At 46.2% G+C, this 72,089-nt stretch overlaps 1 long non-coding RNA gene across 1 annotated transcript; it reads left to right on the top strand.

Annotated features, from left to right (window-relative positions):
- Positions 1–30,164: 30,164 nt before the first annotated feature.
- LOC137541478 (uncharacterized) lies at positions 30,165–35,285 on the top strand. The gene is made up of 3 exons (XR_011025172.1): positions 30,165–30,235; positions 30,451–30,501; positions 35,207–35,285. It is a non-coding gene; the product is annotated as an uncharacterized lncRNA (long non-coding RNA).
- The last annotated feature ends 36,804 nt before the right edge of the window (positions 35,286–72,089 follow it).

The raw sequence follows: 72,089 nt of genomic DNA, 5'->3' as shown, positions 1-72,089 counted from the left end.
AGCAGCCGCAGCTGCCTTCCCCCAGTCACACAGCAGCCGCAGCTGCCTTCCCCCAGTCACACAGCAGCCGCAGCTGCCTTCCCCCGGTCACACAGCAGCCGCAGCTGCCTTCCCCCGGTCACACAGCAGCCGCAGCTGCCTTCCCCCGGTCACACAGCAGCCGCAGCTGCCTTCCCCCGGTCACACAGCAGCCGCAGCTGCCTTCCCCCGGTCACACAGCAGCCGCAGCTGCCTTCCCCCGGTCACACAGCAGCCGCAGCTGCCTTCCCCCGGTCACACAGCAGCCGCAGCTGCCTTCCCCCGGTCACACAGCAGCCGCAGCTGCCTTCCCCCGGTCACACAGCAGCCGCAGCTGCCTTCCCCCGTTCACACAGCAGCCGCAGCTGCCTTCCCCCGATCACACAGCAGCCGCAGCTGCCTTCCCCCGATCACACAGCAGCCGCAGCTGCCTTCCCCCGATCACACAGCAGCCGCAGCTGCCTTCCCCCGATCACACAGCAGCCGCAGCTGCCTTCCCCCGATCACACAGCAGCCGCAGCTGCCTTCCCCCGATCACACAGCAGCCGCAGCTGCCTTCCCCCGATCACACAGCAGCCGCAGCTGCCTTCCCCCGATCACACAGCAGCCGCAGCTGCCTTCCCCCGATCACACAGCAGCCGCAGCTGCCTTCCCCCGATCACACAGCAGCCGCAGCTGCCTTCCCCGATCACACAGCAGCCGCAGCTGCCTTCCCCCGATCACACAGCAGCCGCAGCTTCCCCCCCCCCCCCCCCATCACACAGCAGCCGCAGCTTCCCTCCTGTCACGCCGCAGACACAGCTGCCCCATCACACAGCAGCAGCCCCCCATCACACAGGGAGATGTGGGGAGATGCAGTGTGTAGCAGGAAGAGGAGAGCTGGGTTTAAAAGTGTAGGTAAGTGGCCAACTGCATTAGGACTGGGCTTGTGTCAGCTAGCTTAGCACAGCAAGAGCAGCCACCAGCACAGCTTAAAGGGATACCTGAGGTGAGAGGTATACGGAGGCTGCCATATGTATTTCCTTTTAAGCAATACCAGTTTCCTGGCTATCCTGCCAATCCCCTGCCTGTAATATTTTTAGCTATAGACCCTGAACAAGCTTGCAGCAGGTCAGGTGGCTCTGACTGTTCTAGCAAGATTAGCTGCATGCTTGTTTCTGGTGTGATTCATGCATTACTGCAACCAAATAGACCAGCAGGACTGCCAGGCAACTGGCATTTTTTAAAAGGAAATGCATATGACAGCCTCCATATTTCTTATTACAGTTGTCCTTAAAATTATATATGGGAGGCAAATTAAAAAGGAGCGTTAAAGGGAACCCAAGGTGAGAGGGATATGGTGGCTGACATGTTTGTTTCCTTTTAAATCAGATTTGCCTGGCTGTCCTGCTGATCCTCTGCCTCTAATACTTTCAGCCATAGACCCTGAACAAGCATATGCTGATCACATGTCTATGACAAATCTGACAGGATTAGCTGCATGCTTGTTCTGTGTGTGATTTACACCCAACTGACCAGAATTCTCAGTAGGACTGCCAGGCACCGGCAACTGGTATTGTGTAAAAGGAAATCCATGTCAGCTTCCATAGGTCTCACACCTTGGCTTCCTTTTACATCAGGGATTTATCTGCATCCCAGTAAGTAGCTGATGCCCCCTTTCCCACAAGCAAGATTTACCTTTTCTCAAATAGATCATCAGGAGGGCCTGTATGGTGGATATTGTGGGGAAGCCCCTCCCACAGTGTGATGTCCTGACAGCAGTGTTGCCAACTCATCCCTTTCATTACTAACACATCTTAAGTTATACAGGTGCTGGGGCTATTTGCACATAATCGGTGCCTTAACTGCATCTACCTAGCCACAAAACCTGTATAATTCATATGTGTCAGTAATTAAAGGGATGAGTTGGCAACACTGCCTGACAGTTTGCTGTCTGGCCCTCATTGCATTGTGGGAAATTATGGCGTTTTCCAACCAACAAGCAAGCAATATCTTCCTTTGTGCATAGAACTCAGTAATGAACATTCCGCGCAGATCACCTGGCAGAACTAAAGATGTTGCTCACCACCAGGGATATATTTCAGAATGTAAATCAGGGAAAGGAAAGATTTTACAATGGGAAACCACTTACTAAATAATCAATAGATGAATATCGTAAACAATCAGTAATTATGTTGTCATTTTCACTACAGTTCCTCCTTTAAATCAGTTTAGCTTTCCTTACCTGGAGCCTCCTCCAGGACTAGAAGTCTTGTATAGTCCTCGCTGCAGTTCTGCTGCCACCCATTCTTCCTGTGTCCCCCTCAGCAGTGGCTTCTGTGCAAGCACAGGTGTGTGCGTGTAATGCTGAGTTCTCATGCCTGGGAGCACTCTGCACAAGTGCAGTACTACTGCGCAGAACACTCCCAGCCACAGGCGCATGAGCGGTGCATGCACCCATGCATGTGCAGAAGCCAGTGACCACTATGGAGTGGGTGACAGCAGAACTGCGGCGAGGGACACAGACTTCTAGGAGCTGCAGGAAGCCCAAGGTAAGTAAAGCTACATTGATTTCATTTGCCTCATGTTTCCTTTAAGTGCACCTGTAGAATTGTTGTACCAAATTGAACTTGTCTGTAAGGGAGATTTAGGACTTTGTATGCTAATGGGGGTTGGGGAGCACCATCTCTTACCTGGGGGCTGCTCGTGTAGCCCCTTGTCCCTGTGATGATTGCCAGCTGCAGCTTGCCGCACCTAAAAGAATCCCACTGTAGCGTGTGCTCCTGGCTGCACTGCATACTACAACTCCCAGTATACATTGCGGCATGCATCTGCTGGCATGCATTGTGGCTGGGAGTGTACTCTGCTGCAGGATTCTTTGAAGTAGCCCCCAGAAGGTAAGTCATGGTGCTGCCCTTACCCCCCCCCCACCCCCCCCCCACCCTAAAAAAAAAAAAAAGCATACTAAGTTAGGATCCTCACTTATGGCAATTGAGTTTGCAAGAAAATAAAGGTTTACCTTTTTTATGAATTGGTGCTCAATGGGCTCTATTCACAATAAGCAGCTCGATAAAAAAAATGGAGATAAAATACCTCATGCGGTATGTTACACTTTTTTTTTTTTTTATTATTATTATTATTCCAAATTCACAAAAGTTTTCACCCATGAGGCAGAAGTTTGGTAATTTGGTAATTTACCGAACAAACTGCCTCAATCCACTAAGCCCTGGTCGGTAAGGCTTCTTTTCCACAAACTGTTTACAGGCAGTGAAATGCCTCTCAAACTCTCACAACTGCTCGCTGCTGCCTGGTAACCGCTTGTTGAGCACACCTGCATACCTATTGCATCCAATTAGCATGAGAAGGAGGCTGTGTGGCTCTCCCTATTGGCTGCCAGGTTCTCCCCAAAGGCTGTCTGTCAAGTTACTGCACAGAGACAGCATGAGGAGATCAGGTTGTCGGCTGCTGTGGGCTGGAGAAAATTACCAAACGCTTTTGTCCGGTAAATGAAGTGTGCAAATCATTGTGAATTGACATTTCTTGCCATTTCCCGGCGTATTTACAGCATAAGTCAGTAATTTACCTCACTAGTCAGGAACTGTTTTGTTTATGTATTTTTTTTTGTGCGGTAACAAGTTTAGTGAATTGTAATTTGGGAAGTTGATCAGAAAAATTAGCTGTTTTGAGCATTAACAAATGCAGTAGTGCTTTCTGAATAGAGACCATTGTACTTTAAAGTAGGGATGATCCATGAAAGTAAGTTCATGCGGACTTGTCTAAATGTTTATGCAAATATATACAGCTTGAAAATGGACCAATCAATTGAACCTGTGTGGGACTTGCCTGGTCAAATTTCAAGCTGAATATATTGCATACAAATTTACATACATCCTGAGCTGTGGAACCGAAGTCAGCTGAAGCAGTTTTGGTACCTGTAATATTTGGTGTCACTAAACTGAGGAGTCAGCGTTGGATGATTTTTGTAGCTACTCCACAGCTCTGCATGAACTCAAATATTTGCATCTCATTGCTCATCCCTACTGTAAAGTGTACAAGCATTTATACTTGGCACTTCCTCCAGCCCCCTTTAGGCTCCCTCACCATCCTCCAGGGCTGCTCCGTTCCTCCGCTGGCTGGCCTGGTTTAAGGGAACCTTAACTGAGAACGATATGGATGTTTCCTTTTAACCACCTGAGCGGTCTGGACGAGCTCAGCTCGTCCAACACCGCCGGAGGCTGCCGCTCAGGCCCTGCTGGGCCGATTTACATCAAATAAAAAGCAGCACACGCAGCCGGCACTTTGCCAGCCGCGTGTGCTGCCTGATCGCCGGCGCTCTGCGGCGATCCGCCGCGAGCAGCGGCGAAAGAGGGTCCCCCCAGCCGCCTGAGCCCAGCGTAGCCGGAACAAAAAGTTCCGGCCAGCGCTAAGGGCTGGATCGGAGGCGGCTGACGTCACTCCGCTCGTCGCTATGGCGACGATATAAGCAAAACAAGGAAGGCCGCTCATTGCGGCCTTCCTTGTTTATTCTGGGCGCCGGAGGCGATCGGAAGATCGCCTCCGGAGCGCCCTCTAGTGGGCTTTCATGCAGCCAACTTTCAGTTGGCTGCATGAAATAGTTTTTTTTTTATTTAAAAAAAACCCTCCCGCAGCCACCCTGGCGATTTAATCAGAACGCCAGGGTGGTTAAACAATACCAGTTGCTTGGCAGTCCTGCTGATCTCTTTTGCTGCAGTAGTGGTTGAATCACACACCTGAAACAAGAATGCAGCTAATCCAGCCTGACTTCAGTCAGAGCACCTGATCTGCATGTCTGTTCAGGGGCTGTGGCTAAAAGAATTAGAGACACAGGATCAGCAGGGGAGTCGGGCAACTGGTATTATTTTTAAAGGAAAAATCCATACACTTCTCAGTTTAGGTTCCTTTTTAAAGGGGAACTTAAGTAAGAGGTATACGGAGGCTGCCATATTTATTTCCTTTTAATCAATACCAGTTGCCTGGCAGCCCTGCTGGTCTATTTCTCTGCAGTAGTATCTGAATAACACCAGAAACAAGCATGCAGCTAGTCTTGTCAGATCTGACTTTAAAGTCTGAAACTCCTGATCTGCTGCATGCTTGTTCAGGGGCTATGGCTAATAGTATTAGAGGCAGAGGATCAGCAGGGCTGCCAGGCAACTGGTATTGCTTAAAGAGAATCTGTATTGTTAAAATCGCACAAAAGTAAACATACCAGTGCGTTAGGGGACATCTCCTATTACCCTCTGTCACAATTTCGCCGCTCCTCGCCGCATTAAAAGTGGTTAAAAACAGTTTTAAAAAGTTTGTTTATAAACAAACAAAATGGCCACCAAAACAGGAAGTAGGTTGATGTACAGTATGTCCACACATAGAAAATACATCCATACACAAGCAGGCTGTATACAGCCTTCCTTTTGTATCTCAAGAGATCATTATACACAGGCAGTGTGCATAGAGGGGCCAGGAAAGGGGAGATGCATCACAGAACCACAACACTGAAGAACTTGGCAGCCTTCCAGACACAGGCTGACAAGTCTGACAAGAGAGAGATAAGTTGATTTATTACAGAGACTGTGATAGTGGAAAGTGCTGCAGTAAGCCAGAACACATTAGAATAGCTTTTGGAACTTGTAGGATGATAAAAAACAGGATGTAATTTTTGTTACGGAGTCTCTTTAAAAGGAAATAAACATGGCAGCCTCCATATACCTCTCTCTTCAGTTCCCCTTTAAAGCTGTGACTGGGCTCAGTCATGTTCCCCTGTGTATACATGACTGTGTGCAGCCCCAATGGTGCTTCTGTAGCTGGTTGTCTGCGCAGAATACTCCTAGCCACAGGAGTGCGGCCACGGATGCTCAGTCATGCATTTGCAGAACTTCCAGACTACCGAGCTGGACAGCGGATAAATGGATGGGACTGGGAGGATGATGAGGAAGCTCACGGCCTACAGGGGGCTGGAGAAAGCACCCAGGTAACTATAAATGCTTGCAGTCTGGAAGTCTTGGGTTTCCTTTAGGACAGACAGGAGGTTGAACTGTGTGCTTGTTGGGCAGTTCAGTGTCCCGTCTGCTGCCTGCCAGTTGGTATGGGTCAGCCATCCTGCAGCACAGTAGGTCACACAGCATAGCATCACCAGGTCAGTTGGTCACTCAGCCAGCTGACACAACACAGTCCGCATCACCAGCTCATTAAGCCAGGCAGCCCAGTTCCACAAGCTTGTTAAGCCATCACTGCTCCCATCACTGCTCCCATCACTGCCAGTCCAGCCAGCACAACATCACCAGCAGGCCAGCCGAGCACAACACCCAGGCCAACACAGAAGCTCTGCCATTATTGTAAAATGCTGCCTTTTTATAGCATTTCTATGTGGGAACACGTGTCACAGCTTGACTCTGGCCTGGTGCCCCAGATCTCCCAGGGCCCTAGCAATGCCCCTGGTCAATGAAATGGTAAAAAAAAAAAATTGGGCTCTACTCTCAAAGACCAAACTTTTCTACAAAATTTTACCGTTATATTTCCGCCAGCGGTAAACTCCGCATTTTTTCAGCATTCTCTAACATTTTCCGCATGTTTGCCGCATGCGGAAAAAAAGATGCGGGAACAGACATTATTCATGCGGTAATAATGCGGTAAAAAGGTCGCATGAAAAAGTGTTTAAAAAAAAAGTTAAAGTCCAGCAAGCACAGCCCTTAAGCCTCCAGACTTCATTAAAGTCAATGGCATGCGGAATATATCACCTACTACTTGTAGGTGATAAAAATCGGTAATTAACGACAAAATGATGCGCCTGAACATTTTTGAGAATTGATCTTTTATTGCGGAAAATACCGACTTTTGCGGAAATTTTTCCGCATGAATCCCGCACTTTTTACCACACTTTTTCCGCATGCGGAAAAAACATGCGGAACATTTTGAGAATTTCAATGTGGCGGTGTTTTGGTCGGTAACTTCCCGCATGCACTTTACCGCATGCGGGAAGTCTTTGAGAATAGAGCCCACTTTTGTTGATTTCGATTGTATATTGATTGGAGGCAATTTTTTGCCGCTTAGAATTTGACCATTAAACTATAGCCAGTATTTGTTAGGCTTCCTTTCCAAGGACTGTTGAGCTGTGTGCTCAGCAAGCAGTTACCAGGCAGAAGTAAGCAGTTATCATGCAGCAACAGTTACCAGACAGCAGTGAGCAGTTGAGAGAGTTTGAGAGGCATTTCACTGCCTATCAACAGTTTGTGGAAAGGAGGCCTTAGGCTGCATTTCCACTTGTGCGGTGCGAATCGCCGAGGTAAAAATTTGCATGCGGATGCGAATTTCGCATGCGGATGCATACGAATTTTCATGCGAAGTCGCATGCGAATTCGCATGGATGACGATGCATGCGAATTTAACCTTCGCAGTGCTGGAGTGCTTTTTCCATTGTTTCTATGCGAATTCGCATGAAAATTCGCATACCTAAACCGCATGCGAATTTCCTATTAAATGCATTGCATGCGATTCGCATAGCGGTATGCGGTATGCGAATTCTGATGGCTCTGCCATCCGAATTTTTTCTGCACAGAAAAACGCACAGGAATCCTGACAAGTGGAAACAGTCCCATTCACTTGTATTGCTATGCGAATTTGCATGCGAAAAACGCATGCGAATTCGCGATAGTGGAAATGAGCCCTTATAGATTCCCTGACTAGGGATCGGCAATGAAATGCAAATGATAGCAAGCTGGTGCAGTATTATGCAAAATTTACATGCAAATGTATGCATCTTGAAAATGGACAATTATCATGGCAGGATTTATCTGGGCAATTTCCAAGCTGTATATATTTGCATATAAAATTGCATGATCCTGCATCAACTTGTTAGCATTTGCATTTAATTGACCCTCCCTACTACTGCGTTGGGCTCTATTCTCAATGAGTTATCGCACAAGTTAAATTAGGTAGTGATAAACACCGACCAAAATATCTTCATTTTGAAATTCACAATTTTTTTTTCTCCCTAAATTACCTCATGCGGTAAGAGTGGTAATTACCTCAAAATGTAACTCCCATTTGAGATTCTCAATAGAAAAGTTGATGTTAATTAAGGATTTTTTTTTTTATCACCTACAAATAGTAGATGATGATTATCACTTCTCTGCTTTTGGCCTTCAGGATGGAGCCTTTTGAGCTTTGTTTGCTCGATTTTATGTCCGTTTTACATAGAAGGCAGAAAAGACGACTGTGTCTAATCTCAAGGTGCACTTTCACACCTCCTACAGTCTTTTATATGATTTTATAGATGCTGAGGAGGAAATTTATCTCTGCTATAAAAGATAAGCAACAGCATAATAACCTATAAAGAAAACCATTTTTTGTTACAGCTGATACAAATCCAGCAAAAAATCTCCAGTGTATTTACTTCCTGCTTTCATGGAAGCAGATGTAGGGTTAACATTCTGTGTTTACACATTAGCTGCTCTGCTGAGGCAGCCAGCTGGCTCAGCGGAGAGTTCAAATTACAGTTGTGATTATTCACAGATGAGGGGGAATTAGACAGGCTAAATTATATACATACGGGGTGCATTTATGTTTTCAGTCTGTCCTGCGCAAGAGTTGAGGTCCCACTTTATATGTGACAAGCTTTCCTGGGTCATCTCTGTGTAATGGGTGGCAAGTATATGGGTGCCCTACAGTGGTCAAAAAAGCTTTATTTCCATACATATTACTGCCAGTTTTATCACCTGTTCATCACCTGTTTTACCGCACTTTTATCAAACATTTATCACACTTGGTACATTTTTAGTGAATACTCACTATTTTCACTATTTTTAGTGAATTATCACTGGAGGTAATTTATCACCCAAAAAAGCGTTACCGCACATGGTTTTGTGAATAGAGCCCATTGGGCTCTATTCTCAAAGACTTCCCGCATGCGGTAAAGTGCATGCGGGAAGTTACCGACCAAAACACCGCCACATTGAAATTCTCAAAATGTTCCGCATGTTTTTTCCGCATGCGGAAAAAGTGTGGTAAAAGTGCGGGATTCATGCAGAAAAATTACTGCAAAAGTCGGTATTTCCCACAATAAAAGATCAATTCTCAAAAATGTTTTTTTTTTTTTTATACATCACCTACAAGTAGTAGGTGTTATATTCTGCATTCCATTGACTTTAATGAGGTCTGGAGGCTTAAGGGCTGTGCTTGCTGGACTTTAACTTTTTTTTTTAAACACTTTTTCATGCGACCTTTTTACCGCATGATTCCCGCATGAATAATGGCTGTTTCCACATCTTTTTTCCCACATGCGGAAAATGTTAGAGAATGCTGAAAAAATGCGGAGCTTACCGCTGGCGGAAATATAGCGGTAAAATTTTGCAGAAAAGTTTGGTCTTTGAGAATAGAGCCCATTGTGGGAGTTCCCGCCTTTTGCACACAGGTGGTCTTAGCTCCAACTATAAGCTTTTTTTTGACCACCAGGGAAATTTGGTCTAGTGTGAAGTGGATTCCTGAAGGTTTGTTGGGGGGGGGGGGGGGGGTGATGTGTTATTTTGGAAGGCGGGTGGGTTACACAGCAGTATACATGGTGGATATCAGGGGCGTAGCAATAGGAGTTGCAGCTGTAGCGACTGCATTAGGGCCCTTGGGCCAGAGGGGCCCTCCCTCAACTACAATATTAGCTCTATATTGGTCCTATGCTCATGATAATCACTTATATAGATAGTTTGAATAGTTGAACCTTGTGATTTTATTGCATCTGCCATGTGGAATTCCTGAATAAAGATTACCAGCGTTTTTTCTACCATTGATTGGCTTGCAGATCCTTCTGTACAGAGATACTTTGAATAGTGGTAATCATTAACAAACTTTTTCCCATCCCCTTCTTGCACCTGTGATACTGCAGTTGTCATTGGAAGGTTTTGGTGCGCCGTATCAATTGTTATATATAGAGTGCTTGGGGGGCGCCATTGTAAAACTTGCATCTGGGCCCACAGCTCCTTAGCTACGCCACTGGTGGATAATCTGCTGTGGTGAACAGGTCTGTATTAAGTGTGTGTGTATATAGAGATGGTCAATTGGATATAAATTATATGGGACCTGGATCAATATAATACACTTTCTATTGGTTTTAGATGTTGCAGACATGCATATTGCATGTAGGGATGAATGGGCAAAATTCTCTAACTTGATTTTGTAGTGTGTGTGTGTGTGTGTGTTTTTTTTTTTTTTTTGTTTAATGCATTTAAAACCCAGTGCAATGTAAGGGCCTGAGCATGTTTATATCCAATTTTAAGCGTACGGAAGCGTACTAGTGTATTCAGACCCTGAGGCCAGAAACCCATTAGGAGCAACTTCTAATTGATAGTAATTTGAAAAGGCTCTTGCTAATGCAATGCTATGGGGGTCCTTTATAAAATCACATTGCTCAAGTGGGATCACACCCATAGCATTATGCTACGTACACACATGCGGCAACGATTGTTCGTTGTCAACGACGAACGAACTTTTAATTGATGAAAGAACGACCTAAGTAAAGTTAGTTTTAAAAGGTGTGTAACGATCTGATCGTTAGAACGAACGTTACATCATGTAAAGCAACGATTGCGCCTGCACATAAAAATGAAAAGTTCCATGGAGAAATAGTGAAATGCGCATGACAAGCCTAGTATGAACGACCGTTTCCAACGATGTACTACTTTAGCAAACGATCGTCGTTGGAAAAAATCCGCCAAGCTAGATCGTTCGTTTTTAACGATCTAGCTCATCCGTCGTTAGACTTAATGGTTGTTGGCTGCTTTTTTAAAAACTATCGTTGTTTGAAATGATCGGGGAACGATCATTTCAAACGACTATAGTCGCATGTGTGTACGCACCTTTACATTAGCAAGAGTTTTCAAATCTCAAAGTGCTCAGAAAATTGCTCCTAGTGGGTTTCACACTTCATGCAAATTCCACATTTGTGTTTTTTTTTCCCCTCTATTTGCTGCTGTGTGCTCCCATGCCCCCCTCCTCCCCCCCCATTAGCCTGGAGATAAATGAATGGGAACATAGTTAACATTCATTGATCTAAGTCCCCGGTAGAAAGATACACCTTATCAAAAGCCGCTGTCTTTCTGAACAAAAAAAAATCACATCCTCCTTATACTTCCTGTAAGCGAGAGTGCATGTTTGTTTGTTTGTTTTTTTTATATAAAAACGCTTTACATTGCTTCACCATTGACTTTCATTTGTGAGTTTTTGAAAAATGTGACAACCAGTTTTTTTTTTTTTTTTGTTTTTTTTTTTTTTAAATGCAATTATAAAACACATATGCATTTTGATGCGGCCCGTTGACTACCATTGCAGGCAAAAACGCTGCATCTTCTGCAACTCTAGTGCTTCTACTGTGTGTTCCCAGTCTCAGGCCAGAAACCCACTAGGAGCGATTTCTAATCACTAGCGATTTGAAAAAGCTAACGCAATGCTATGGGGGATTTTTATAAAATCCCATCGCTCAAGTGGGATCACACCCATAGCATTACATTAGCAAGAGTTTTCAAATTGCAAATTGTTCAGAAAATCGCTCCTAGTGGGTTTCTGGCCTCAAGCTGCATTTATATTCAAAATTTGCATAATGCTACATCAACTTAAAATTATTTGCATCCCATTGACCATCCCTACTGCTAATCATTCTGGCATCAGCAGTGTCTGATAATTAAGAAAACATTTTTTTTCCTTCAGTTTTAACAGGGTTTTTCCCAGAACGTCTCAGGACAGCAACCCTGAGACTTGTCTCCATCCACAATCACTGGACAGGAACTAGATTAAAAGATTTGCATAATTGGTTAGGCAGGGAACACATATAACCAGCGTCATGTTCTTACCCCTTCAGTTGTTTCCTGTCCAGCAGGATCTATGTGTGGGGTATGGCTGGCCACCCATGCTAGTTGCAGGAGCTGCGGGCTGTGTGATCCCCTGAGTCTGCGGCAGCTAGTTGTCTGGCGCGGGGTCATGCTGCTTGCTATCTGCCTTCCCTGAAGTAAACTGAGCGGCGAAGAGTTCGGCGTCCAGGAAGTCCCGCCCGCGGATCACGTGACCGGCGCCCACGCAGGGCCGGCCTTAGGTTTCACAGCGCCCTGAGCGAACCAGATTTTGGTGCCCCCCCCCCCCATTCATCCTCTTCGCGTGTGAGCGCACCACACACATACACTAATGGGGGGGGGGGGCTTAGTAGTGTGTAGGTAGATAGGTAGGTGCCCCCAGTACAGGTTAGATAGGTAGGTACCTGCAACATAGGTTAGATAGGTAGATGCCCCCAGTATAGATTAGATAGGTAGATGCCCCCAGTATAGATTAGATAGGTAGATGCCCCCAGTATAGATTAGATAGGTAGATGCCCCCAGTATAGATTAGATAGGTAGATGCCCCCAGTATAGATTAGATAGGTAGATGCCCCCAGTATAGATTAGATAGGTAGATGCCCCCAGTATAGATTAGATAGGTAGATGCCCCCAGTATAGATTAGATAGGTAGATGCCCCCAGTATAGATTAGATAGGTAGATGCCCCCAGTATAGATTAGATAGGTAGCTGCCCCCAGTGTAGATTAGATAGGTAGCTGCCCCCCGTATAGATTAGATAGGTAACTGCCCCAGTGTAGATTAGATAGGTAGCTGCCCCCCAGTATAGGTTAGGTAGGTAGCTGCCCCCCAGTATAGGTAGGTGCCCCCAGTATTGGCTATATAGGTAGCCGCCCCCAGTATAGGTTAGATAGGTAGGTGCCCCCCAGTATAGGTTAGATAGGTAGCTGCCCCCAGTATATATTAGATAGCTGCCCCCAGTATAGGTTAGATAGGTAGGTGCCCCCCAGTATAGGTTAGATAGGTAGCTGCCCCCAGTATAGATTAGATAGGTAGCTGCCCCCCAGTATAGGTTAGGTAGGTAGGTGCCCCCAGTATTGGCTATATAGGTAGCCGCCCCCAGTATAGGTTAGATAGGTAGCTGCCCCCCAGCGTAGGTTAGATTAGGTAGGTGCCCCCCAGTATAGGTTAGATAGGTAGCTGCCCCCAGTATAGGTTAGATAGGTAGCTGCCCCCAGTATAAGGTAGGTAGGTAGGTGCCCCCCCGCAGCCCGACCTCTCCCTCCCTTCCTCTCCGGGCCATCCTCTGTGCTCCCCCCTCCGATGCAGACTGCAGCAGAAAGAACTCACCTCCCTGGTTCCGATCGCCGGCGCCTCTCACTTGCCGCTGGTATCTTCTACATAGTTTACCGATACACACTAAACTTCCTGTTAAGCAGGAAGTTTAGTGTGCATCAGTAACTAATGTACAAGATACCAGCGGCAAGTGAGAGGCGCCGGCGATCGGAACCAGGGAGGTGAGTTCTTTCTGCTGCAGTCTGCATCGGAGGGGGGAGCACAGAGGATGGCCCGGAGAGGAAGGGAGGGAGAGGTCGGGCTGCCCTCCCCGCGGCTCCCCCCTCCATCACGGCGCACGCACATCACCCCCAGCAGCGGCACCAGGGGGCGGAGCGGGAGTACCCAGCCGGGGCCGCAGCGGCAGCATCGATATTAAAAGCAGCCAGGGGAGAGGAGCGCCCCCTGGAAGCCGGCCCCCTGAGCGATCGCACCGGTCGCTCAGGTCAAAGGCCGGCCCTGCGCCCACGTGACCAGATGCAGGAAGTTCCTAGCCTGGCATGCGCCCCAGAGCGATGCAGCGTGGATGTCAGCATCCTGGCTGACTATGGACACAGGCTGCAGCAGGCGATAGCGCTTCTGGGAGCAGTAGTCCACCGGATCATTACTGGAGTGGTGGGCGGGCCAAGTTAAGGTAAGCTATTTAAAGCTTGTGGTTTTAGTCACTCTGACATGCTGTGACTATGGAGGCTGCTGCCAGATCTTCCTCCCAGGGCTCTGTGGAGTCAAGCTCCGTACCCTCTCTGGTATGTTTCATGATGGAAATTGTTACATATCTGTTTTGGAGGGTTATTAGGCTTAGTCAGGTTAATGGCTGCTATTTTTTGTTTCTTTTCAGCCTAAAATGGAAAGATCAGACTCTAAATCATCTGCTGCAAGACAGGAAAGAGCTGATAAGCCTGACAAGCCTGATAAACCTGATAAAAGTGAAGTTTTATAAGGGATGTGCAAAGCCCCCTTTTTTTCTACCTTCTGGATTTGCTACTTGTGTACTGGGAATTTGCACTCCTGCAGTGATAATTTTTCAGCCTTCCTGTGCATGTTTTTTCTTTTTCTTCATATTATCAGCATATTCCGTGTGAAGGTGGTTTGTTGTTCGGGACAAAGTTAGAGGAAACGCTTGAAAGATTGGCTGATAAGAAAAATAATTTTCCGTATAAAAAGGTCTTTCGCCCTAACCGTTCCTTTCGTGGGCCAGGAAAGAGTGAACAGGAAAATAAAGGAAACCAGAGAAGAAAATGGCTCCCCAACAAGTCCCAACGCTCAAAGACCAACCCTCCTTACACCGCGGCAGGTCAACAGCCAAAACTATGACGCCAGGATTCCAGTAGGAGGCAGACTGGCTCACTTCTACGAACAGTGGCAGGTAAAATTCGCAAACAGATGGTTATTGGACATTATTCTGCAGGGTTACAGAATAGACTTTGTAGCTCCACCTCCCTCTCAATTCTTTGTAACTCCCTCCCCAAGAGTTCCAGCTCAGGCCCAAGCACTCCAAAAAGAAGTCAGCTCTTTGTTGGAAAAAAAGTCATACGAAGAGTCCCCAGATGTGAAGAAAGACTAGGATTTCACTCACCGCTCTTCCTCATAAAGAAATCTCAGGGGACCTACAGATTCATCTTAAATCTGAAAGGGCTAAACAGCGTGGTCAGATACAGAAAGTTTTGGATGGACAACATCCGCTCAGTGTTGAACCTTCTGCAGGAGAACTGTTACTTAACATCTCTGGATCTCAAGGACGCCTACTTTCACTTGCCAATTCACCTGGAATCACAGCAGTTCCTGAGATTCGCAGTGGTGTTACAAGGCGAGGTAAGACATTTTCAGTTTGTTGTCCTTCCATTTGGGTTATCCTCTGCCCCATGGCAGAAGTGCTAGCAGTGCTTAGACTTCAGTCTATTCAGATTATGGCTTACCTGGATGATTTGCTTATATGGGAACCTTCTGTGCAGGTAGTTAAGGCCCAGACAGATCTCACTTTAGAATTTCTTCAGTCCATGGGATGGTTAATTAATTGGGAGAAATCATCCTTGCCTCTCCAAAAGATGGAATTTTTGGGGTTTGAGATCTGTACTGCTAATAAGACTGTCCCTACCTGAAAGAAAATCTTCAGTGTTATTAAAGTCTGTTCTCTCTTTTCAGAGCTTGAAAGCAATATCTCTGAGGAAGGCTATGGCTTTATTGGGGACAATAACATCATCTTTCCCAGCAATACAGTGGGGTCGACTGCACTCAAGAGTTCTACAGGTTTGGATACTTTCCAAGTGGGACAAGCGTCTTTCATCTCTGGACAAGAGGTTCATGATTCCCTGGAGTGTCAAGCAGTCACTACTCTGGTGGATAGAGCCACAACATCGATTAAGGGGGAATCTGTGGGACTTTCTAACACAGGTTGTTATTACAACAGACGCAAGCTCTTGGGGATGGGGAGCTCATCTGGATTCCCACACAGCCCAGGGGCAGTTGTTAAGCAAGTTTCAAAATCGTTCATCAAACAGCAGAGAGCTACAAGCCGTCTGGGAAGCTCTACAAACTTTCAGTGTACAGATTCTTCAGACACATGTGACAATACGCACGGACAACAGTACAGTGGTAGCATACCTAAACCATCAAGGAGGCACAAGGAGCAGATTGCTACAGCTTCAGGCCTCAAGAATTCTGCACTGGGCAGAACAAAATCTAAGATCTCTAAGGGCGGTTCACCTGAAAGGAACTCTAAATTGTCTGGCAGATTTCCTGAGCAGATGGAGTCTTTCCCAGGACGAATGGAGTTTAAACAACCAGGTATTTCAACAGATAACAGAACACTGGATGGTTCCACAGGTAGACTTGTTTGCTAGAAAGAACAATGCCAAATGCAGTCTGTTCTGCTCTCTATGTCCCCAATACAAGCCCTGGGCTGTGGACGCCTTTTTGATCAGCTGGATTCATCACAGGATGTACATTTTTCCTCCCCTACATTTGATCTCAAGGGTAGTAAACAAGATTTATCAAGACCGTGCTCAAGCAATCTTGATTGTCCCATATTGGCCCAAGAGACCGTGGTTTGCTCTGCTACAACGGTTAGCTACGAATTATTTAATCCTTCCGGAGCAAAGGGACCTATTGACTCAGGGGCCAGCAATGCATCCCAATCCGAACCTTCATCTTTCTGCTTGGAGCCTGAATGGCGTTTATTGAAGAGTAAGGATTTCTCAAATTATCAGACACTTTTGCAATGCAGAAAGAAAGTAACACGTCAAATTTACTATAAAGCTTGGAGAGTATACAATACTTGGTGTGATGTTACAGGGCCTATGTGAATCCCCCTTTGAGCCATTGGAAGAAAGTTCAAACAAACACTTATCTCTGAAAATGGCTTTCCTCTTGGCAATAACATCTGCCAGGAGGGTAGGAGAGTTACAAGCGTTATCTATCCTGGAGCCTTATTGTATAATAACGGATGACAGAATTACTCTTAGACTGGATACTACTTTTCTTCCCAATGTAGATCATACAAATCAGAGACCACACTCAGAAGGCTTTTTCAACCACTGTATTCACAGGAAACCAAGTATGACAAGGTGGATTAGGTATTTTAACTGTGTCCAGCCGAATGGGCTGAATGAATGCTTGAGTCTTCAATGCTTTTTGTAATGTGTTTTCTCCCCTAGGCTCTGCTTGGCTGCCATGAAAATTCTACATGGGACTCATAATATAACGATTGATATCGTTGACAAATCAATATTGGATTGGTTATATATGGTGCAAATACAAAAAGGAAAAATGTTAATGTGTTCTACATGTTCCGGGGTGGACTGACCTCAGTGATGTGTGCTGGGTTAGACACTTATGTGTAGTTCCCTGGAAGTTTTTTTTTTTTTAAGAAAATGTTTTTTTTAAAATGTTGGTTTGATTTTGTGATTCTTTTGTTCCTGTGGGTGGGGTATATAGGTGTCACTGGCAATGGGTGTGGCACACTTGAGGAAGGGCGACGCCCGAAACATGTCGTGTATTTTGTCACACTTGGTTTCCTGTGAATACAGTGGTTGAAAAAGCCTTCTGAGTGCGGTCTCTGATTTCTATGATCTACACTGTGGTTTAGCAGGAGCGGTGTACCTGCTGGGGACCTGCACTGACCTACAGGTCAAGACGACTGACCTGGTGAGTGGTGGTGAGAGGGTTACTCTACAAACACTTTTCTTCCCAAAGTTGTCTCAAAATTTCACAGGACTCAAATCTTCCTTCCCTCTTTTTGTGCCAATCCTGCAAATCAGAAGGAGGAGAAATTACATAGCTTGGATGTCAGAAGATGTGTGTTGGAGTATCTGAATCGTTCCAAGTCCTGGAGAAAATCTAATGCACTTTGGTGCTATTTGCTGGGAAATTCAGAGGTAAACAGGCCTCAAAGTCAACTACAGCCAGATGGATCAAGCAGGCTATTTTAGTGGCTTATTATGCCCAACAAGGCAAGCAGCTTTCATCTGCAATCAAGGCACATTCGACCAGAGCAGTTTTGACCTCCTGGGCAGAGAGGGCAGGAGCATCTGTTGAGCAAATTTGCAAGGCAGCCACCTGGTCGAGTCATAATACTTTCGTGAGACATTACAGGCTTGACGTCTTGTCTAGTACTGATTTAAGTTTTGGCAGAAAAGCATTGCAGGCTGTAGTCCCTCCCTAAAAATTATGTGTTGTGTATCATCTCAGCGTTGCTGTCCTGAGACGTTCTGGGAAAGCCAAAATTACTTACGGTAATTTCTTTTCCAGAAGTCAGAAGGACAGCACCCTTATAACCCACCGCTGTTTCTATTAAATTTATTTGAAGCATTCTTTTGTGTGGAGTCTTTTTTTTAATTAACTGAAGGGGTAAGAACATGACGCTGGTTATATGTGTTCCCTGCCTAACCAATTATGCAAATCTTTTAATCTAGTTCCTGTCCAGTGATTGTGGATGGAGGCAAGTCTCAGGGTTGCTGTCCTTCTGACTTCTGGAAAAGAAATTGCCGTAAGTAATTTTGGCTTTTTTTTTTTTTTTTACCCCTGTAATCTCTATATGTTAAACCTTTGACTTCCACCTGCAGCGATCAGTTGTTGCTAGGGTATAGTTTGGGGCCCCAGTGCTCTACAGATGCATTGCTCTGCCATTGTCTAGCACTGCATACATACAGCACTGAGGTATTTGACCTGTCCCCAAACAGCAATCACATCCGATCATTACTGACATGCAGGCTGGGAATAATGTCTGCTGCATGGCCAGCTAGTAGTGAAATATGCTATCCTTTGAATCGGGAGGGGCCAAACTGTGGGACTTGCCATGCAAGAACTGATGATGAGTTGTTTTTTTTTTTTTTTTTTTTCCCCCTGCATTTTTTCCTACCAAAAAATCCATTAAAATAATTATTGGGGAAAATCTAACCTGTGAAAAGCCTAGTAGCTTGTCTTTAGTTTTTATTATATTGTGAATGTATGGGCCCATATGCAAGTCCTTTTTCTCCTGAGTTACCTCCTAGAACAGTGGTGGCGAACATATGGCACGCATAGCCTAATTTGCTCGCACACCACCGCTGCTTATGAACTGGCCGCAGTGTCTACTAGACGCCGCCGCGTCAGTTCATAGCCCGCAGCCCCGCAGTCTCCCGGGAGACAGAGCAGGGCTACGGCATTATGGCTGGTGAAGCCCTGTACTGGAGACTTTTTGTGTCTCCAGTACAGGGCTTTGGGCGCCATCTTCCCGTAGCCCTGCACTCTGCCTGTCAGCGGTAGCGCGGGAGACTGCAGAAGGAACGTCCGGGGAAGATGCGTGCTAGAGCCCAGCTGAGAGAGAAGACTTCTGTCAGGTGAGTACATTACTTTTTTTCAGGTGAAATTCGGCCCACTGTTTTCTGCTAAAATGTTCCCACTGTTTGTTTCCTGTGAAATACTGCCCACTGTTTTGTTTTCTGGTGAAATGTTGCCCACTACGTTTATTTTCTGGTGAAATTTGGCCCACTGCGTTTATTTTCTGGTGAAATGGGGCCCACTGCATTTGTTTTCTGCTGAAATGTTGCACACATTGCAATTTATTTTCTGATGTCTGGGGTAACTGTTGCTGCATTTATTATTAAGGGCTCATTCACACTACAGAACGTATGCACGAATGCAATTTCATGCATGCGCTGCCAATGCACAGTGACCGCACGGAATGCACATTGTGGTGTGCTAAAGCATGGATGTCAGCAGCTGTACTCATCGGGGAAACGTATGCGTTGTGCGTTAAAATGTTCCCAGATGCGTTACAACGTAACGCATGGGAACGCACACCTGTAGTGTGAATGATAACATGGAAGTCTATTGACTTTCATGTTAGCATATGAATCTTACATTCTGTGCGTTGCGTCAAAACTGACAGCGCAGCACATAGTGTGAATGAGCCCTTAATGGTCATAGTTGGCTATATTTTTCTGCTTTGGGGTTACGGCGGGTATAAATAGCATCACACAGTTTCTGCACACCCATGATGCGAATCCTCGATTCACCACATCATGGCGGAAACACTGCTTTCTTATGCCTCGCTGTTACATCATTACGTTAGCTCCGCCCATACAATATCATGGCCACGCCCATGGGCGCGCTGCGCCCCCCCCCCATTGGCACTCGAAGATAAATAAGTTGATGTTAGTTCGCAGTTTGGGCACTCGGCCTCTGAAAGGTTAGCCATAATTGTCCTAGAAGATAACATTTTTTTTTTTTTTTCAAATAACGTTTTAGCATTTTACAATTGAAAAAGCACTATCCAAATCATTTGGAGTATTTTCTTGCTTGCTGGGGGTTTAAAATGCATTATCTAGCAAGGTGTGAAAATCTCACTCACCTAGGAGAAAGTAAATTGCATATGGGCCATGGAGTAACAGCTCAGGAATGGGAAGTGGTGAAAATCTCATTTCCTTTTGGTGTCTGATGGATTATTGCAGTGCATGGGAAATGGATGCCAGATGTGATACAGAACATTCATTATTATACTGACCAGTGAAGCGTGGTAAACTCTTTCAATTATGTTTGGCCAATCGCTGACCAATTTCTCCACCTCCATGTAGTAGAAGGATCCTTTCACTCTGGGGTGGTGCTTAAAGTGAATGCACTGCTACTGCAATCTGGTACAAACCTATGGGGTAGATCACATTACCAGTGTTGCGGTCCCCCGGAAGTCCTCGCTCTGATGCTGGTCCAGAACTACGTTACAGCGCAGTGACCTGAGTCAGCCCGTTAGTTGTTAGTCTATGGCAGATGGCTAATTTTGGCACTCCAGCTGTGGTAGAACTACAAGTCCCATGAGGCATTGCAATACTCTGACAGCTCTTAGTATAACTCGGGGAGGCAGAGGCCTGATGGGATTTGTAGTTTTGTCACAGCCAGTGCGCCAAGGTTAGCCATCACTGGTCTATGGCGACGTGAGTATTTTTAAAAACTTTCCAATGCGATGTAGTAGCGCGCAGACGTGTGTTTTTATAATACGCTTCCGTGCACTTCCTGCTTGGCCAGATGAGGAATACTGCGTAGTAACGCGGTATTCTCCCGAAGGCCTGATTTTGGCGGCGGGGGCACCCTGCCTTTTTGCAGTGTGACATCGGTCTAAGGGTCGACAGCTACGGAAACCGCATATGCGATTCTGCCTAGTGTGTCCATACTACTGTCCATACTACATGGAGGTGGTAAAATTGGTCAGTGAGTAGCCAATTATGTGTGTGTGTGTGTGTGTGTGTGTGTGTGTGTGTGTGTGTGTGTGTGTGTGTGTGTGTGTGTGTGTCAGATATAAGCAAAATAACATTTTGTATTAGCTCAGAACCATTAGCATTCTAGTAAATATGTTGACTGGTCTGTCAGAAGGGTGGGGGATGGATGAATTGGGTAGGAGAGGTTTCAGGGGTGTGCACTGGGTGGGTCCAAGAACTTTAATTACTACACAAAAAGTGAGATCTACTAGGTAAGGCCACTAATGATACAATTTGTTTACAAACGATTCCTGATATGAATGATTGGAAATGATTGCTTGGCACTACTAATGGACAAAAATCTCATAACACGTGATCAGATTAATGGCATTTATTTTTTTTTTCCAAGGATTCTGTCAATCTGATAGAACTGGTTAGGAGATTTTTCTCTATTAGTGGTCCCAAGGTAGCATTTCCAAATGTTCATGTGAAGATTGTTTGTCAACAATAGTTTGGCAAATTGTACCATTAGTGGCCACCTTTTTTAAAGACTTCCTCATCTTCACTTAAAGGAATCGTCAGGCATTTTTTTTAATTTTTTTTTTAAATTCAGCGTCACTCACCTGGGGCTTTCTCCAGCCCCTTGTAGCCGACTGTCCCACACAGACCGCTCCCCTCTCTGCCGCTGTCCTGGGCTCTCCGCACTGGGCAGAACTACTGTGCCTGCCCAGTGTGCTGTGGACAATGTGGCCATCATTGACAGCGGCGCTTCACGCAGGTGCAGTAGGAATGACATAGAGGTCGTCCTCTGCACTGTGCGGGGAGTCCGGGATGGCAGCGGAGAGATCGGATCAGTTGGCGTGGGACAGTCAGCTGCAAGGGGCTAGAGAAAGCCCCAGGTGAGTAAGGTGTTGGTTTTTTTGTTTCGTTTTTCCCCCCGTGATGATTTCTTTAAGTCAGATGGGGTCAAAAAACATTTTTAATCCTTTGGGTGCCAATGTTCCTATTTTGAGTTACTTATCTTTTTTGTCGGTGTTGCACCTCCTCCAATGGGCTTGAAAATGTTCCAGTGCACAATTTGACGTGTATATTTTGGTTTGCATGTGCTTGCCTGCAAGACTTTCTGCATAATTTTGTTCTCCTTATCCATCAGAAAGGCATATAATTGGCCTGAAATGTAATCTACAGCTAGAATATAACCCCGAACACACAGCCAAATTGAGTAAAGGTGCGTACACATGTCAGATAAAAATGAAAGATCACAGACCAATTTTACCCCCTTCCATGTAGTATGAGAGCCATACTCTACACAGTCTATTCTATGGAGCTGAACTCCCCATCAGATAGAAACCTTTGCGAGATGCTGCACACACAGATGCTGTACACATGCAACAGATCAGTATCTGCAAAAGATCTGTTCCTGCAAAAGATCCATTCCTGCAAAATGCATTCATAGTCTATGACATCTGCAGATCTCATACACACCTTGTTTAATGAACATTCATCTGCAGATCAGACAATTATCTGCCGATCTGAAGATCCAACCTGGTGGATCTGAGCTACAGATAATTGTCCGTTAAACAAGGTGTGTACGAGATCTGCAGATATCAGACTATGAATGCGTTTTGCAGGAACGGATCTTTTGCAGATACTGATCAGTTGCATGTGTACAGCATCTGTGTGTGCAGCATCTTGCAAAGATTTCTATCTGATGGGGAGTTCAGCTCCATAGAATAGACTGTGTAGAGTATGGCTCTCATACTACATGAAAGTAGGTAAAATTGGTCTGTGATCTTTCATTTTTATCTGATGTGTGTACGCACCTTAAGAAGTATCTTCAGCGTAATGAAGTCCTGGAAGTGATGGTATGGCCCCCACAGAGCCCTGATTTCCACATGGAGTGTGTCTGGGATTACATGAAGAGACAGAAGGGTGGGAGGAAGTCTACAGCCACACACACCAAATTTTGATACAGAGTTTTCATCTGTTCATTCAATGCATTTTCTTTTAATGAAAATTAATACTTGCATTTTTGACAGCATTTTTTTTTATGTATTTATGTAAATGTCTAAAATATAGAATGATTAGGTTACAAATGCCAACATAATATTTGTGTGTGCATATATTATGCATGAGTACACAATATGTGTATAGTATGTATACACAATACATGTTAAATGTATGAATACAGATATACTATGTATACACCATATGTTTGTATATTGTGTGTATACTATGTGTACACAATATGTTTGTAAATTCTGTGTGTATACAAAATACATGTTTGTATATATTATGTGTATGTATACTCGATACATGTTAGTGTGTCTTGTTTATATACTATGTATACACACAAATGTTTGTACATGTTTGTACATGTATGTGTATATAGTATGAATACACAATGTTTGTATATAGTGTCTACTATGCATACACAATACATATTTGTATATACTATGTAGTATGTATACACAATACATGTTTATAGAATTATATGATGTATTAAAATAGTGTATATACTATATATACACATAACATGTTGGTGTATATACAATACGTTTGTATATATTGTGAGTATAGATACAAAATACATATTGCATGTAGTATGTATACTCAATACATTGGGGTGTGTAAGGGACTACAATGATCCTAAAAGCCCCCTTACTAAGATGTTAAGAAAAACAAAAGTTTGCTTTCCTAAAACAGAAAGAATTTGCGATAATTCAGGTTGGAGTGAGCTCGAGATGTCTCCCAGGCACCACTGCTGACTATATGCAAATTAACCATTGTACCCTTAGAAGCGGTTCTGGAGGTGTGTTTAGCTTCTAAGGGTACAATGGTTAATTTGCATATAGTCAGCAGTGGTGCCTGGGAGACATCTCGAGCTCACTCCAACCTGAATTATCGCAAATTCTTTCTGTTTTAGGAAAGCAAACTTTTGTTTTTCTTAACATCTTAGTAAGGGGGCTTTTAGGACCATTGTAGTCCCTTACACATCCCAATGAGTTCTGGGTCACCATGAGCTTGCTGGTTAGTCTGTGCCTCTCGGATTTACAAGCCCTACTCCATAGAGCCAAATTAATCCATGCCATGCACTGATGAGGATCAAACAATCCGAAACAGTCTGTATGCATGTTGGATTATTATGGCTCTGTACATATTAACAAGCTGACACATCATTGCATTCCAGCGGTTCTGGAGGTGTGTTTAGCTTCTAAGGGTACAATGGTTAATTTGCATATATTCAGCAGTGGTGCCTGGGAGACATCTCGAGCTCACTCCAACCTGAATTATCGCAAATTCTTTCTGTTTTAGGAAAGCAAACTTTTGTTTTTCTACTCAATACATGTTAGTGTATATTATGTGTGTATATTCTATGTACACACAATATGTGTTTTGTGTATATACTATGTATACACAATACATGTTGGTGTATATACTATGTATACACAATATGTTTGTATATTTTGTGTGTATACACAATACATGTTTGTACATATGTGTGTATACTTGATACATGTTAGTGTATATTATGTGTTTATATACTATGTATACACACAATACATGTTTATACATATAGGTGTATATACTGTGAATACACAATGTTTGTATATATTGTGTGTATATTCTATGCATGCACAATGCATGTTTGTATATACTATGTCTGTATATAGTATGTATACACAATACATGTTTGTGTAATTATATAATGTATGAATATAGTGTATATACTATGTATACAGTCCTGGCCTAAAGTTTTGAGACTGTCAAAAATATGAGTTTTCACAAAGTTTGCTGCTAAACTGCTTTTCGCTCTTTGTTTCAGTTGTTTGTGATGTACTGAAATATAATTATAAGCACTTCATACAATTCAAAGGCTTTTGACAATTGCATGAGATTTATGCAGAGAGTTAGTATCTGCAGTGTTGGCTCTTCTGTTTCAGGACCTCTGCAATTTTGACTAGGCATGCTCTCGATCAACTTCTGGGTCAAATCTTGACTAATCGCAACCCGTTGTTTCATAATCACTTCTTTGAGTTTCTCGGAATTAGTTGGTTTTTGTTTGTCCACCTGCCTCTTGAGGAATGACCACAAGTTCTCAATCGGATTAAGATCTGGGGAGTCCAGGCCATGGACCCAAAATTTCAATATTTTGGTCTCCGAGCCACTTAGTTATCACTTGCCTTATGACACGGTGCTCCATCTTGCTAGTAAATGCATTGTTCATCACCAAACTGTTGGTGAATTGTTGGAAGAAGTTGCTGTTGGAGGCTGTTTTGGTACCATTCTCTACTTGTGGTTGTGTTTTTTGGCAAAATTGTGAGTGAGCCCACTCCCTTGGATGAGAATCAACCCCACACATGAATGGTGTCAGGATGCTTTACTGTTGGCATGACACAAGACTGATGGTAGCGCTCACCTTTTTCTTCTCCTGACAAGCCTTTTTCCAGATGCCCCAAACAATTGGAAAGGGGCTTCATTGGAGAATATGACTTTGCCCTAGTCATCAGCAGTCCAGTCACCATACTTTCTGTAGAAGATTAATCTGTCCCTGATGGTTTTCTTTGGGAGAGAAGTGGCTTCTTTGCTGCCCTTCTTAACACCAGGCCATCTTCTAAAGTCTTTGCCTCACTGTGCGTGCAGATGCACTCACACCTGGCTGCTGCCATTCCTGAGCAACCTCTGCACTGGTTGCACTCTGATCCCGCTGCTGAATCCTCTTTTGGAGACGATCCTGGTGCTTGCTGAACTTTCTTGGATGTCCTGAAGCCTTCTTAACAAAAATTGAACCTCTTTCCTTGAAGTTCTTGATGGTCCTATAAATTGCTGATTTAGGTGCAATCCGAGTAGCCACAATATCCTTGCCTGTGTAGCCATTTTTATGCAACACAATGATGGCTGCATGCATTTCTTTGGTGGTCACTATGGTTAACAATGAAAGAGCAATGATTTCAAGCATCACCCTCCTTTTTACATGTCAAGTCTGCCATTCTAACCCAATCAGCCTGACTTAATGATCTCCAGGCTTGTGCTCATCAACATTCTCACCTGAGTTAACCAGACGATTACTGAAATGATCTCAGTCAGCAGGTCTTTTAATGACCGCAATGAAATGCAGTGGAAAGGGTTTTTTTTTTTGGTATTCAGTTAATTTTCATGGCAAAAGACTATGCAATTCATCTGAACACTCTTCATAACATTCTGGAGTATATGAAAATTACTATTATAAAAACTAAAGCACCAACTTTTCTAATTTCCAATATTTTTCAACTTTTGGCAAGGACTGTACACAATATGTTTGTATATATTGTGTGTATGTAGTATGTGTACACAATACATGTTTGTATATATTGTGCGTATGTATACTTAATACATGTTAGTGTGTATGTACTATGCATACAATATATATTTGTATAGTGTGTGTATATTCAATACATGTTTTTATGTAGTTTGTATGTATACTCAATACATGTTAGTGTATATTGTGTATATGTGTGTGAATATACTATGTATACACAATGTTTGAATATTTTGTATATGTATACACAATGTTTGTATATTTTGTATGTGTATATACAATGTTTGTATATATTTGTGTAAGTATATACGATAAATGTTTGTGTATGTTTGTATACACAATATGTTTGAATGTTTGTCTATAGTGTGTATATACTCTGTGTCTACACAATACACCTTTTTTATGACTCTATAATGTGTTAATTTAAAGTATATACTTTATATACACAATATATGTTTGTATATATTATGTGTGTGTGAGTATATACCATGTATACACAATGTTGTTTTTGTATTCCGTATGAGAACAGAACAGAACAGAACAGAACAGAACAGAACAGAACAGAACAGAACAGAACAGAACAGAACAGAACAGAACAGAACAGAACAGAACAGAACAGAACAGAACAGAACAGAACAGAACAGAACAGAACAGAACAGAACAGAACAGAACAGAACAGAACAGAACAGAACAGAACAGAACAGAACAGAACAGAACAGAACAGAACAGAACAGAACAGAACAGAACAGAACAGAACAGAACAGAACAGAACAGAACAGAACAGAACAGAACAGAACAGAACAGAACAGAACAGAACAGAACAGAACAGAACAGAACAGAACAGAACAGAACAGAACAGAACAGAACAGAACAGAACAGAACAGAACAGAACAGAACAGAACAGAACAGAACAGAACAGAACAGAACAGAACAGAACAGAACAGAACAGAACAGAACAGAACAGAACAGAACAGAACAGAACAGAACAGAACAGAACAGAACAGAACAGAACAGAACAGAACAGAACAGAACAGAACAGAACAGAACAGAACAGAACAGAACAGAACAGAACAGAACAGAACAGAACAGAACAGAACAGAACAGAACAGAACAGAACAGAACAGAACAGAACAGAACAGAACAGAACAGAACAGAACAGAACAGAACAGAACAGAACAGAACAGAACAGAACCTTTGTGGGTCTAGAGTCAAGACAGGAAGCAGTAATGGCCTGGAGGTGCCTCGCTGGCCCCGACCCGCGGTCCGCAGCGTCGGCACCCCAGGCCTGCGGCCTGGAGGTGCCTCGCTGGCCCCGACCCGCGGTCCGCAGCGTCGGCACCCCAGGCCTGCGGCCTGGAGGTGCCTCGCTGGCCCCGACCCGCGGTCCGCAGCGTCGGCACCCCAGGCCTGCGGCCTGGAGGTGCCTCGCTGGCCCCGACCCGCGGTCCGCAGCGTCGGCACCCCAGGCCTGCGGCCTGGAGGTGCCTCGCTGGCCCCGACCCGCGGTCCGCAGCGTCGGCACCCCAGGCCTGCGGCCTGGAGGTGCCTCGCTGGCCCCGACCCGCGGTCCGCAGCGTCGGCACCCCAGGCCTGCGGCCTGGAGGTGCCTCGCTGGCCCCGACCCGCGGTCCGCAGCGTCGGCACCCCAGGCCTGCGGCCTGGAGGTGCCTCGCTGGCCCCGACCCGCGGTCCGCAGCGTCGGCACCCCAGGCCTGCGGCCTGGAGGTGCCTCGCTGGCCCCGACCCGCGGTCCGCAGCGTCGGCACCCCAGGCCTGCGGCCTGGAGGTGCCTCGCTGGCCCCGACCCGCGGTCCGCAGCGTCGGCACCCCAGGCCTGCGGCCTGGAGGTGCCTCGCTGGCCCCGACCCGCGGTCCGCAGCGTCGGCACCCCAGGCCTGCGGCCTGGAGGTGCCTCGCTGGCCCCGACCCGCGGTCCGCAGCGTCGGCACCCCAGGCCTGCGGCCTGGAGGTGCCTCGCTGGCCCCGACCCGCGGTCCGCAGCGTCGGCACCCCAGGCCTGCGCATTTTCAGCTGCTTTTTGAGAATTCTAAAATGTGGAGAACTGCAGTGTTTTTTGAACTCTTGGAGTGCTGTTGAGTAGACAGGTAGTGCATAAATAGGCTATTTTGTGCTGTGTGTCTGTTCAAATGAAACATTTGCTTCCAAGTCTCTAGTGCAGCTGCAGTAATGTTAATCTGCTCTTCCCTCTTGCCATGGGATATCAGCCTCCACTGCTTGTCACCAGTGGTTCTCACCTCTCAATCTCTCAATTGTACAAATCTCCTCCAACCATGCTTCAGCGGGCCAGAGTCCGTCACATTGTTGTGATAGTACGGCATGGTCATATTAGTAAACAGTAATTACAGCCTGACTCACTGAACCACATGGCAGCAGCAGCCAGCTCTGTAAGGGCGAGTTCACATTGGGAACACAAATCTAGAATTGATTTTGCGGCACACAATTTAATGTTTTTATTGTGATGTGAGACCTGCTCAATAGAATGAGAATCGCAGCTCCCCCCATGCTAAAGTCTATGAGAAGTTTGAAAAAACTATGGATCACAGCCTAGGGCCAATTTAGGGGGAGGGAGGGGGAAGGGGGCAATAACTGTAGAAATAATAAAAACAAAACTAATAATCGCAGCAGCTATCACAGACCACTACAAGAGAGGCCTATTTTCGTGAAGAAATGGAGGTAAGATTCATTTGTTTGCTAAGTTGTATGGCCCTGCAGCGAGCTGTTAAAGCTGCAGAGTACAGAAGTGTAAAAAAATTGCCTGGTCGCGAGGGGGGTGTAAGCCTTCAGTCCTCAACTGGCTAAAGTGTTTGCTTTTGACTCTCCCCCTCCCCAGCAGTGACTCTGGGTTTTTGGACACTCTGTATTATTTTCTTTGTAAGTAATTGTGGAATAGGGCATCGCAATGTTTTGTGATGTTCAGCCACTCCTAATCACAGGCAACTGCTAACAAGGCTTAGTCATACACAGTGCTGCCCATCATTATTTATACCCCTGGGAAATGTTGACTTTGTTACTTTTATTCAAGGAACAAGTCATTTTTTTGATGGGAAAGGACATAGGTGTCTCCCAAAAGATAAGCGGATGTACAAGAGGCATTATTGTGGGGAAAAATAACATACATTTAAACAAAAAGTGACCAGTCCAAAGTTATTCATACCCTTCAAACTGTCGCAGTCTGAGGGGAAATCCAAAGTTCTATACCACTCCAAATAGTCCAAGCTGTTCTAAAGCAGCCTAATTACCCTGATAAATTTGGAACAGCTGTTGTAATCTACTCAACAGGAGAAAATCAGCGGCTCTCTGCAGTTGGTTTGTGGACAGTCATGGCTAAGACAAAGGACCTCAGGACCTACTACACTATATTGTCTCTCGATCTCTCCCCACTCTTTTCGAACCAGACAATAAGGGCCCTCTCACAGTATAAAGTGTATAGGAAGGGGACAATTGTTTTCCTGTGCACTTGTACTTTGCAATTGTACCTTCAGTAAAAGTTGTATTGAATGGTGTTGTATGGCATTATGGAAGAAATGCCACATTCAGAGAATGGAATCAGCTGTTCTCGGGATCTGGGATCAGCGATGGTGTCCTTGCGGTTGCATGTGGCTCAATAATCAGATGGAAACACATGCAGTGTGAAAGGGGCCGCATACTTCCTGCTGGCGTTTGTAACTGAATAATCCCCTTTGTATGTGCAGCTGCTGGCATTATTCTGACAGCCATAGCAGCCAATAAGGAGCCAGATCTGCCTGACCAGGTTAGACTTCTGCAATGTGTGATGTGAAGGAGAATATGTTCCTGTGATGGTGCTGTGCTCATACAGAGGTCATTCAGCTGTAACTAGCAACATAATGACGGCTCAGGAAAGCCTTTGTTCTGTGTGTTTAGGTGGGAGCCGTGAGCGTCTCTAGTTCAGAATCCTCACGATGGCGGCAGACCGTGCTGAGCGAGAGGAAAATGGCAGCCCGGAGATTGTATTGAGCGGTAATATCTTGGGATCTTTTACAGAGAGCAAACAGACATGAGACCTGATTGTCAACCTGCAGATGTCCTGTATGGAGCCGGTGAGCAGAGAGGTGTGCGCACAGAGGTTTAAAGGTGAGCGAACCAGACTGCGAATCACTAGATCCATGTGTGTGACTGCGGGACATGGTGAGTCCTGCTGATCCAGAATCTGTTTGGGGGTAGAGGTGGAGATGGGATTGCTGGGGTAATAGATTGAACTCTGCGCTTGGGGATTAGGCAGGAGTAGGAAATGAGAAGCCTGTATGTCCCTTGTCTGAGTCTCACCATCCTTTCTTCTTTCATTGTAGTTATTATGGACAATTATCAGGAGCAGCCTCACCTTCTGGATCCACATCTAGGTAAGCTATTTTCATAACCATAGACAATCGAGTCAGGGCCAGCAAGGCACCTCCAGGCTTCAGAGAAATGTTGCCAATGTTAATAACAGTGTGGAGCCAGTTGACACTTCACTTTGTAAACAGATCACTTTGTGAACTTGTCAGGGCCGCTATATCAGGATCATGGCTTCAAAGTGATAGGTTCAGATCAGGGTCATCATGGCTACAGAGTCATTGCTTCAGATCTGGTTCATAGTGTCAGAACAGGGTCAGGACTCCAGTTAGTGGCTCAGATAAGTCATGCCATCGAGTTGTGGGTTCAGATCAGGATCATGGCTACAGAGTCATGGGTTCAGATCAAGGTCATGGCGTCAGTCATGGGTTCAGATCAAGGTCATGGGTTCATATCAGAGTCATAGGTTCAGATCAGGATAATGGTGTTTACATTTTAAACCAATTTCTGACTGATGCCTATTATAATTTGTATGTAATCACAAGTGAACCCATTCAGTTTTAAAGTTTTTATTATTACTATTTAGTATTTTATATAGCTCCGACACCTTACACAGAGCTGTACACAGTATATTGTCTTGTCACTTAAAGAGAACCCGAGGTGGGTTTGAAGAATATTATCTGTATACAGAGGCTGAATCTGCCTATACAGCCCAGCCTCTGTTGCTATCCCAAACCCCCTAAGGTCCCCCTGCACTCTGCAATCCCTCATAAATCACAGCCACGCTGCTGACAAACAGCTTGTCAGAGCTGGCTGTGTTTATCTCTATAGTGTCAGTCTGCTGCTCTCCCCGCCTCCTGCAGAACTCCAGTCCCCGCCTGCATCCCTTCCCTCCCTGCTGATTGGAGGGAAGGGATGGGGGCAGGGACCGGAGCTATGCAGGAGGCGGGGGAGCAGCTGAGACTGACACTACAGATGTAAACACAGCCTCACAGCACGGCTGTGATTTATGAGGGATTGCAGATTGCAGGGGAACCTTAGTGGGGTTTGGGATAGCAACAGAGGCTGGGCTGTATAGGCAGATCCAGCCTCTGTATGCAGATAACATTCTTTAAACACACCTCGGGTTCTCTTTAAAGAGGAATGTTAACCAAGGAATAAACTCCATTCCAGTCAGTAGCTGATACCCCCTTTCCTCTGAGAAATATTTCCCTTTTCTTGAATAGATCATCAGGGGATTCTGTATGGCTGATATTGTGGTGAAACCCCTCCCATTGTGGGAAAGAATGGCTTTTTCCAACTGTCAAGCAAACAGTATTTTACTCTGTGCATAGAACTCTCAGTAATGAACATTTCACACAGATCACCTGGCAGAACTAAACATGTCACCACCAGTGATACATTTCAGAATGTTAATCAGGGAGAGGAAAGATTTTACAATGGGCAAACACTGACTAAATAATCTGTAATCTCAAACCTGTCCTTGTGACTCCCCAGCGGTGCATAGTTTGCAGGCAACCTCACTTATGCACAGGTGGGGTAGTTAGTGTCTCAGCTAGGTGGATTACATGTAGCTGAGACACTAATTACCCCACCTTTGCATAAGTGAGGTTGCCTGCAAACTATGCACTTTTGGGGAGTCATAAGGACAGTAGGGATGGTCGGAAATGCCAATTTCCGATTCCGCGGTAAATCTGCATTCCGCCATTGCCAAATACCGATTCCGCTTTCCGCTACCAATTTCTGCATTCCGATGCGGAAATTCCGCCCGACTTTAAAAAGGAGCTGTTAGGTATAAGGTCTCAGAGAAAATAAACACATATATCAGTAGCTAAATATACGCTGTACTTACATTACATATGCATTTCACTGTCCACGTTTGGATTTCACAGAATTTTTATATAGTATATGCAGAGAATGATGCTCCTGACAGCTCATGGCAGGTTCCATGTTTGTCTGTCTCCTATGAAGCCAAATGTGTCATCATGTCCTCCCTGCTTCCTGATCACAGAAAAGCTCGTACTGAATAACACTAGTGTGCAGTGAATATTAATTAGCCATGTGGCTAGGAACAATTGCGGACTCCTGCAGTGTACTCTGACGGGAGATTTATCAGTGCTGTGCGCTGGACTGAGTTACATGCTATTGTTACTTGACCCTGTAACTTCTCATTAGCTGCCGAGGGGAGAGCCCCAGAATGCTTTGCAGTATGGTATGCGGCTTGCATCTTCTTAAGATCTTGGGAATAACAGCTTTGCTGATAAGCACACATCAAATGTAAGAGAGATTTTTATCTTCAGTAATGCCTTTTTAGCTTCCTTCTAAACTGTTTAACACAGGAGAATAGAGGTTTAAATTAGCTTTTGTAGCCTGACAGTTACTCTTTAACATCAATTTTCTCAAACTATAAGGTGTTTTTGAAAATATTTCTTTGAATCTTGTTCAGGAGATTCTGTTTAACAAACCCTGAAAATTTGGTGTTCCTAGGACTTACGGGGGCTTTGCTATTAACCGCTAAAGTCGGCGGATTTTTACTGTAATGTAAATGCAGAAAATAGGCAGATGCAGATTTTCTGCATTTTACATTACAGTAAAAATCCGCCGACTTTAGCGGTTAATAGCAAAGCCCCCGTAAGTCCTAGAAACACCAAATTTTCAGGGTTTATTAAACAGAATCTCCTGAACAAGTTGCAAAAAAAGTTTTCAAAAAGACCTTAAAGTTTTTGAGAAAATAAATGTTAAAATCGGGCGGAATTTCCGCAATTTCCGGCGGAAATCCGCCTAATGCACTTGCATTACCGGTTTCCGCATTCCAATGCGGAAATGCAATTTCCGATGGGAATTTCGGAAATTGCATTTCCGCGGAATCCGAATGAGCATCCCTAAAGGACAGGTTTGGGAAACGCACAATAAGGAATTGTAGTGAAAATAATAAAATTGCTATTTAACTGTCCATCAGAGGGGCTCACAATTGAATGCCTACCATAGCCCCATGTCCATATTGTGTAGTGTATGTATCATAGTCTGTATGTTTTTGGGATGTGGGAGGAAGCTGGATCGTCCGGAGGAAACCCATATAGACATGGGGTGAACATACAAACTCTGTCCATTGTTATAAGGTTACTGAATAGCCAATAAGATGCAAATTATTCATAGATGTAGAATTATGCATCCTTCTGGTTAGTTCATTTAAATTGCATATATTTGCATAATTCTGCATAATCTCAGTTTTATTTGCATCTTATTAACCACTGACACATCTATAGCCTTTCATTTGTGAGGGTTGTATATTATCTGGAGTATTCACACTAGCAGGGATGACACTCCTTGTATGGTAGGACATGTATATTTACCATTTATTTCCTGTATGTGTGTAATTGGAGGAGGTTGGACATGCTGTGGATAAAGAAATCTGAGTTGGGAGTTTTTTGCTTGTCCGAAGCCCTGCATAGCAGTGTGCTGATAGGTGCATTACTCATGTTTTACCACTAGGAGTCTCCAGAGCTCTCATCTCTCTCCTGGCTCAGTGCAGTGATGGAAATCCTGCTTTGGTGTCAATTCACCAGAGAGGATTTACTAAGAGAAAAAAGGTAGGTAGTTTATCTCATGAGGTATTTTAACACTCTGGAGTCAATTCACCAGTGTGAGAGGACAGAGAGAAAAGTGTTCGATAGCAGGGGATAATGGAGAGATATGCATGAGGAAAGTGTGAGAAAGCAGAGAGTTAGGTAATCGGTATTAATGATTTACATGGGATACTTTTCCTCTCTGTAAGCTTGAAAGTGAAGCATTGTGGGTAGGAGGCGGAGTTTTACCACTACGTGACCAGAGTATTCCCGCCTTTTACTGCCGGATCATATCATAAATTATATCACGAGTGAGTCTGAACTTTTTCACCACCTCTGTCTCAGTAAAATTATCAAGAACTGTTCTCTCACGAAAAATACGAGGGGCGATTAAACAGACCCTCCTCCTGCGCCTTCGTCTCCTCATAATAGAAGCAAGCTCTAAGGCCTAGTGCACACCAGAGCGGTTTGGCTGCGTTTTGCGATCCGCTTGCGGCTGCGGATACGCTTGGACAATGTATTTCAATGGGCTGGTGCACACCAGAGCGGGAGGCGTTTTGCAGAAGCGCATACTCCCGGGCTGCTGCAGATTTTGGATTGCGGAGGCGTTTCTGCCTCAATGTTAAGTATAGGAAAAACGCAAACCGCTCTGAAAAACAGCACTTCAGAGCGGTTTGCCAGGCGGTTTTTGTTACAGTAGCTGTTCAGTAACAGCTTTACTGTAACAATACATGAAATCTACTACACCAAAAACGCTTCCAAAAACCGCAAAATGCTAGCTGAAACGCTACAGAAAGAAGAAAAAGCGTTTCAAAATCTGCTAGCATTTTGCGGATCTGCTAGCGGTTTTTGGTGTGCACCAGGCCTAACAGAGTAAGCTCAAAAGGCTCCATCTTCCACAGCAGCAGCTGCTGTGTGAAAACCACAATATCTCCAGGTTCATTCAGGGGATAAAGAGATGAAAAAATAACCAATGGCCACACCCCCTTTCTTCCCTGGTGAATTGGGATTTGGAGAAAAACTAACTACTAACTATCACTTATTTATCTCATACTTATCTTACATTTATCTCTTGCATTTCTCTCTGTCGATATTTTCCCCTATACTTCTGGAGAATTGCTATTTGGAGATATCACAGGAGGTAAATTACCTCCCAAGAGATAAATAGGTTGGTAACCTCTGGTGAATTGACGCCTTTGTCTTGCAGGGTGGATGTTGAAGTTACTGCTGGAAATTATACAGGATAAATCCCCCTCGCCTGATCTTCCACATGGCCTTCAAATTCCTCCTTATCATTTCTAAGGTAAGTCAGACAAACCCTGGCCTGGGTTTGCTCTCTGAAGGTCGGTGACGCTGATATAGATTTAAGAGTATCGTACCATGTCAGCCATCAGTAAAAGCAAGAAGATTTGAATCAGCATGATGCTATTTACAGTGCTGCCCATAATTATTCATATCACCGACAGATTTTGACTTAGGGCCCTTTTCCACTAGAGGGATTGTGATTGCTGAATCGCAAAATCGCAAATCGCTAGTGATTTTTAAATCGCTAGAGTTGTTACTTTATCATAGAAATCACGAGAAGTATTTTCCACTACAGTGATTCGATTTGGAAATCGCTAATCGCAAATCGCAATCGCTTGCTGGAGCGATTTTTACAATGATAATGCAATACAAATGAAAATCACAAATCGCAATCGCATAACAGAATTAATGAAAAATCGCAATCGCAATCGCTGGCGTTTGTGATTTGTGATTGCGATTGCTAGTGGAAAAGGGCCCTTAAGGCTCATACACACATCAGACCATAGTCTTTGGAAAATGAAAGATAACAGACCAATTTTACGCCCTTCCATGTAGTATGAGAGCCATACCTTCACAGTCTTTTCTATGGAGCTGAACTCCCCATCAGAAAAAAATCTTTGCAAGATGCTGCACACACAGATGCTGTACAGACACAAAAGATCAGTATCTGCACGAGATCTGTTCCTGCCAAAGATCCGTTCCTGCAAATTGCATTCATAGTCTATGAGATCTGCAGATCATCACACACACCTTGTTTAACAGACATTCATCTGCTTTTATTTACATTTGAGCAAAGAGTGTCCAGTCCAAAATTATTCATCGCATTCTCAATCAATAGAAAAACCTCCATTGGCTATTATAGCGATCAAACGCTTCCTATAATTGCAGACCAGCTTTTTGCATGTCTCCACAGGTATTTTTGCCCATTCATCTTTAACAATAAGCTTCAAATCATTCAAGTTGAAGGGTCTTCTTGCCATCACCCTGATCTTTTGCTCCCTCCACAGATTCTCAATTAGATTCAAGCAGGGATGGTCGTAGTCAGCCAGCTTCGCTACGCTGGAACTACGTGTAGTTTTACGCAATTACGCTTTGCCAAACTACGGCTTCAAAATCAAATATTCGCTTCGGATGCATTTCGTAGACTGTGTTAAAATACGCAATTACGCGTAGTGCGAAGCTTAGTGTATGCGGATGCTTATGCTCGCATGCAGAAAATGTTACGCATTAATTCCTCTTCAATTGCTTGTACTGGTAACTCTTCTCTGCGTACATTCCCCTTTCCAATGCGTACATTTGTAAGCATACAATCGCACGCGGAAAATTAGACGCGAGTAATGCATTCGTAGTTCACTGTGCAATACACATGTTAACTACACATAGTGGGCGTAAGCTACGTGTAACGGTATTTCACTATGCGTAAATTCGTAAGCGTAGTTTTGAAACTGCTCTACGAACTATGATGCGTAGATGTGAACTATGATGCGTAACTTTGCATTGGTGTCGTTTCTGCTCATCCCTGGATTCAAGTCAAGACTGTGGCTGGGCCACTTCAAAACGTTAATGTTGTTGTCTGCTAACCATTAGTGTTGGGCGAACAGTGTTCGCCACTGTTCGGGTTCTGCAGAACATCACCCTGTTCGGGTGATGTTCGGCCACATGGCCGAACTAAGAGCGCATGGCCGAATGTTCCCCGATCGTTCGGCTAGCGCTGTGATTGGCCGAACGGGTCACGTGGTTCAGACCCGACCGTGCTCTGATTGGCCGAACTGTCACGTGGTTCGGGTAAATAAATACCCGAACCACGTCATATCTCCGCCATTTGTCTGTGGGTTTAGCTTTGGGTAGGCAGGCAGGGTAGTTCGCGCTCCAGCCACGCTAGCCAGGGTCCCCCCAGTCATTGTGTGTCGCTGCTGGAAACAGTAGTACACCGCTCGCTCAGCCACACTATATAGCATTGTTTACTGCCACTCTGTGTACCTCGCTCAGCCACACTATATAGCATTGTGTTTACTGCCACTCTGTGTCTGCTGGGAACAGTAGTACACTGCTCGCTTAGCCACACTATATAGCATTGTGTTTACTGCCACTCTGTGTCTGCTGGGAACAGTAATACACTGCTCGCTCAGCCACACTATATAGCATTGTTTACTGCCACTCTGTGTACACCGCTCACCCAGCACTATATAGCATTATTGTGTTTACTGCCACTCTATGTCTGCTGGGAACAGTAGTACACCGCTCACCCGCCACTGTATAGCATTGTGCTCTGTGTCGCTGCTGGGAATAGTGGTACACCGCTCACCCACCACTGTATAGCATTGTGCTCTGTGTCGCTGCTGGGCATAGTGGTACACCGCTCACCCACCACTGTATAGCATTTCTGTACTGCCACTGTACTGCTGCCAGTCAGCGTGTACTTTAAGGATAAGTGAAATGAGGAAGAAATCCGGTGAAAGAGGGAGGGGCAAGGGAAGAGGTGATTCCCCTGACGGTTCACGTACAGGCCACAGGGGAGCACCCAAGAAAACCCACTCAATACCGCCCATGTTGTCCAGGACAACAACCCTCACAAATCCAAAAGAACAGGACCAGATAATTACTTGGATGACCTCTCAAGCGTCCAGCAGTGGGTTAAGCAGCACTAGCACTAGAGTTGGGCCGAACCTCCGATTTTAGGTTCGCGAACCCTGTTCGCGAACTTCCGCGAAAGGTTCGGTTCGCGAAAAAGTTCGCGAACCGCAATAGACTTCAATGGGGAGGCAAACTTAGAATTTTTTAAAACTTTCAATCAGCTGGAAAAATGATAGAAAACATGTTTCAAAAGGTCTAATACCTGGAGCCCCACCTAATTGAGTGAAATACACATCACTGCTGGAGGACCCGCCCACCCTCCCTCCTCCTCCAAGCAGGGTCCTTTATACCATTCGACTCAGTTGTCTGCCTACACTAATTAGTTATGGGACAGCTGCTACACACTCTGCTAGGAAGATTTTAATCTCCCTCCTCCCTTCTACCCTTCTACCTATTCCCTCCTACCGGAGGGAGGAGGGTCTCTTCTGCCAGGGAATTATACTATTTTAAAAACCAGTATACATCATACCATAGCTGGGAATCGAACCCAGATCTCACTGTGTGGTGGGCACGTCACCCTAAGCACTGTACCACTACAGTAGTAAGTGAAGCTAGCCTAAAATTTACCATTTATTCTCAATGCACTATAACCATTAGGTTGCTTAAAGGAGAACTGTAGTGAGAGGTATATGGAGGCTGCCATATTGATTTCCTTTTAAGCTATACCAGTTGCCTGGCAGCCCTGCTGATCTATTTGGCTGTAGTAGTGTGAATCACACCAGAAACAAGCATGCAGCCAATCTTGTCAGATCTTACAAAAATGTCAAACACCAGATCTGCTGCATGCTTGTTCAGGGTCTAGGGCTAAAAGTATTGGAGGCAGAGGATCTGCAGGATAGCCAGGTAACTGGTATTGCTTAAAAGGAAATCAATATGGTAGCCTCCATATACCTTTCACTACAGTTCTCATTTAAAGGGAACCTTAACTGAGAGTGATATGGCTGTTTCCTGTAAACAATACCAGTTGCCTGGCAGTCCAGCTGATCTTTGTGACTGCAATAGTGGCTGAATCACACGCTGAAACAAGCATGCAGCTAATCCAGTTTGACTTCAGTCAGAGCACCTGATCTGCATGCTTGTTCAGGGGCTGTGGCTAAAAGTATTAGAGACACAGGATCAGCAGGCGATTCAGGCAACTGGTATTATTTTAAAAGGAAAAATCCATATCCTTCTCCGTTTAGGTTCCCTTTAAGGATTTGTAGCATAAAAGCCAACTCACATTGGCTGGGATCTGAACCTGGGTCTCACTGTGTGGTGGACAAGCACACTAACCACTGTACCATATGAAGCTGACCTAAAATTTACCATTTATGCTCAATACAAGAGAAAAAGTAGACAAGACAAATAACATTTATATCACACTTTTCTCCTGGCGGACTCAAAGGACCAGAGCTGCAGCCACTAGGGCATGCTCTATAGGCAGTAGCAGTGCTCTACTCCATGGCGGCGGCCCCTCACAATGACATATGACGAGTTTCAGGAGATGGAAGAGGAGGGTATGGACAATGTGGACATAGACCCAGATTTTGTTTGTGAACGAGAACATCGCCGTCGTAGCAGCAGCACAGATGAGTCTGTTGAAGAACCCACTGCTGCATGAGTTCGCCTTGTGCCACAAGGTAGGCGGCGCGCAATTTCAGACACCACAAGCGTGGAAGTTCAAGTGAGAGGCAAAAGAGGCGCAAACAGAAATCGCCAGCAAGGCAGGTGCTCCAAAGTCTGGGCTTTCTTTGAAGACTGCACTGAGGATGGTACTATGGCGATTTGCAAGGTGTGCAAGACCCGCCTGAGCAGGGGGAAAAGTATTAACAACCTCTCCACCACCAGCATGAGCCACCACATGCTATGCAAACATCCCACTCTGTGGGCAAACGCGGCAGGACAGGGTACCAGCAACACTGCCTCCCTTGGGGTCACCAGACTCACCACCAGACCCGCCTCAGAAGCAGCAGTAGCCCAGCCATTGCGTGGTTCACAACATTCACAAACCTCAGACGACGCTGACACTGTCACTTTCCGGAGTAGTGCTCTTGAGCTCTCCCAGTGTTCATCAAACACAACAACCAACAGCCCTTCCGTGTGCAGCGCTACGGTTCAGTTGTCTGTCTCGGAGATGTTTGAGCGCAAGAGGAAATTGCCAGCAAATGACCCCCGGGCCGTGGCAGTAACAGCCAGCATAGCCAAGCTTCTGGCCTGCGAAATGCTGCCATATTGAGTGGTGGAGACAAACAGCTTCAAGGGCATGATGTCAGTGGCCATCCCACGTTACGTGGTTCCCAGCCGCTACCACTTTGCGCGCTCTGCAGTGCCTGAGTTGCATGAGCACGTGGTCAGCAAAATAACCCGAAGCTTGAAGAATGCCTTTGCCTGCAAGGTTCACCTCACCACTGACACCTGGACGAGTGCGTTCGGCCAGGGTCGATACATCTCCCTTACCACGCACTGGGTGAACCTTGTGGAGCCTGGCAGCGATTCCTCACCTGCTACGGCGCGGGTGTTGCCCACGCCGCAAACAGCTGCACCGCCGTCCCTCCCACTGGATAACAGCAGCACCTACCTCTCTGACTCCTTCTCCTCCAACGCATCTCAAAGCTGTACCTCATCCGGAAACGCTAACCCAGCAGCAGTAGGATCGTGGAAGCAGTGCAGCACAGCTGTTGGCATGCGTTAGCAAGGGTTGCTGAAGCTGATCTGCCTAGGGGATAAGCAGCACACGGGAGGAAATTTGGAGGGGAATAAAGGAACAGACGGATTTGTGGCTGGCACCGCTGGACCTGAAACCGGGCATGGTTGTGTGTGATAATGGGAGTAATCTCATTCGCGCTTTAAGGTTGGCTAAGCTGACACACATCCCTTGCCTGGCGCACGTGATGAACCTAGTAGTTCAGCGGTTCCTGAGGACATACCTAGGCATGGCCGATCTTCTGTTGAAGGTGCGACGAGTGGCCAAACATTGTAGAAATTCCAGTACTGCTTCGGGGGCACTCGCCAAGATGCAGGAGCGCTTCAATCTCCCCCACCATCGCTTGCTGTGTGATGTCCCTACGCGCTGGAATTCTACGCTGCACATGCTAGCCCGCTTTTGCGAGCAGAAGAGTGCAGTGGTCTAGTACATGATGGCGCAGTACCGAGGCGCATCCGGACAGCTGCCAAGCTTCTGTGGATCCGATTGGGCCAACATGTTGGACCTCTGCCAAGTCCTCCAAAATTTTGAGCAATCCACGTTGCTTGTGAGCAGTGACAACTCTTCAGTCAGCATTACCATACCACTGCTGTGTTTACTGAAGAGGTCAATGTTGAAAATCAAGGAAACAGCTGTCATGATGCAACTGGGGGAATCTGAAGGAGAAAATGATCAGCGTGATGGTACCAACATCAGGCCATCCGCATCAGGAAACGCTGGCCCCAGCAGCTATGACGAAGAAGAGGAGGAGGAACAGCTGGAGTTGGAGCAGGAATTTCCTGCCACCACTGACGAGGGCCAGAGCGGTGCACGTTGGACTTCCACAATTCAGCGTGAATGGTCAGCAGAAGCAGACCAGGAAGAAGTGACGACTATGATGCATCACAACAACTATCACAACGCTCACAAGAGGATAATGAGGATTCTGGCAGGACTCTGGCACACATGGCTCAATTCATGCTAGACTGCATTGAACGCAACCCACGCATTGTGCGCATTCTGGACAACACCAATTACTGGGTTTATACCCTTCTGGATCCACGGTACAAACACAATGTTCCAAAACTGCTTGAAGAAAGAGTCACAGGTCAAAATGGAAGAATACCAGCAGGCCCTTGTGGAGACTTTAGAGAGGAGATTGACATCCTCCCCCTCCTCTAGCCAGTTGTACGCCGACAGACTGACTTCCGCAAACCCAGGACGACCAGGAGGGCAGCAAACAACACAAGCCGCAGCTAGTGCCCAAAAGGGAATGGTATCGGCAGTGTCCTTGGAGTGGGAACATTTTCTGACACCCATGCAGCAGCAGCCCACCGAACAGCAAGCGTGCAGATCCACCTCCAACACCGATCGCCTGGAGAAGATGGTCAAGGACTACATGTCAGATGGCGTAGCTGTGTTGAACAATCCATCTGCACCCTTCAACTATTGGGTATCGAAGCTAGACACCTGGCACGAACTGGCAATGTACGCAATAGAGGTGCTGGCTTGCCCGGCAGCCAGCGTTATGTCGGAACGCTGTTTCAGTGCTGCCGGAGGCATCGTCACAGATTGGCGTATCCGCCTCTCCACAGAAAATGCAGACCGTCTGACTCAAATTAAAATGAATCAATCCTGGATTGGAAACGACTATGCAACACTCCTGGACCCCAACCAAGTAACATGAACAATGACCATCTGTGATGGGTTAGCGTTTCCGGTCCCTGTTTATTGAACCTCTTATCTGTATTACATTTATGACTGCATGGCGGCAAAATGCATGCTATCCGCACGCTTCTTGTCCTCATGCAAGGCCTGGGTTGTTGTGTCTGAAAGCGTGGCCTTCTCCTCCTGCGCCTCCTCCTGTTCCATCACGTGTGCTGCTGCTGGGTTAGCGTTGCCGGTCCCTGTTTATGGAACCTCTTATCTTTATTACATATATGACTGCATGGCGGCAAAAAGCATTGCTATATCTGCACACTATTTGTCCTCATGCAAGGCCTGGGTTGTTGTGTCTGAAAGCGTGGCCTTCTCCTGCGCCTCCTCCTGTTCCATCACGTGTGCTGCTGCTGCTGCTGGCCTGGGTTAGCGTTTCCGGTCCCTGTTTATTGAACCTCTCATCTGTATTACATTTATGACTGCATGGCGGCAAAAAGCATTGCTATATCCGCACGCTATTTGTCCTCATGCAAGGCCTGGGATGTTGTGTCTCAAAAAGCGTGGCCTTCTCCTTCTGTGCCTCCTCCTGTTCCATCACGTGTTCTGCTTGTGCTGGGTTAGCGTTACCGGTCCCTTTTCCTGGAACCTCTTCTCTGTATTACATTTATGACTGCATGGCGACAAAAAGCATGTTACCTGTGCAAAGAAACCTGACATTTTCCACATTTTAAAAGACATTTTTTCCTTTGAAACTTTACAATCAATTTTCTCAAAAACTATAAGCTCTTTTTCAAATATTTTTTTTCCTCTTGTACCCACTCCCAAGGTGCACATACCCTGAAAATTTGGGGTATGTAGCATGTAAGGAAGCTTTACAAAGCACGAAAGTTCGGGTCCCCATTGACTTCCATTATGTTCGGAGTTCGGCGCGAACACCCGAACATCGCGGCGATGTTCGGCGAACGTTCGCGAACCCGAACATCTAGGTGTTCGCCCAACACTACTAACCATCTCTTCACCACTTTTGCTGTGTGTTTACAGGATTAGGTTTCCTGGTCCATTGGCTAAAAAAACACCCCCAAAGCATTAAGTTCCCACCACCATGTTTGACAGTGTTCTTAGGGTTGGAGGATTCTCTTTTGTTACGCCAAATGAAGGAGGCATCATTGTGTCCAAACATTGGAATTTTTGTTTCGTCTGACCATAACACAGAAGACCAGAAGTCTTCTTCTTTGTCCAGATGAGCATTTGCAAAGGTCAAGTGAGCTTTTGTGTGCCTTATCTGGAGAGGTGGTTGTTGAACCTGTTGTTCACAGTGCACCCACCTACTTATGTGAGCGCACGCAGTGTGATATTTAATACCACCAGTCACTGTACCTGTTCACAGTACGTGTGTGTGAGATATGTGCACATTTGTAATACCCATCACTGCATATACCTACCTGTTGTTGTGTTCAGTGCACCCACCTACCTACGTGAGTGCACCACTTCCACTGTCTCTCCCCACCTGCCTTCACCTGTCACCCTCACCTAGGCTGGCACCCGCTGATCCGCCGCGCCGCCCCACCCCCTCCAGACCCCTTGCACAGCCTGGCCAATCAGCGCCAGGCTGCGATATGGGGTGGATCGGGACTCCCTCTGATGTCATGACATCAATCCGATCGTCGCCATGGCGATGGGGGAAGCCCATACAGGAAATCCCGTTCAGAACGGGATTTCCTGTTGGGTATTTGCGCCGGAGGGGATCCGAGGGGTGGGAGGGATAGTGAAGGGAGGGGGGAAAGCATGTAGCTAGCACTAGGTTAACTACATGCTAAAAAAAAAAAAAAAAAAAACTCCCGCTGTCGTGCACAGCAGATAATTAGAACGGCAGGGAGGTTAAGAACATTAAAGGATTTTTTTTGTGGTTGTGTTTTTATTTCATTTAACCCTTTGTGGAAATGGGTAAGGGGTACTTTGTGGGTACCAAGGGCTTTGTACCCCTATACTCATTTCTCCCGAGAGGGGGGGTTCGTATCTGTAGTCCTCTTCTTAAAGGGGACTCCCAGATGCCACCATGAACCCCCCCCCCCCAGGGAGTCATCGCCCCCACCGCCTCCTATAGCACCGGAGGTGGGGAAGAGTCCCTTGTCCATGGATTGGACAAGGGCTCAGGGGAGAGGGGAAGGCTTGGCCGCCCCTCTCCCCCCTCTCCCCCCCCCCCCCAATACCATGGACCACGCGGGCTGGTATAGCTCAGGGTGCGAAGCCCCATACGGCCGGGGCTCCTCATTCTGCCTATCCCAGCCTGCATGGGGGACAAGGGGTTACAGAGAGCTCGGTAGGGGGACCTCACGTCCATTTTTTTTTTCAGTTTTCCCACACTCAGCACATAAAAATAATTTAAGAAAATTAAATCAATTTTCTCAAACTATAAGGTCTTTTTGAATTTTTTTTATTTTCCTCTTGTAGTCACTGGCCTCCTCTACATACCCTGCAAATTTGGTGTTTTTATTATGTAAGGGGACTTTTGCCATTAACCGCTAAATTTGGCGGGCATTAAAGTCTATGGGAAAAATGCGAACACAAACTTTTTTTTTTTTTTTTTTTGAACAAAAAAATTGTGGTTCATCGCGAACCCCGAAGTTTGCCGGCGAACTGTTTGAGCCATCTCTAGTCAGGTAGTGGTTGACTATTTAACAGAGAACAACTCATCTTCCACAGCCACCAGCACTACTACAAGCACCACATCCGCTGCATTTGAAACTTCGCAAGAGTTATTTGGTGGGGAAATCTGATGCCCAGCCATTATTGTTACAACAAGATAAAGGCGCTAAGCAAGTTACACCACCTCATATGTCTGAGTTAGGCGACACTATGGACGTAAGGTAGGAGGATGAAGTACCTGCTGTTGGTGAAGTTTAGGAGGTGTCTGAGACAAGCAAAGCTGGGCAGGATGATTGTGATGACGATGATACGGATGCCACGTGGGATCCTAAGAGACAAGATGACCATGGGGGACAGTTCAGAGGGGGAGTCAGAGAGGAGTAGGAGGAGATGAGTTCCTGAAAGAAGCAGGGGGAGCTCGTCATCAGCTGGTGGCAGTGTCCGACGCCATGTATCGCCACCTATGGACAGCCAGCCAACATGCCCTACAACGTCAGCTGCTGATGCCACCATAGTGCCATCACCCTAGGGGGGGATAAGTGGTTTGGAAATGTTTTAATATGCCTGCCTCAGATCAGAGCAATGCAATCTGTTCTCTCTGCCTCCAAAAATTGAGCCGTGGAAAGGCCCACACTCACGTAGGGACAACTGTCTTATGAAGGCACATGCAGAAAGGGCACAAACTGCAATGGGAACGGGTGCAGCATCTTCAGCCACTTTCTCCCTTGCACCTTCACAGCCACCCTCCTCCACTCTGCCTCTGACCTTGATCGGTTCCTGCTCCTCTGCCCACAACAGTCAGGTGTCTGTGAAGGATATCTTTGAGTGGAAAAAGCCAATTTCTGCCAGTCACCACCTTGCCCGGCGTCTTACGGCTGGCTTGGCGTAACTGTTATCTCGTCAGCTGTTACCATACCAGATGGTGGACTTTGAGGCCTTCCATAAATTTGTGGCCATTGGGACTCCACAGTGGAAGATACCAGGCCACAATTATTTCTCTAAAAAGGCGATACCCAAACTGTACCGTGAAGTTGAGAGGCAAGTGGTGTCATCTCTGGCACACAGCGTTGGGTCAAGGGTCCACTTGATCATGGATGCCTGGTCTGCCAAGCACGGTCAGGGCAGGCTTACACAGCCCATTGGGTCAACCTGGTGACCGCTGGCAAGCAGGGAGTACGTGGCTGTGCAGCGGACCAACTTGTGACACCTCCACGGCTTGCCGGCAAGCCTCCTGCCACCTCCTCTCCTCCTGCTACATCCTTTTCGCTGTCATCCTCCTCCTACTTGGCGGAGTGGCAGTTCAACTCTGCTGGTGCTGTGATCTCCTCCTCTCCAGCTACACAGCCCCAGATCCCCAGGGCCTATGGTGTATGCCAGGTACGATGGTGTCATGCCATCTTAGACATGTCTTGCCTCAAAGCAGAGAGCCACACTGGAGCAGCTCTCCTGGCTGCTCTTAACAAACAGGTGGATCAATGGCTGACCCCGCACCAGCTGGAGATCAACAACGTGGTGTGTGACAACGGCAGCAATCTCATTTCCGCTTTAAATTTGGGAAAGCTGACACGTACCCTGCATGGCATGTGCTGAATCTAGTCATTTAAAGATTTATGTCAAAGTACCCAGGCTTAGAGGACATCCTGAAACAGGTCAGGAAGTTGTGGGCATTTCAGGCGGTCTTACACGGCCATGGCACACTTTGCAGATATTCAGTGGAGAAACAAGTTGCCGGTGAGATGCCTAATTTGCGATAGCCCGACTCGCTGAAATTCAACCCTCCTTATGTTCTCTCGTCTGCTAGAACAGGAGAAAGCTGTCACTCAGTACCTCTACAACTACAGTAGAAGGACACACTCTGGGGAGATGGGGATGTTCTGGCCCAACAACTGGACACTCATGTGAAATGCATGCAGGCTCATGCAGCCGTTTGATGAGGTGACAAACCTGGTGAGTCGCAGTGAAGGCACCATCAGCAACTTGATTCTGTACGCTTACTTCCTGGAGCGTGCCATACGTAGAGTGGTGGATCAAGCTGTGGAGGAGCGTTATCAGGAAGAGTTACAGGAGGAAGCGTTGTGGGATCAATTATCATCAGAACCAGATGTTTCCTCAACACCTGCGGCAGCACAGAGGGAGGAGGAGGAGGAAGAGTCATGTGGTGAAGAGGAGTCAGACTCGGATGATGAGGAAAGTGTTTCTTTGGAGGAGGCGGCGGCGGCAGAAGAACTGCAGCAGGCGTTGCAGGGAGCTTGTGCTGCTCAGCGTTCCCATGGTATTGTTGGTTGCTGGGGGGAGGAGGAGGACTTACCTTACGTCACTGAGGAAGAGCAAGAGGAGATGGATAGTACGTCTGGATCTAACTTTGTGCAGCTGGCATCTTTCATGCTGTCCAGCCTGTTGAGGAATCCCCGTATAAAAAAACTCAAGGGGAATGAGCTGTACTGGGTGGCCACGCTACTAGACCCTCGGTATAGGCACACAGTAGTGGAGATGTTTCCAAATCACCAGAAGGCAGAAAGGATGCAGCACTTGCAGAACAAGCTGGCAACTATGCTGTACAATGCGTTTAAAGGTGATGTCACAGCACAATGCAATAAAGGTACCACTGCCAATAATCCTTCTCCCATGTCCACGCAGGCAAGGACAAGGACGCTCCAGTAATTTCATGGTGATTTCTGCCCTTAAAACGCTGCTTTTTTGAGTAAAATCCAGATTTTTCCTCGGTACTTTTGGCATATATCCCACTCATCCATGCAAAAACTCAGATGTTAGACCCCTTGAAACATCTTTTCCATCACTTTTGTGGCCAGCATATGTGTTTCTAGTTTTCAAAGTTCGCCTCCCCATTGAAGTCTATTTCGGTTATCGAAAGTTCACGCAAACCGAACTTTTGCGGAAGTTTGCGGATCACAAACCAAAAAAATCGGAGGTGCGGGCCATCTCTATTTAGAAATGGCCTTGTAGCTTGTAGCTGCAGGTCCTCACTGAGTTCCTTAGTCTTAACTATGACTGTCCATAAACCAACTGCAGTGAGCTGCTGTTTTTCACCTGTTTAATTGATAAAAACAGCTGTTCCCAATTAACCAGGGTAATTGGGAAGCTTTAGAACAGTTTGGGCTATTTGGAATGGTACAGAACTTTGGATTTACCCACAGACTGTGACAGTTTGTGAAGGGTATGAATAATTTTGGACTGGACACATTTTTGCTCAAATGTAAATAAAAAGCAGAGAAATGTTGTTTTCCCCCACAATAATGCTTCTTGTACATCATCTTGTTATCTTTTGGAAGATACCTACATAATTTACCATCAAAAATTACTTGTTGGTTGAATAAAAGTAACTTTGCCATAATTTGACAGGGGGTATGAATAATTATGGGCAGCACTGTGTTGACTAACTTGCAAGAAACAGAGTAAGATATTGGCTGATCAGCCTTGTTCAGAATTATTACAGGAACAGTTATTTATTTTTTCTTTTAAGTTAGCCAATAATTGGTATCATCCTCATGTATAACTGATGTAGACAGTAATTGTGTGCTTTCTGGTGATGTTAAGTTGCTCATACACCACTCAATGTTCAATCATTTTATTGAATCAGAGGAGAATTGACTATTTTTTCCATTCTGCTTGATTGATGGAATTTGACTGATGTATTGTCAAATCAACTCAATCGGGCAGGATGGAAAATATTGGTGAACTGCAATGGAATCGGCTAACGTTCACAAGATTTAGATAGACACAAATTGGATTGTTGGTGTTGGAGCATGGGGGGCACAACATGGTTCAGCTCGATTAGGGAAGGAGAATCCTATCAAATCTTGCTTGTAGTGTGTGAGGCCCTAGTAGATCGACTTTCCATCAACCACACTGTAGTTGATTACTTGATGGAAACTCAAGTAATGTATGGGTACCTTTAACCACTTCACCACTGAGGGGTTTTACCCCTTGAACACCAGAGCAATTTTCACCTTTCAGCGCTCCTTCCATTCATTCGTCTATAACTTTATTATTATCGCAATGAAATGAACTATATCTTGTCTTTTTTTGCCACCAATTAGGCTTTCTTTAGGTGGGACATTATGCCAAGAATTATTTTATTCTAAATGTGTTTTAATGGGAAAATAAGAAAAAATGTGGGAAAAAAAATATTTTTCAGTTTTCGGCCATATAGTTTTAAATAATGCATGCTACTGTAATTAAAACCCATTGCCCATTTGTCCCGGTAATAAAACCGTTTAAATTTCGTCCCTATCACAATGTTTGGAGCCAATATTTTATTTGGAAATAAAGGTTTTTTTTTTTTTTTTTTTTTGGTTTTTTTTTTGCATCCATCCCCAATTACAAGCCAGTAGTTTATAAAGTAACAGTGTTATACCCTCTTGACATAAATATTTAAAAAGTTCAGTCCCTAAGGTAACTATTTTTTTTATTTTTATTGTATTTTTTTTTTTATTACAAAAAAAAAAAAATTGGGGAGTGTGGGAGGTAATGAGTTAATTTATTGTGTAAAACTAATGTATTTGTATATGCAAAATGCTTTAGGGTGTACTTTTACTATTTACAGTGAGTTTGTGTCCGGAAGGACGCTTACAGGAAGCACTACGAGGCTGGGAAAATCACAATGATTGCGCTTTTTCTCATAGAAGCAGCAGATCATTGCGGGGGCTTAGATCAATGAACTGGAATGGATTTTCCCGTTCATTGATCTCCAGGCGAGCGGCGGCGTCCACGAGTGGCGGGAGCGCGGACGACGGTTTTTTAAGGGTAGAAAAAGGGACGGAGAAATTCGTACCATGGGGGGGTTAAGTGGTTAACCTCCTGAGCGATAATCCCGAGCTGAGCTCGGGGTATATCGCGCAGGAGGATTTCTGAGGCCCTGGTGGGCCGATTTGCATATTTTTTTTTTTTGTTACACGCAGCTAGCACTTTGCTAGCTGCATGTAATTTTCAATCACCATTGCGACCGGGGAAGCCCAGCAGGAAATCCCGTTCTGAAGTGGGTGGGAGGATGCCGCTGCGCTGCGGCTACCATGTAGCGAGCCCTAAAAAAAAAGTGCTGCGCCACCTCCTGGGCGATATAATTGTATCGCCCAGAGGGTTAAAGTGAACACGAGGTGAGTGATATGGAGGCTGCCATATTTATTTCCTTTTAAAGGGTACCAGAGCCCAATGTTCTATTATTAAAAAATGCTGTGTAGGTGGGAGGGTGTCATACTTTACTTACCGCTGCCTGTGTTTCAAGCTGCGTGGCTCCATTCCCGCTTCAAACCCCCATTGCAGCTCCAGACCAGAGCATCCAGTATGAAAATACTTCTGCCCTGTGAACGCGCTACTCCATCTTCCCTACTGCAGAGGGCTGTGGAATGCGCAGATGCCTGCAGGACGGGAGCGAGTGGGCGTGACTAGGAAAGATGGAGGAGCGCGTTCACAGGGCAGAAGGAAATACTGTGAATGCACGGCACAGTATTTCCATACTGGACTCTCTGGTCGGGAGCCGCAATGGGAGGTTGAAACGGGGGAACGGAGCCACAAAGCTTGAAACTAAGGGAGCGGCAAGTGAACTATGACACCTCCCACCTGTATAACACTTTTTTTTTTTTGACCATAGAACTTTGGGCTCTGGCATCCTTTAAGCAATACCAGTTGCCTGGCTGTCCTGCTGATCCTCTGCCTCTAATACTTTTAGCCATAGACCCTGAATAAGCATACAGCAGATTCGGTGTTTCTGACATAATTGTCAGATCTGACAAGATTAGCTGCATGCTCGTTGCTGGTGTGATTCAGACACTACTGCAGCCAAATAGCTCAGCAGGGCTGCCAGGCAACTGGCATTGATTAACATGGAACAAATATGGCAGCCTCCATATCGCTCACACCTCAGGTTCGCTTTAAGACCTGACCATAAAATGCATGATTCTTTTTTAGAAAGATCACAATATAAGTGCAACCTCAAAAATAAGCCCAGTTTGCAATGTCACCGTGGTCACGGGAATACGTAGTATACATTGCACACATAGTGAATAATTATTTGATTAGAGATGAGCAAAGTCATGGCTGCCAGTTTTGTGAGCTTTTCGTAGAACTTCCAGCGGTTGTCATGAATCTCCTGAACCGGTTTATCTAAACTGGGGAATTCAATCAGACACAACATAAAAGTGAAACTATAAATCGTGTCTTTTGATCAATATTAAGGGCTAAAATAGATTGAAACATTTCGCTTTCAGTTACACTTGTTTACAGCTAAAAGGATTTTCCTTGCTTTAATGCGGCTACATGGGAAAAAATGTAGATCATTGTATCGGTACACGGGCAAGGCAGGGAGCTCACGGCTGTTGGGATTTTAGGTTTTTCAGGCGTTTTCTTCCTTTTTACAATTGTGTTCCACACGTGGTTTTCTTTTCTTCTTTTTTTTATGTATTTATAACATTTTATTGAACTTTAACAACTTACAGCTTTATAGAAAAGACATTGTTTGCTAAATTGTACATAAGACATAAAATGGCAATAACCTTAATTAAAACAATTAACATGTCAATAACCTATATTCTATTATAATACATCTGGCACGTCTGGTTAAGTAATGTAAACTTTGACGTATGATCTTATCTATAGTCTTTATTAAAGATAAAACTCTTGGCAATCCCCTACTCAAACCTTCCCCGACCCTCTATCAAATAGAGGTGGAAGGCTGATGAGGGGTTTTGATTAGGTCTTCGCAGATTTGAAGACCCTGTCTGGTATCAGCTTTGATATGGCGTTCCATCCTGTATCTTGATATCTTCAAATTAGATTAGTGTGAGGATGTTCATGGGTTCATTAACCACTGTATGGTCTCTACTAGTAGGATTGGAGAGATGTATCATAACATTGGGTTCTTGTATTTAAACCAATAACATGAAACTTTAACCCAAACTATAACTAAACTAAAACTAAGTCTAACTACTTAAAGGTAGCTGCTTGGGGTTGTATTTAGTAGTGCCAGAATATTGTAATTTGGCTGGTGGTATTGTTACTTTTCACTTAGGGAATGGGCCCTGATAAAGGTCATTGGATTTACCCTTAGGGTGCATACACACATCAGACCATAGTCTTTGGAAAATGAAAGATCACAGACCAATTTTACCCTCTTCCATGTAGTATGAGCGCCATACCTACACAGTCTATTCTATTGAGCTGAACTCCCCATCAGATAGAAATCTTTGCAAGATGCTGTACACATTCAAAAGATCAGTATCTGCAAAAGATCTGTTCCTGCAAAAGATCCGTTCCTCCAAAATGCATTCACAGTCTGTATCTGCAGATCCTCACACACCTTGTTTACCAGACATTCATCTGCAGATCAGACAATAATCTGCAGATCTGAAGATCCATCCTGGTGGATCTGAGCTGCAGATGAATGTCTGTTAAACAAGGTATGTATGAGGATCTGCAGATATCCTAGACTATGAATGCATTTTGGAGGAACGGATCTTTTGCAGATACTGATCTTTTGAATGTGTACAGCATTTTTGTGTGCAGCATCTTGCAAAGATTTCTATCTGATGGGGAGTTAAGCTCAATAGAATAAACTGTGAAGTTATGACTCTCATACTACTTGGAAGGGGGTAAAATTGGTCTGTGATCTCTCATTTTCCAAAGACTATGGTCTGATGTGTGTATGCACCCTTAGTTTCTAGTTCTTATAATAGATTCTAATTTCAGATTGGAATTGAGCAAGGCTTGAAAGTGCGGCCATGATATGGGTTCTGTGGACTTCCAGTTTACAGTTATAAGGTAGATTACCGCTAAAAGGTGATGGCATATTATAGGTTGAATGTGTTTGTGAATGTTTTCAAGACCAAATATAAAGAGGGCAAGTTCTGGCTTTTGTGAGAAAGCACTTGAGATACGTTTTTAAGAAGCTCTCTAAAGGGTCCCATATTAATCTTACTAAATGGCAGTCCCAAAACCTATGTTTTAGTGTACCCAAATAATTGTTACATTTCCAGCATGTTGGAGATTGGTTAGGAGTGAATAATGCTATTTTTCTAGGGGTTAGGTACCATCTTGTGAGTAGTTTTTGAAATTGTTCCCAGTGAGAAGCACTGTGCGAATATTTTTTTTAATCAATTTGCTTTCTGTCAAAATCTGATTTGGTGATATGTTAACCTTTTAGATCGTAAGATCAAACATTGGTGTATTTAGTGAGCAATACTCCACATGTGGTTTTCAGTGGATTCTTTTATTACAGCATAATCTTGTTGTTATAATAAACTCTGGTATAGTAAACTACATCTCCAGGTCCCGGCCAATCTCCATTATAAGTCTATAGGAGCAATGCCTGGTATAGTAAACTCTGATATAATAAAACTTCTGTTACAGTAAACATGTTTTTGGCCCCTACATGACGCTGTCTCTGGATATAGTAAACAGTGGGCGGTGCATGCATCATGTGTCAGTGTGACACCCATGGTCTGCTGCTCTCTTCAGGCTGGTGCTTCAAGGCACGTGTTGCAAGTCCCACCAGCAAAGGTATCGGAGTCACTCACAGGAAGTGGGTGGCTGCCTCTATTCATTAACGGCTGCAATTTTTTAAGAATCCATTGATACTGTACCAGCAATTTGTCCAGCCTGGCTATTCAGCCTTAAAAAGCTGGGCACATTCTGTAACTTCTGTTCTGTTGGTGCCAGCGGGCCCCAAATTGTTGGGTGGGGCCCTCGGGGCACTCGGAGAGTGCACAGAAAATTTGGTGTAGCTGACTGTGAGTCTCTGACTTGCGGTTTGCCAGATATGGCCTTTTCTCCCAGGCTATTTTGCACCGCATGTTGAACAATCTCTTGCTCCCAACATTGTAGGAACAGTTTGGGGAGGGCCCCTTCCTATTCCGATAGGTCTATGCACCAGTGCCTATAGCATGGTCCATAAAGACATGGGTGACTGGCCTGCATGGAGCCCTGATCTTAACCCTGCAGAGAGCACCTTTGGGATGAAGTAGGGACTGTGAGCATTGCCTTCTTATCCAACATCAATGCCTGTGCATTAAATGATTGTTGTTATATAATTAAAATATAATAAACCTTTGAATTAAGAACCGGGTGGCATTTAACTTCACTTGTGTAAAAAGGCAGTCAACGGCTCAACACATTTGGTGATCATTGGGTGTTTTTCCTTTGCAGTCAAATCTCTAATTACTAGAGACAGCTGCATGTGAAACTTGCAGTAAGTTAGCTTTTTTTTTTTTTTTTTTTCAGGTTCCATCGATGTCCTCAACCCATTAAAAGTTCCAAGAGTCATTGCAGCTGATTGTTATGTTGCACGGCCAAGTAACATCTGCTTTTTTATTTATACAGGTTTGCTTGCACTACCTGTATACCCATATAAACTGTTTCAGGGGCAAACGCAGGATTTTTAAGGGGGGGATTCCTGAAAGGTCCGGAAGCACTTATGTCCCCGAGTGCTTCTGAATACAGGTGGCTCCATACTGCCCATGCACAAAAGTGCGCTGGCGTATTACGGAGCTGCCTATTTTTGGAAGTACTCAAGGACACGAGTGTTTCTGAGGGCTTCTGGTAGCAGCAAATTTGAACGGGGTACAGCGATGGAACAACTCCCCGAGAGAGAAACGGCAGATAGACTTAGTTTGGACAATTCAGTGGAATATGCAGTGTCATATAGCGCAAGCGATAGCCATATGATGCAGGGTTATATGCATCTGCGGAAGATGGTGGCGCTATATAAATAATAATAATTTGCCTCACCAGGATTGCACTTTTATTTAGCTTTCCTGTATGACAAGACACAAACACCCAGCACTAGGGAAACAAAGGTGAATGAGGGATGGCTGGTGCACACCAAGAGGGCTTCTGGGCGTTTTTCAAATAGACAGTGATTTGAAAAGCGCTTGGCTAATGTTACCCTATGAGGGTGTTCTCACAGCAGCGTTGTGATTTTTTCAAAATCGCAGGTATATTGCATGTAGCATTTTTTGAGCAATTCATTCAGAAATCGCTCTGAAAATCGCTTCACAAAATTGCACTCACTAATTGCTAGCAATTGCTATTGTGATTTTGGCGTGCATTAGCCCAGTAAGAGGAGGAGTGGAGAGAGACTGAGAATAGCCTGAGATGGAACAGAGAGCTTATCTGTATTGCAGAAAGCAGCCCTCCTGGAGTCTCAGGACTGTCAAAAACTTTTCACCTTGTATAACACCTTATCCACACATGCAGTCATAACAATGAGGAGAGACCAGACAGATGTTTGCCCACAGACCCTACAGGCAAGCTCTGCATCATGCTGTGTATATTTACCAGCTTGCCTGCCCTCTAATTGCACTTTTATCAGCTAGCCTAGTGTTTCACCTGAATACACCAGACACAAATCTCTGAATGAAAGGCTGCCTGGGGGGAGATTGCCCCCCCCCCCTTCCAGCCAGCACTAGGGGAAGGAGGAAAACAATAGTGAATGCAGAGAAAATGCAGAGAGAGTATCTGTATTGCAGTCCCCCATCACACAGGCTACTTGCATGTGTCTCCTGTCCCTGCCAGCCAAATCCAAAAAAGCCTCTCACACAAGCTGCAGGCAGCCCTCCTGGAGTTTAGGGACTGTTAAAACTTTTCAACCTGTGAAATACCTTTTGTAGCTGTCTACATGCAGTCTTTACAATAGTGAAAGAGCTGAGTTTTTCCCACAGTCCCTGCAGGAGGCAAGCCTTTACCAGCTCTCCCGCTTCAGCGATTTCAGGGAATTTTTTTTTAAAGGGACAGGAGTCTCAGGGGGGTGTTCCATACACCCAGAACCATGGTCTGGATACACCAGTGTGTTTAGTAGTAGTTGGAAATGTTCTTGTTATAATCATACACACTTACCATGTTTACTGCACTTCTACTTATGTTCTGCCTGTCTGCAAACATCTACAAGCTGCATTGCTACATACATCCTCCCAATGTACCACACTCCATATTCATTTCACCTGCTCAGCTTTCCTCACCTTGCTCTGCTTCTCATGAACTGTTAGCTTTCCTGAAATCTCTCGCTCCCACCAGCAGCTCAAAAATCTCCCAAACATTTAAATCTCATTCACATTTGCTTACTCTCTCCCTCCTGCTCTTACTTGCAGCTGGTGATATATCGCCTAACCCCGGGCCACAGCCTGCTGCCAGACAAGCATCCCCTGCACACTAGCTTCACACACTTCACAGCCCTCTGTCCACAAATAACCTCAACATCCACCCTCGCCTCAACCTTATTTCCATCCATCCCACCCACAAACACATGCTCCCCCTACCCTGCGGTCTTTGGAATGCCAGATCTGTCCGCAATAAACTTACAGCGGTCCATGACATCTTCCTCTCCAAAAACCCTCACCATCCTCACACTCACTTAGACATGGCTTACCCCCTTTGACTCTGTCGCAGAGGCTGCTCTTTTCTATGGGGAGCTTCACCTCAGTCACACCTCCAGATCAGACAACAGGACTGGGGGAGGGGTGGGTCTGCTCCTCTCCCTACCCTGCACCTTCCGTGTCCTCACCCCACCTCCCTCCCTACAATTCACATCATTCAAGACCGACACTATCTGCCTCTACCACTCCCTGCCAGCCATTGTTGTAGTCTTATACCGCCCTCCATCAAGCTCCACAGCACAATTTCTCAACAACTTTGGCTCCTGACTCCCACACACCATCTCCTATGACCTCCCCACCATCATCCTTGGGGATTTCAATATTCCCATCGATGAACCTAACAACTTTGCCGTGACCCAGATATTCATCGTAGCCAACTCCCCTAGCCTAGTTCAACGCACCAACACCCCCACCCACTCTGCAGGTCACACTCTCAACTAGTGTTGGGCGAACAGTGTTCGCCACTGTTCGGGTTCTGCAGAACATCACCCTGTTCAGGTGCTGTTCGAGTTCGTGTTCGGCCTTTTAGTTCGGGTTCGCCCGAACTACTCAATGCCCCCCGAACAGGGCCCCTGTTCGGCCAAACAGGGCCCTGTTCGCCCGAATACGGCCCCCCTATGGGGTCGCAGGCATAAGGGGGGAGCATGCCTGCGACCCCATAGGAAATTCCCCCCACCCCCTCCGCTAGCGCTCCCCCCTCTGCCCGCTTCCTCATAAAAAAAGTTTGCGGAAAGTTAATAGTACCTGGTGGCTGGCTGGCTGGCAGTGACTAGGAGACGCGTTAAGGCCGGGCAGCGGGCGGTTCAGCGGTAGTACCCTTGTGGTACTTCGGCCCTTTCTCTGACCTCACGTCCTCTACGTGATGACGCATACGAGGGTACGCCTCACGCTGAACCGCCCGCTGCCCGGCCTCAACGCGTCTCCTAGTCGGACTCCTCCTCACTCATCTCACCACTGCCAGCTAGCCAGCCAGCCACACCAGGTACTATTAACTTTCCGCAAACTTTTTTTATGGGGAAGCGGGCAGAGGGGGGAACGCTAGCGGAGGGGGTGGGGGGAATTTCCACCCCCCCCGCGATCGGGGCATGCTCCCCCCTTATGCCTGCGACCCCATAGGGCCCCCAAAAGCGGCATGTTCGGGGGTCCCATTGACTTCCATTGAGTTCGGGGTTCGGGCCGAACATGCCGAACATCTGGCCCATGTTCGGCAGAGCGGACCCGAACATCCAGGTGTTCGCCCAACACTACTCTCAACCTTATATTCGCTAAATCCACCCCCATTACAGACCTTGACATTGCACCCTTCCAACCCTCAGACCATCATCTTCCTGAATGTTGGCTCAACAAAGTCCTTTGAATGTATAGGTGCCCAGATCTCAGCTGGTAAAGGCTTCAAAATTTTAGTGGTTTATCGTCCCCCCGGAGATGCTGACCCTTTCCTACAGGAATTCCCAGAACTTCTGGCCATGCTGACTCTGTCTTATCCGAGATGGATCATCCTTGGTGACTTCAACGTCCGGGCTGATAACACTCAATCACAAGATGCAAATGAACTAATAAATCTCATGGGTGGACTAGGCTTCACACAAGTTGTAAAATCAGCTACCCACAGAGGAGGGCATACGCTAGACTTACTGTTCCACCTTGGAATGGACATTAGTAACATAACAGTAACCCCAGTGGTGTGGTCAGACCATCACATAATACAGTTTACTATTGAACATCACCCTATCAAGCAGCTCCCTAAAGAAACAATCAAAACCCGTCCCCTGAGTAAATTAACACCGGAGAGGATAACTGCCAACCTGGATTTTACAAATCTGCTCCACAGTCAAATGGACCCAAACACTCTAGTAACCCAGTACAACACCACGATATATGAAACACTTGACAGTATTGCCCCATGGCGCACCAAATCAGCAACCAAAAAGCAGAAAGCTAATTGGTTTGACAAAACTATCATGGATCTAAAAAAGAAAGGGCGCAGACTAGAAAGACAGTGGCGTAAATCAGGGTCTGAGGAGCACAAATCTAGCCTAGTTCAACACCTCAGACAATACCAACAAGCAATAACCAAGAAAAAATCAGACTTTATCTCGCACAAAATATCTACAGCCAACAACAGAGCTGCTCAACTCTTCCACACAGTGGAATCACTCTGCAATCCTTCCTGCCTAAAAGCCCCAACCACATACTCCAGGGAAAGGTGTGAAGAATTCTCTGCCTTCTTCACAAACAAGGTGTCTACCATCCATGCCAGCATTACACCAACTACATCAATTGACCACTGGACGTTGCATATGCCTACTACCGTACCACCATGGCAAGTCTTTGACACTCTGAGTGTAGAAGATTTTGGAATTCTCATTCAAAGTCTCCGCCCCACTACCTGCGACCTGGATCCTGGCCCAACTGGATCCTTAATGCAGTGCCCAGAGCTGATCAGGCCAGCACTTCACAAAATCACTCAGTGCTCCTTGCAAAGTGGTCTTTTCCCAGAAGAACTAAAGAAAGCAATCATAAAACCCCTCCTGAAGAAACCATCACTAGATCCTGATTCTGTAACCAACTACAGACCTGTGGCGAACTTACCATTCCTATCAAAAGTTATCGAGAAAGCAGTCGCCAACCAGCTAGAAGCCAGGCTTACAGATAACAACATCTTTGATACTTTTCAGTCAGGATTCAGGAAAAGGCACAGCACTGAAACAGCATTAGTCCGAGTAATGAATGATCTACTTACTGCAAGGGACAGGGGTGATTGCTCAGTTCTGATTCTTCTTGACTTGTCAGCAGCATTTGATACTGTGGATCATGAAATTCTTATCCAGCGACTGAAGAATTACTGTGGCCTAAGGGGTACTGTTCTTAGATGGTTTCAGACCTTCCTATGTGGCAGGACACAGCAAGTATGTCTGGGCACACACTACTCTAATCCAGTGCCACTTGCCTATGGAGTTCCACAGGGTTCTGTACTATCACCATTACTCTTTGCAGCCTACTAGTGTTGGGCGAACATCTAGATGTTCGGGTTCGGGCCGAACAGGCCGAACATGGCCGCGATGTTCGGGTGTTCGACCCGAACTCCGAACATAATGGAAGTCAATGGGGACCCGAACTTTTGTGGTTTGTAAAGCCTCCTTGCATGCTACATACCCCAAATTTACAGGGTATGTGCACCTTGGGAGTGGGTACAAGAGGAAAAAAAAATTAGCAAAAAGAGCTTATAGTTTTTGAGAAAATCGATTTTAAAGTTTCAAAGGGAAAACTGTCTTTTAAATGCGGGAAATGTCTGTTTTCTTTGCACAGGTAACATGTTTTTTGTCGGCATGCAGTCATAAATGTAATACATATAAGAGGTTCCAGGAAAAGGGACCGGTAACGCTAACCCAGCAGCAGCACACGTGATGGAACAGGAGGAGGGTGGCGCAGGAGGAGAAGAAGGCCACGCTTTGTGAGACACAACAACCCCGGCCTTGCATGAGGGCAAGAAGCGTGCGGATAGCAGGCTTTGTACCGCCATGCAGTCATAAATGTAATAAAGATAAGTGGTTCAATAAACAGGGACCACGCGGCAACGCTAACCCAGCAGCAGCAGACGTGATGGAACAGGAGCAGGCGCAGGAGGAGAAGGCCACGCTTTGTGAGACACAACAACCCAGGCCTTGCATGAGGGCAAGAAGCGTGCGGATAGCATGCTTTGTACCGCCATGCAGTCATAAATGTAATAAAGATAAGTGGTTCAATAAACAGGGACCACGCGGCAACGCTAACCCAGCAGCAGCAGACGTGATGGAACAGGAGGAGGCGCAGGAGGAGAAGGCCACGCTTTGTGAGACACAACAACCCAGGCCTTGCATGAGGGCAAGAAGCGTGCGGATAGCATGCTTTGTACCGCCATGCAGTCATAAATGTAATAAAGATAAGTGGTTCAATAAACAGGGACCACGCGGCAACGCTAACCCAGCAGCAGCAGACGTGATGGAACAGGAGCAGGCGCAGGAGGAGAAGGCCACGCTTTGTGAGACACAACAACCCAGGCCTTGCATGAGGGCAAGAAGCGTGCGGATAGCATGCTTTGTACCGCCATGCAGTCATAAATGTAATAAAGATAAGTGGTTCAATAAACAGGGACCACGCGGCAACGCTAACCCAGCAGCAGCAGACGTGATGGAACAGGAGCAGGCGCAGGAGGAGAAGGCCACGCTTTGTGAGACACAACAACCCAGGCCTTGCATGAGGGCAAGAAGCGTGCGGATAGCATGCTTTGTACCGCCATGCAGTCATAAATGTAATAAAGATAAGTGGTTCAATAAACAGGGACCACGCGGCAACGCTAACCCAGCAGCAGCAGACGTGATGGAACAGGAGCAGGCGCAGGAGGAGAAGGCCACGCTTTGTGAGACACAACAACCCAGGCCTTGCATGTGGACAAAAAGCGTGCGGATATAGCAGCAATGCTTTTTGCCGCCATGCAGTCATAAATGTAATACAGATGAGAGGTTCAATAAACAGGGCCCGGAAACGCAACACCATCCCAGATGTTCATTGGTCATGTTACTTGGTTGGGGTCCTGGAGTGTTGCGTAGTCATTTCCAATCCAGGATTGATTCATTTTAATTTGAGTCAGACGGTCTGCATTTTCTGTAGAGAGGCGGATACGCCGATCTGTGACGATGCCTCCGGCAGCACTGAAACAGCGTTCCGACATAACGCTGGCTGCCGGGCAAGCCAGCACCTCTATTGCGTACATTGCCAGTTCGTGCCAGGTGTCTAGCTTCGATACCCAATAGTTGAAGGGTGCAGATGGATGGTTCGACACAGCTACGCCATCTGACATGTAGTCCTTGACCATCTTCTCCAGGCGATCGGTGTTGGAGGTGGATCTGCACGCTTGCTGTTCAGTGGGCTGCGGCTGCATGGGTGTCAGAAAATTTTCCCACTCCAAGGACACTGCCGATACCATTCCCTTTTGGGTACTAGCTGCGGCTTGCGTTGTTTGCTGCCCTCCTGGTCGTCCTGGGTTTGCGGAAGTCAGTCTGTCTGCGTACAACTGGCTAGAGGAGGGGGAGGATGTCAATCTCCTCTCTAAAGTCTCCACAAGGGCCTGCTGGTATTCTTCCATTTTGACCTGTCTGACTCTTTCTTCAAGCAGTTTTGGAACATTGTGTTTGTACCGTGGATCCAGAAGGGTATAAACCCAGTAATTGGTGTTGTCCAGAATGCGCACAATGCGTGGGTCACGTTCAATGCAGTCTAGCATGAATTGAGCCATGTGTGCCAGAGTCCTACCAGAATCCTCATCATCCTCTTGTGAGCGTTGTGATAGTTGTTGTGATGCATCATAGTCGTCACCTTCCTCCTGGTCTGCTTCTGCTGACCATTCGCGTTGAATTGTGGAAGTCCAACGTGCACCGCTCTGGCCCTCGTCAGTGGTGGCATGAAATTCCTGCTCCAACTCCAGCTGTTCCTCCTCCTCTTCTTCGTCATAGCTGCTGGGGCCAGCGTTCCCTGAGGCGGATGGCCTGATGTTGGTACCATCACGCTGATCGTTTTCTCCTTCAGATTCCCCCAGTTGCATCATGACAGCTGTTTCCTTGATTTTTAACATCGACCTCTTCAGTAAACACAGCAGTGGTATGGTAATGCTGACTGAAGAGTTGTCACTGCTCACAAGCAACGTGGATTGCTCAAAATTTTGGAGGACTTGGCAGAGGTCCAACATGTTGGCCCAATCGGATCCACAGAAGCTTGGCAGCTGGCCGGATGCGCCTCGGTACTGCGCCGTCATGTACTGGACCACTGCACTCTTCTGCTCGCAAAAGCGGGCTAGCATGTGCAGCGTAGAATTCCAGCGCGTAGGGACATCACACAGCAAGCGATGGTGGGGGAGATTGAAGCGCTCCTGCATCTTGGCGAGTGCCCCCGAAGCAGTACTGGAATTTCTACAATGTTTGGACACTCGACGCACCTTCAACAGCAGATCGGGCACGCCTGGGTATGTCCTCAGGAACCGCTGAACTACTAGGTTCATCACGTGCGCCAGGCAAGGGATGTGTGTCAGCTTAGCCAACCTTAAAGCGCGAATGAGATTACTCCCATTATCACACACAACCATGCCCGGTTTCAGGTCCAGCGGTGCCAGCCACAAATCCGTCTGTTCCTTTATTCCCCTCCAAATTTCCTCCCCTGTGTGCTGCTTATCCCCAAGGCAGATTAGCTTCAGCAACGCTTGCTGACGCATGCCAACAGCTGTGCTGCACTGCTTCCACGATCCTACTGCTGCTGGGTTAGCGTTTCCGGATGAGGTACAGCTTTGAGATGCGTTGGAGGAGAAGGAGTCAGAGAGGTAGGTGCTGCTGTTATCCAGTGGGAGGGACGGCGGTGCAGCTGTTTGTGGCGTGGGCAACACCCGTGCCGTAGCAGGTGAGGAATCGCTGCCAGGCTCCACAAGGTTCACCCAGTGCGCGGTAAGGGAGATGTATCGACCCTGGCCGAACGCACTCGTCCAGGTGTCAGTGGTGAGGTGAACCTTGCAGGCAACGGCATTCTTCAAGCTTCGGGTTATTTTGCTGACCACGTGCTCATGCAACTCAGGCACTGCAGAGCGTGCAAAGTGGTAGCGGCTGGGAACCACGTAACGTGGGATGGCCACTGACATCATGCCCTTGAAGCTGTTTGTCTCCACCAATCGATATGGCAGCATTTCGCAGGCCAGAAGCTTGGCTATGCTGGCTGTTACTGCCACGGCCCGGGGGTCATTTGCTGGCAATTTCCTCTTGCGCTCAAACATCTCCGACACAGACAACTGAACCGTAGCGCTGCACACGGAAGGGCTGTTGGTTGTTGTGTTTGATGAACACTGGGAGACCTCAAGAGCACTACTCCGGAAAGTGACAGTGTCAGCGTCGTCTGATGTTTGTGAATGTTGTGAACCACGCAATGGCTGGGCTACTGCTGCTGCTGAGGCGGGTCTGGTGGTGAGTCTGGTGAACCCAAGGGAGGCAGTGTTGTTTCTGGTACCCTGTCCTGACGCGTTTGCCCAAAGAGTGGGATGTTTGGATAGCATGTGACGGCTCATGCTGGTGGTGGAGAGGTTGTTAATATTTTTCCCCCTGCTCAGGCGGGTCTTGCACACCTTGCAAATCGCCATGGTAACATCCTCAGTGCAGTCTTCAAAGAAAGCCCAGACTTTGGAGCACCTGCCTCCTTGCTGGCGATTTCTGTTTGCTCCTCTTTTGCCTCTCACTTGAACTTCCACGCTTGTGGTGCCTGAAATTGCGCGCCGCCTACCTTGTGGCACAAGGCGAACTCGTGCAGCAGTGTGTTCTTCAACAGACTCATCTGTGCTGCTGCTACGACGGCGATGTTCTCGTTCACAAACAAAATCTGGGTCTCTGTCCACATTGTCCATACCCTCCTCTTCCATCTCCTCAAACTCGTCATATGTCATTGTGGGCCACCGCCGTGGAGTAGAGCTCCCCACAACAACCTCTGCGCAGCACACTCCAACGTCGTCTTCCAGATCTTGTCGGCCGACCTCCTGCAATTGCAACCCCTCCTGCCCAAATTGCTCTGGGATTTGGGTTTCCGAGTCCTCTTCGGACTCGCCTTGTATTTCAGTGCGCGGTGCATTTCCCACAGTTAACGGTTGTGAATCCAGGCACAACATTTCTGGCTGTTCCTCCATTGACCTTTGAAAGGTGGAAGTTTGTTGGGCTGGGAATAGCTCCTGCGAATACCCCATTGTGTCCTGAGGTAATTCATCGGACTGGTTATCTGGCAGTTGTGTGCGTGGTGTCGCTGCCGGTTGTGTCAGCTTTGTGCCCACTGGCTCCTTGTAACTGGCTGAGGACTCGGACCTCGTGCGTGATGTGCTGGTGCTGCTTAACCCACTGCTGGACGCTTGAGAGGTCATCCAAGTAATTATCTGGTCCTGTTCTTTTGGATTTGTGAGGGTTGTTGTCCTGGACAACATGGGCGGTATTGAGTGGGTTTTCTTGGGTGCTCCCCTGTGGCCTGTACGTGAACCGTCAGGGGAAACACCTCTTCCCTTGCCCCTCCCTCTTTCACCGGATTTCTTCCTCATTTCACTTATCCTTACAGTACACGCTGACTGGCAGCAGTACAGTGGCAGTACAGAAATGCTATACAGTACCACTATTCCCAGCAGCGACACAGAGCACAATGCTATACAGTGACGGGTGAGCGGTGTACCACTATTCCCAGCAGCGACACAGAGCACAATGCTATACAGTGACGGGTGAGCGGTGTACCACTATTCCCAGCAGCGACACAGAGCACAATGCTATACAGTGGCGAACGAGCGGTGTACCACTATTCCCAGCAGACACAGAACAGTACACAGAATGCTATATAGTGTGGCTGAACGAGCGGTGTACCACTATTCCCAGCAGACACAGAACAGTACACAGAATGCTATATAGTGTGGCTGAACGAGCGGTGTACTACTGTTCCCAGCAGACACAGAACAGTACACAGAATGCTATATAGTGTGGCTGAACGAGCGGTGTACTACTGTTCCCAGCAGACACAGAACAGTACACAGAATGCTATATAGTGTGGCTGAACGAGCGGTGTACTACTGTTCCCAGCAGACACAGAACAGTACACAGAATGCTATATAGTGTGGCTGAACGAGCGGTGTACTACTGTTCCCAGCAGACACAGAACAGTACACAGAATGCTATATAGTGTGGCTGAACGAGCGGTGTACCACTATTCCCAGCAGACACAGAACAGTACACAGAATGCTATATAGTGTGGCTGAACGAGCGGTGTACTACTGTTCCCAGCAGACACAGAACAGTACACAGAATGCTATATAGTGTGGCTGAACGAGCGGTGTAGTACTGTTCCCAGCAGACACAGAACAGTACACAGAATGCTATATAGTGTGGCTGAACGAGCGGTGTACCACTATTCCCAGCAGACACAGAACAGTACACAGAATGCTATATAGTGTGGCTGAACGAGCGGTGTACTACTGTTCCCAGCAGACACAGAACAGTACACAGAATGCTATATAGTGTGGCTGAACGAGCGGTGTACTACTGTTCCCAGCAGACACAGAACAGTACACAGAATGCTATATAGTGTGGCTGAACGAGCGGTGTACCACTGTTCCCAGCAGACACAGAACAGTACACAGAATGCTATATAGTGTGGCTGAACGAGCGGTGTACCACTGTTCCCAGCAGACACAGAACAGTACACAGAATGCTATATAGTGTGGCTGAACGAGCGGTGTACTACTGTTCCCAGCAGTGACACACAATGACTGGGGGGGACCCTGGCTAGCGTGGCTGGAGCGCGAACTACCCTGCCTGCCTACCCAAAGCTAAACCCACAGACAAATGGCGGAGATATGACGTGGTTCGGGTATTTATTTACCCGAACCACGTGACAGTTCGGCCAATCAGAGCGCGTTCGGGTCCGAACCACGTGACCCGTTCGGCCAATCACAGCGCTAGCCGAACGTTCGGGGAACGTTCGGCCATGCGCTCTTAGTTCGGCCATATGGCCGAACGGTTTGGCCGAGCACCGTCAGGTGTTCGGCCGAACTCGAACATCACCCGAACAGGGTGATGTTCTGCAGAACCCGAACAGTGGCGAACACTGTTCGCCCAACACTACAGCCTACATGCTCCCACTGGGCAAAATAATCCAGAACTATGGCCTAGGATACCATTGTTATGCAGATGACACACAACTGTATCTGTCCTTCAAGCCTGGCACCCAAGACCCATCAGCATCCATAAATGCGTGTCTAGTGGATTTACAAAATTGGATAAACACCAGCTGGCTGAGGCTGAACTCTGACAAAACAGAGGTGTTGGTGGTAGGTGGTCCACACATGATGGATAAAGTTCAAAACGCTCACCACCTCAAACTAGCAATTGGGGGAGATACTGTACAGTATAAAGACTCTGTGCGAAACCTTGGGGTGATCCTGGATGGAAATCTAAAACTCAAACAGCAGGTATCAGCTGTCGTCAAGTCTTCCTTCTTCCATCTAAGAAATATAGCGAAAATCAAACACCGTATCCCAGCTGAAGACCTACCTGCCCTGGTTCATGCATTTGTATCCTCCCGCCTAGACTACTGCAACGCCCTGTTCATCGGATCTACAGATAAGGCTCTGCGCCCCTTACAGCTAGTACAGAATGCTGCAGCCAGACTCCTAGCCAAAGCCCCCCGCAGCTCACACATCACCCCAGTACTGCAAACTCTTCACTGGTTGCCAGTAAAATGGAGAATCAATTTTAAGATCTGCCTGCTGACATTCAAGGCTCTACACCACATGGGACCCAAATACATAGCGGATCTATTGGAACTTTATGCCCCTTCACGCACCCTCCGCTCTGCCAACAAGATGAAGCTGGTTATTCCCAGGATACACTTAACATTTGGTGCTCGGGCCTTTTCCTACGCAGCCCCTACTCTATGGAACTCACTTCCACAATCAGTACGAGAGGCTCCTTCTCTGGACAGCTTTAAAAAAAGGCTAAAAACTCACCTCTTTTCCCGAGCCTTTGAGACTGCATAATGCAGGGTCGCAGCGCTTTGAGTCCCCAGGGAGAAAAGCGCTATATAAATATTATTGTTATTGTTATCTTCTCACCTTCAGCCTCATCACAGAAAGCACCTCCAAACTATGTGCCCACCCACCTGGTTGATGGCACCTACATAAGCTCAACCCAGTGTCCATGCTGCAACCCTCCATGCCCTCTTTCACTCTCCCCACCCTAACCTGTCCCAATCTAGCTGCAGCTCAGTATCGTCAAACCCTCTCCTTAGACCTAGAGGAAGATGCCCCCCCCAATATTCCACCACAACCGCCCCCCTAACCCCCAGCACTGGTACAATACCCATACTCACAACCTCCGGAGGGTAACACATGCCACTGAATGGAAATGGAGGAAAACGCAACTAAACCAGGGTTTCCTACAGTACAAGGCTAACCTGCTGCAGTTCCACACTGCCCTTGCTGATGCGAAGCAGGAATACTTCACCAATCTCATCGGAGCACAAGCTTCCAACTCCCACCATCTTTTTGTCACTTTCAACTCCCTGCTTAGACCCCCTCCAACCTCCATTTCATCCCTCTCTGCCACAGATTTAACAACCTACTTCACCAATAAAATTGTCTCCATCCATCAAGAAATATCTAATCTTCACCTCCCATTCTCTCCCATCCAGCTCCTCCTCCACCCTATCCTCCCCTCACCTCTTTCACTCCTACTATCATTGAGGAAGTCAACCACCTACTGCAGACTTCCCATACCACTACCTCCCCCTTGACCCTATGTCTGCTGGTTTACTCCATCCTCACCTCATGGATTTGGCCCCAGTCCTCACTACCCTGTTTAACCTCTTTCTTTCCACAGGCACCTTCCCCTCAGACTTCAAGCAGGCCACTGTACTACCCCTGCTCAAGAAGCCCTCCCTCGACCCCCTCACTACCCTCCAACTCCCGCCCTATCTCCCTCCTTCCCTTTGCCTGCAAACTCCTTGAGTGTCTGGTTCCCAAATGCCTGACCCAGTACCTCAATGCCAACTCTTTCTCCTTCTAGACCCACTGCAATCTGTATTTCGGCCTGCCCACTCAACCAAAACAGCTCTCACCAAAGTGGTCAATGACCTTGCTTTAGCTAAAGCTGAAGGTAAATATTCCACTCTCCTCCTCCTTGACCTTTCAGCAGGTTTTGACACAGTAGATCATTCATCTACTTTTCCAGTCCCTCCAGTCCATGGGCATTAAAGAGAATCTGTATTGTTAAAATCGCACAAAAGTAAACATACCAGTGCGTTAGGGGACATCTCCTATTCCCCTCTGTCACAATTTCGCCGCTCCCCGCCGCATTAAAAGTGGTTAAAAACAGTTTAAAAAAGTTTGTTTATAAACAAACAAAATGGCCACCAAAACAGGAAGTAGGTTGATGTACAGTATGTCCACACATAGAAAATACATCCATACACAAGCAGGCTGCATACAGCCTTCCTTTTGAATCTCAAGAGATCATTTGTGTGTTTCTTTCCCCCCTGAGGGGGGAGTGCATAGCAAAACCACAACACTGAAGAACTTGGCAGCCTTCCAGACACAGGCTGACAAATCTGACAAGGGAAAGATACATTGATTTATTACAGAGACTGTGATAGTACAAAGTGCTGCAGTAAGCCAGAACACATTAGAATAGCTTTTGGAACTTGTAGGATGATAAAAAACAGGATGCAATTTTTGTTACGGAGTCTCTTTAATGACCTCGCCCTGGCTTAAATCTCATCCTACCTCTCCAACTGCTCCTTCATGACCTCCTTCACTGAGTCCTCATCCACCCCTAACAACCTCTAGGTGGGAGTCCCCCAAGGCTCGGTCCTTGGGGCCCCTACTGTGCTTCCTATACACATCCTCAATTGGCAAGGTTATCTCCTCCATGGGTTTTAACTATCATCTGTATGCAGATGACGCCCAGATCTACCTCCACACTCCTGACACATCCTCCACTACCATGGACAAGGTCTCCTCCTGCTTATCAGCCATCTCCTCCTGGATGTCTGCTAGGTTCCTGAAACTAAATCTGGACAAAACTTAATTTATCTTCCCACCCCGGCCATCGCTGAACCTCCCAGATGTGCATGTCACTGTTAACCACACTACCATTTGCCCTACCTCTCAAGCCCGCTTTCTGCATGTCACCCTAGACTCCGCACTCTCCTTCACTCCCCACATCCAAAAACTCACCAAGTCCTGCAACTTCCACCTCCGTAACATCTGCAAGGTCCACATTTTCCTGACCTCTGCCACCACAAAACTTATCCATGCACTCATAATCTCCCTTGACTACTGCAATACCCTTCTGTCTGGTCTCCCTATGACTCGAATTGCCCCACTGCAGTCCATCATAAATGCGGCAGCCAGAATTATCCACTTCTCCCATCATTCCACCATGGTGGCTTCCCTCTGTGAATCCCTCCACTAGCTTCTTATCCAGTCCAGAATCAGATTCAAGATACTGTGTCTGACCTTCAAATATGTCCACAAAAGCTGTCCACCTACATTTCCGATCTTACTCAGAGGTACACACCTAACTGCTCGCTCCGCTTCTTTAATTAACTTTGCCTGGCCACCCCCTGCATCACCCAGTCCCATGCAGGCCTCCAGGACTTCTCAAGAGCTGCTCCAACACTATGGAACTTCCTACCTCCACCCATTCGGGCAGCCCTCTCCTTCAACCTCTTCAAGAAGGCTCTCAAAACTCACCTTTTCATTCTGACCTACCACCCCTCACTAGTGCTCTAAACCCACAGCTGAACTCTGGTCCCCTAGCTTAAATCCCTACCTCCAGAGCCGGATTAACCACATAAGGACCACAGTCTTTACACCCCTTAAAGAGAACCAGAGATGAAGCACCCTCTTGTATTTTACCTTATAAATCAGTGGGAACATGACAGTAAACACCTAATCTCTCTTTGTTTCATTGTTCTCTGTTTAATCTGACTGTTATCACCTCTGATAAGAATTCCCGACTGAGCATTCAGTCTGGCTTTGCTACGGAAAGATTATAGCTGAGTCTGTCTTCTCTGGTGTCATTTTAAGCCCAAGCCTGCCCCCTTGTGGCTCTGCTATAATGACTCCTCTATAATTATTCCCTGCAAAGCCAGAATGAATGCTCAGTCCGGGATTCTTATCACAGCTGATAAGACACTGTAATAATCTGCTCAGCTGGCTGCACAGGCAGACAGCTGTTTGACCATTCCTTAAGTCTGTGGGATGCAGGTAGGGTTGAGCTGAAATTTTCAAAATTTCGCGTTACTATAATTATGCATGCAAAATTACGGCACAAAATTATGGTAGCGTAATTGCCATCAAAATCGTAATTGATAATACCGTAAGCGTAATTTCCAACGTGTAATTTTGCATTTCGTTCATAACGTAATTTCACGTACAACTATACCATAATTTTGCGTTAAACCATAACGTAATTTCGCATTTCTTCGTAATTTCGCAAATTTCGTAATTGTTAGCTATAAAAAGAAATACATTTTAATTTTGAGAAAGTAATTTTGTTTATAATAGTAATTACTAGACACAGGAAAGTGTCTGGGTATTGGAGATTGTCCAATCATATTACAGGCTTCTTTTGAGATACATCCTAAACAACCAATTGTAGTTTGACCCACCCTCCTGTTCGCATTAGCCAATCAGAAGCGAATCAGCGGTAGTCAGACGAACGCTAACAAATTTTCGCATATGAACGCTTTTTCGCGTTAAATAATGTAAAAACTAAGCATGCGCAGTTCAAGGGTGTATTGACAAGAATGTTTCTACGCATAGAGCAAGCTTTTTCGCAATAATTACACTGTGATCAATGAGAGTAATATGAACTATCGCGAAATTACGTTATGTAACTACGCTTACAAACGTTTGCATGCAAGTTAAACGTAATTTTGCGATACCCACTGTAATGCGAAAGCTACGCGAAAATTACGCTTACGCGGAATTGCGCGAAATCCTTCTTCACGAATATGTACTTACGGCCATAATCGTACTTACACTAATAACGCAAAATTTTCCGAAATCGTAATTAAGTCATTACGCTCACCTGTAGATGCAGGTCTCTGGATAAGAGACCTGTCTTTGCTTTGCAAGCTTCAGACCTGCTCTACTGAGGAATTTGCATATGCTGATTATGCAAATTGCCTAGTCGCCTCCCTTGAAGGCTTGCAGCATAAATACCATGTGATCCCACAATCCTTTGCTGGTCATCATGGTTTGTTACTGTTGAAACACTCCTGGAGTGTCAGCCTTGCTATTGTTTGCTAAAGATTATCTTAGAGTATTCCTGGGGACTGCATTAGGCATCCCTCTTGTACAGTCAGGTTGTATTATTTGTATTGCCTGTTCTGTCTTCTGTTTGTCCTTGCGATTGCACTGTCGCCAGCGGTTGGCGATGGTGAATAGTTTACTCCAGAACCTGGATCACCCTTACTCTGGCGGAAAGAGCAGTGGATCCTGCTAAGCTCTGTTTTTGTACTTGGATCACACTTGCTCTGGTGGAAAGAGCAGTGGATCCTTCCTGTCCTGACCCTGAACCTAGATCACACTCGCTCTGGCGGAAGAGCGGTGGATCTTATCTGACCTATTGCTGTTTCTGTTCGTTTCTGTCTGGATAGCACTCGTACTCTAGTGGTAGCAGCGGTGGTTCCTTTTGAACTCTGTCTGGGAGTGTAGGCCAGAGCTGCGGTTGCTGCTGGCTGCTCCTTCTCTCTGTCTTGTCTGATACGAACGCTTGCTGTAGGCTCGGTGGGGTAACCGTTAAGCAAGCGTTCACGTTTTCTATTTTGTGATTGTGTGGCGTTGGTTAGTTAGGGTGGCGTGCTTGTCTCTGTTGCGCTTATCGTGCCGTAAACGCATTCGCTGTTGCGAATGAGTGTGGTGTTCGCGTTTAACTAGCGTTTTTTACTTTCCTTATCTTCTCATTGTTGTTTGCTGTGCCTTTGCTACTCTCGTGCTCTGTCTTGCTCACTCTTGTGTCACTTCTGGCAATCGTTTCTCTCTCGATTGCCTTCCTACTTTGTTTCTGCTGTTGTGTGTTCACCGTTGCGGGTTGGCGACTAGATTGGTGCACACACATACATTCTGTCCCTGTGCTCTCTCTCTTTAAGGGCTATCTTGCCCTGCATTGCTTCCCCTCGTACAATTCCTATCTGGCATCTGTGGCTGTGCAGCGGATCTGTTCCTCTGCACTCCACGGCTCCATCTGCCGGCAGGAATTCCC

The sequence above is a fragment of the Hyperolius riggenbachi genome, chromosome 12 (assembly GCF_040937935.1).
Source record: "Hyperolius riggenbachi isolate aHypRig1 chromosome 12, aHypRig1.pri, whole genome shotgun sequence".
In the NCBI taxonomy this organism is placed as follows: Eukaryota; Metazoa; Chordata; class Amphibia; order Anura; family Hyperoliidae; genus Hyperolius; species Hyperolius riggenbachi.
The sequence above is the reverse complement of the archived record's forward strand: the minus strand, read 5'-3'. Positions and strand labels throughout refer to the sequence as shown.